Raw genomic sequence first — 72,089 nt, 5'->3', positions numbered from 1 at the left:
TAATGCTACTCCGCCGAGTTTACATTACAGGACCTGTGGAAACACTCATAGCATTTTCCTTTTCCTAGAAGTTGTGAACTCTTTTGCTAGCTATATTTACGTTAAGATTGCTGGTGTAATAAACTTATTTTCTTGTTATTTGGTTTTCATGGATTAGTTCCTATATCCCATCAAGGGAGCGACCCCATTTTTCACCTTGAATTGGTCAAAGTATGTGGAATTTCTTACTTTTTATGGAGGATTAGATCCTGGGATGAGGATGGCTTTACTTCACCAAATATGATTAGTTGTGACTGACTTATTAGTTTGAATTTCTTTTTCCTTCATCAGTTATTTGGTTTGAAATCATAGTATGTCAAGACTTAGATGTTTTATTTAATGAAGCATGTAGTATATTGGTAACTGGACTTAAAAAAGAAATAGTGGCAACTGCCAATTGGGTAAAGGGCATGAGAGTGAAAGAGAATTCAATAATGTCAACATAATTTGACTTTTTTGTGATAGTTTGGCTTCGAAGCAGTAGATTGATATACTAACAACCTCTCTCAATATTGAATGCTCTACTTAAAATGTGCTAACTTTGATTTGGTCTGGAGAAACCCAAAACCGCCGTACCTAATTAGGAAGAACACTTTTTTCTATATGGTGGTAACAGAATGGGAATTAGATACCTCATGATTTGTTCAATCAAATGTCTATGTGAACATATAGCTAGATATAAGATAGTATTAATCATAAGGGGTATTCAGCTAAATTACTCTTTTCTCTTCTTTTAATTAGTAATGATTATATGCCTTCTAGTCTTGCAGAAATGCAAGGTAAGGCTGCGTACAATAGACCCTTGTGGTCCAGCCCTTCCCCGGACCCCGCGCATAGCGGGAGCTTAGTGCACCGGGCTGCCCTTTATATGCCTTCTAGGATAGTAGGGATGGAATTGAAAAAAAAAATGAATGCCTTCTTGGTATGCTAAAGTGACAAATATTTTGGACCAAAATTCTTTTAGCTAAATTGACAGATAAAAAGGGGACTGGAGGGAGTACTGAATATAGAAAATTGAGGCATGTATGTAGAACCATCATTGAATATGTAAAGATGCATTCCAGTCCTGGCTTTGCACTCCAGCATTTGAATTAGTATACTTATCGATGAAGATATCACAATGTTGCGAAGTAAGCATGTTTCATTGACTAATATGTAATTTCTAAGTCGATTAAATAGGACAACGGAATTTCATAGTGTTTCTCTAGCGTACTGGCTTTCACACATGAGAATTCCGAGAAATTTGGATAGAATGCATATAAAAGATTAAATTGTTGATTAATAGGTAACTGTTGCTCATGGCGGAGAAGAGTTATGGGGTTGTTATAGCTCAGAGCGGATTTTCATTTGAGGTTTCTGCTGATCATGGTTGCTTATGTTTCAAGATACCTGCTTCCTCCCTCTACTTCTTGATAGTTTCATGTAGGATGAAGAGGAGCATAGGAAACAGATGGAAAAGGAACTGATTTCATTAAACATGGCCTAAACTTAAAATTCATTAATAATAAGATGCAATGAGCTGGAAGTGAGTCCTTGGCAAATCTATCGTAGTTTTACTATAATTCTTGATTTTGAACGTACAGCCCTGGATCGTTTACTTTCAAGGGACAGAATCGGAGCTTATTGCATAGAAAAGAACAATTTTTACAGTTTTGGTTCGGATATTAGAAGATAAGTGCATTTTAAGCCAGCTGAACAGATGCAGTAAGTTCTGCTTGGCATACTGGAAATTGAATGGGATTTGAGTGTAGGGAGTTTGTCCAGTTAAGTCTGTAGGGATCATAAAGCTGTCTTCCAATCGATGCTAGAATACTGATGTTCATAGCTGTTTTTGTGGATTTCTTGAAGATTAAAAAACAGAATTCATGTACTTGCAGTATATAGTCCTCATTTGATAAAAATTTGGGTATGGTTAATGCTATGTGGAGAGTACAAGAGGAATATACAACAGACATTGTCAAAAATAGACTCATCACTGGTCACTAGTGACTGGTATTAGTTGGCCAATTTAAGAGCATCTAATGGTCTTTTAGGATAGATTTTAATTTGACAAGGAAATGATGCTCTGGAAGAAAATAAATGCTGCAATCTAAGTTAGATGCAACTTCGCCAAGTTTACATTACAGAACATGTCAAAACACTATTTCATTTTCCTTTTTCTAAGAAGTTGTAAACTCTTTTCTTACCTATAACTACGTTAAGAGTACTAGTGTAAGAAACCGTTTTTTTTTTTTTTTTGGTTTCACGGACTAGTTCCTAAGGATGAGGATGACTTTACTCAACCAAATATGATTAGGTGTATGAATTCCTTTTTCCTTTATCATTTATTTGGTTTGAACACATTGTATTTCAAGACTTATAGCCTGTTTGGCCAAGCTTCTAAAATCAGCTTATTTTAAAAAGTACTTTTCAAAAAAACACTTTTGACGAAAAGCAGTTTGTGTTTGACCAAGCTTTTAAAAAGTACTTCTGTTTGTATTTTTCTCAAAAGTACTTTTCAAAAAAGTGTTTTTGAGCAAAAACTATTTTTTTCAACTTTTGAAAAACTGCTTCTGCTACTCTCCAAAAACACTTATTTTCTCTCAAAAACTTGGCCCAACACCCCACTTTTTTTTAAATAAGCACTTATTGAAAAAATAAGTACTCTCGGGGGGAAAATAAGCTTGGCCAAATAGGCTATTAGATGTTTCATTAATGAAGCGTGTATTATATTGGTAATTGGACTTATAAAGAAATAGTGCCAACAGCCAATTAAGTAATGGACATGAGAATGAAAGAAAATTCGATATTGTCAACATAATTTGACTTTTTTGTTATAGTTTGGCTTGGAAGAAGTAGATTGATATGCTGACAACCTCTCTCAATATTGAATGCACTACTTAAAATGTGTTGACTTTGATTGGATCGGGAGAAAGCAAAACTGATCAAAGTCAGCAAATTTTCGGCACTTCGGAGTACGGTATTTATTATGCATTTAAAGAAATTTGGTAATCGGTATGATATTCGGTGTTCATAAAAAAAATATCGAACTAAATGCTTAATATCAAATGATTATATACAATACATATTACTCAAACGTTGGTGTCTTTTCTAGCCAACACTAGACAATTGTTACTTATTTCAAGAATGAAAGAGTTCCAATCATTGTTAAAGTCATAATTCTGCATTGTATACAACAACAACAACAACAACCCAGTGAAATCCCACAACGTGGGGTCTGGGGAGGATAGAGTGTACGCAGACCTTACTCCTACCAAGGTAGGACGGCTGTTTCCGAAAGACCCTCGGCTCAATAAAAAAGCATAAAAAGAGGTCAGATAAGGCTAAGAGATTCAAAGCGATATGGAAATGAAGTAACGCAAGCAACACAGATAACATAGAATAATCAAAGCACAGGAAATAACAGATAATAGCAAAAATCAGAGCACAAGAAATTATACTACGATAATGCGACTACTAATAAGACAGGATAATGAGACTATCTACTAGCCTTCTACCCTAATCTGGGTCCTCCAAACCCTCCTATCTAAGGTAATGTCCTTGGTAAACTGTAACTGCGTCATGTCGTGTCTAATTACCTCTCTCCAATACTTCTTCGGCCTACCCCTACCTCGTCTGAAACCATCCATGACCAATCTCTTACACCTCCGCACTGGGGCATCTGTGTCTCCTCTTCACATGCCCAAACCATCTCAATCTCGCTTCTCGCATCTTGTCTTCCACCGAGGCCACTCCCACCTTGTCCCGAATATCCTCATTCCTAATCATATCACTCCTGGTGTGGCCACACATCCATCTCAACATTCTCATCTCGGCAACTTTCATCTTTTGAACATGAGAGGTCTTAACTGGCCAACACTCCGCCCCATACAACATAGTCGGTCTAACCACCACTTTGTAGAACTTGCCCTTAAGTTGTGGTGGCACCTTCTTGTCACATAGCACTCCGGAAGCAAGCCTCCATTTCATCCACCCTGCCCCAATACGATGTGTGACATCATCGTCAATCTCCCCGCTGCCTTGCATAATAGACCCAAGATACTTGAAACTACTTTTCTTCTGGATGGCCTGGGTACCAAGCCTCACTTCCAAGCTAGCCTCCTGAGGTGCTTCACTAAAATTACACTCTAAGTACTCTGTCTTGGTCCTACTCAGCTTAAACCCTTTAGACTCCAGAGTTTGTCTCCAATCCTCCAACTTAGCGTTAACTCCGCTACGAGTCTCGTCGATCAGGACTATGTCATCCGCGAAAAGCATACACCATGGCACCTCACCTTGAATTTGCCTCGTCAATCCATCCATCACCAAGGCAAATAAAAACGGACTAAGAGCTGATCCTTAATGCAACCCCCATCACAACTGGAAAGTGCTCTGAGTCTCCTCCTACTGTCCTTACCCTGGTTTTGGCTCCCTCATACATGTCCTTGATCACCCTAATGTACGCCACAGGTACGCCTTTAGCCTCCAAGCATCTCCATAGGATCTCTCTTGGAACTTTGTCGTAAGCCTTTTCTAGGTCGATGAATAACATGTGTAAGTCCCTCTTCCTCTCCCTATACTGCTCCACCAGTCTCCTCACAAGATGGATGACTTCTGTAGTTGAGCGTCCCGACATGAATCCGAACTGGTTCTCTGCAATAGACACGTCTTTCCTCATCCTCATCTCCACCACCCTTTCCCACACTTTCATAGTATGGCTTAGCAACTTGATACCTCTATAGTTGTTGCAACTCTGGATATCTCCCTTGTTCTTGTATAGAGGGACCATTACACTCGACCTCCATTCTTCAGGCATCATTGCCGTCTTAAGGATAACATTAAACAACCTAGTCAGCCACTCCAAACCTGCCTGGCCCGCGCTCTTCCAAAATTTCCCAGGAATCTCGTCAGGTCCGGTCGCTCTTCCCCTGCGCATCCTACGAACAGCACCCTTAACCTCCTCAACCTTAATACTCCTGCAATACCCATAATTATGCATTGTATGTGTTAGAATATTTGCTTTTCGACTGGAGTAACTTTGTTTTACTGCTTTTGAATAAACTTTGTTTTACTGTTAGTAATTAATTAGTTGGAAATATATTCTGCAGAGATATTCTAAGCTAGATTGGTTAGTTAAAGATATACTCTGCAGAGATATTTTAGATTAGTTTATGATTATCTTTTTATTATTTTTTCCCTATAAATGCTGAGCTAAACATAGCTAAATAATATAATTCCCTTTGACTGCATTGCAGTATTTTTTCTCTGTTATTTCCTAAGTTTCTTTGTTTAAAAACCAACAGTATGTAAGTCAAAGTCGAACAAACCGTGTGGTTACTTGCTTACCATACCCTACAAACCGAAACTGAATTTAAAATACAGAACCGCACCAAATTAATTCAGTATGTATGATAAAACATTTTTAAAAACCGAAATTACCAAATAAAAATTTCAAAACCATACCGTACCATACCAATATACCATGAACAACCCTGGATAGCCTGCTCTCTTTGCATTTTAATATTCTGTGCTTGGACTGGGAAGATTGTGTGAAAAATTGAAAGCTGCTGTTCTTACTTTCTTAGGTTGTAGATGCAGTCCTCTTGAGAAGATAGTACTTTGGGGGTTTTGATTTTGGTGGGGGGGGGGGGGGGGGGGGGGTGTTAAGGAAACTGCCTTTCCTCAGTTTTTCAGAAATGTTCCAGACTATCATAAACATTTGCTTGTCTTCTTCCAACTTCAGTTTGACAACTTGGAGTGAATTACCACATAAACACTACCACCTAACCATTATGGTGTTTTGTAGTGATATAATTGTACTGACATATTTAGCTAGCACACTATTCTTGATCCAATGGTCATCTGCTGGACTACAAGATCTTGTTCAATATATTATCATGTTCATTTGTACTGACAATCTGACTTGTTTCTGACCTGGAAATAGTACAACGATTGACATTTGAAAGTAATATCTGGTACTCCAACTTGTTATACAAATAGAAACATAGCAGCTCTGGATGAACAGTTTATATCAAGCTGGACTTGGCTTTTTGTGCCACCAACACTGGCATTTTCTAGAATAAACACTTATTATATGATGCTTTTTTACTTTTATGAGTATTTAAAGTATACAGTTGGCTTTCTATTCCCTAGCTTTAAAGTACCATCTTTTGTTAAACCAGATTTTTAATGAATTCTTGCACAAAGAATATGGAGGACCCGGGACATTATTAGTGGAGCCTTTTACTGATATGATGGTAGCTGTCAAAGAGAGGAAACTTCCAGGAGCGGCATCGGCTGCACGAGCATCACTATTATGGGCTCAAAATTATGTTGATCAAGATTGGGAGACTTGGAACTCAAAACAACTGAAATAATCAAAAGGGTTATTTTCCGGCTCACATGGATCCATAGTCATGGTTAATCTTCAAAGTTATCCAGTACCTGTGTTGGTAAAAGATAACAGGTATCCAGTGGAATAGTCAAGGTGCGCGCAGTTACAAAAAAAATAAAAAATTGATACTAGTCCAGCTTCGGCTCATAAAAAACATTGCTAGAATTCTGGAGAATATGTATTTCCATTATAGGATGTTCTTTCTATCAAGTGGAGTTAGTTCCATTTCTAATCTATACAAAAGCATTATTGCTCAACATCCCACATGGACTAGATTTTTGAATGACAACCATCAACTTCTGTGAGTTCCTTGTGCATATCTTCCATGATTTTATAAGTCCTCAATACCAGTGATCGAGTTGCAACCTCGATTAGCTATTGGACTCGGATATACTCTGTAAAGTGGGACGCCATGATTTGGACCTTGCTGCAGCAGCTAAGTTTGCTGTACCAGGCCTTTGTCTATGCCCTTCATGTCTCATACCCTGCAAATGATCAACTCTTTGTAATTAGTAAACCATACCATCTTATATTAGTCAACTCAGGTTCTCAAATTCCCTATCAGTTATTGATATCTTGGAATTGTTTTTCATCTAGTTTTATATCTCATCCTTAAGTTTCTTTAAATGAATAGAGAATTATCTTGAAAGACAGAGATATAAGTTTATATATATAAAGAAGTGCTAATTCACCATGCATTTGACTTTTTCTCCTTGTTGATTGCTCTTTAATGTTATAGAGAATCTTTAACGGTAAAAAGTACATCACTAAAAAGAATTGAAGCGATGGTGGTTGTGCTATCCTTTTTCCTCCTGTGGTTCTGTTTTTACGTAGATGATTCTAAGAAAAAGACAAAGCAAAATTAAGCATACAAGTGATTGGTTCAAAAGTGTTACCTTGTTCTTATCTGATTCAGAATTTCCACCTTCAACTTCACAGCTTGACCTCTGATTTTCTTGCAACTCTGGCTGATTCTTCTTCATCTTTGCATGTTTCTTAGCTCTCAATACCTTCATCACCTCTGTAACCAGGAAAAAGGAATTAGTATAACAAAACTTCTGAGTACAAAAAGTAGCAAATAAAGTTGTGAACTTGAATCACAAATATACCTTGAGTTGTAACAAGTCTATAAGCTCTGCCAAGAACTAGAGTATCCGTTGGCCGGAGAAGCTTAACACGGGTGAATCGAACGGTTTTTTCATCGGACTTCTCATCGGAGGGGGAAAGAGGAAGAGGAATGATGAGAGAAACATAGTGACCAGGGTTAATTTTCATAACCTCACTAGCAGTCATAGGCCAATACATCCTGTCTATCTTTCCACTAGGATGTTGTATTACTAGTGCAGCTGCATCTACAGCCTGGCAATTCCCCATTATTCTAATTCACTTTCTCAATGATGTTTGATTCCTCAGAAGAAGAAGAAGATGAAGATGGAGAGAAAAGAAGATGGATAAGAAGGAAGAAGGAAGGAAAGGAGGATATGTAATAGACAAGAGTCTCTTTCCAGTCAGTGACCACCTCCTTTGTGTATATGGTAAAATAGGTCTCACTCAAGCTAGCACAGCAGTCCCCTCCCAACTAACTTATATAGTTATATATGCCACCCAAAATATAATATTAAAAAAAAAATGTGTTATCTACACAGACACTAATCAAGGATGCTCACTTTTTCAGTTTACTAAATCATGATTATTGTACTCAATTAACCGCATTTTGCTATTAAGTGACCTTAATTACCGTCAAGTTTAGTGGGATGGATGAAATATTTCCTCCCTTTTTTTTTTATAATAAAACCGTGATCTTATTTGTCAAGATGTGAGGACCATTTTGTGTATTCCCTAGTCTCTTAAATCTTTTATGTGATTCGAAGGCCTTCAGTAGCGTATTTCTCTAACGTAGGATGATTTGGATCTCCTTGTGATATATTTGATCTGCCAAGAACGTCGAGCAATTCTTCAATATTTTGAGTGGTTTTGAATAAGAACGTCTCTTGATCACTTCCGCTCTGAGAAAAATAATACTTGATGATATCTCCTCCTTTAATTAGAGGTCTCGTGTTCGTGCCATGTAAATGAAGAACTCCTGATAAGGAGCGGTTTCCCTTTTAATAGGTCATACATAGCACGAATCCGATTAAACGAGCCAATAGATTTCAGGGTGATTGACAAAGAATGGCCTTAGTGGTGGATGATCTTGAACTTTTGACTCTGCTTGCTTCATGGATAAAACTTCAGTTTTGCTTGCCGCATGGATAAAACTGAAGTTTTAACAAGTTTTGACTTTTAACCTTTAAGGTTTTCCCATGGAGCAAGTGGAAATCGAAAGTTCAAGATCACCCAATTACAAAATTATTGAGTGTAATTTCATGTGAATTTCGTATGGCGAACTGTGAAAACGAAAGAGATGTAACCTTAATATATTGATCAATCTACCAATTCTCAACTTAAAGTCAGTTATATTAATCCTCTAGTATTCAGAAGAATTACCATATTAGACCTTTTTTACTCTAGTCGTCACTTTACAACAATTATCCTCCTTTATTTGAGCTTTAGAATAATTCTGCTTCTTACGAAATTTATATAGGTAAGAGTAGACCTTTAGATAACCTAATCGTATAATATTTATTTATATTATCAATATAAAAAGTTATTACTACTTTTCTTATTTACATGTCACATTCAATTTTAAGCTGGTCTTCTATACCTCTTCCAAATCCTAAGGGTCCACTCAAACTTTTGCTAGGTGATCAGTTTATAGTAACTTATAAAATCTCAAATTGCATTAAGTATATTATATCTCAAAAACTAAAAAATATATTTAACAAATTTTATCAACATGACGTCATCAACAGTAGATGCCGGCAGCGTCCTAGAGTGCAGGTGGGATAGCCACGTGGCTCAACGCCGGCGGTGCCGACGGGGTCAAGATTTGAATTTTAACAAGGGACAACTTTTCCATCATCAACCACAAAAAAAAAAAAAGAAAAAAAAAAGGAAGATAAATAAATAAACAAATAGATAGATAGTAACATGAATAATAATGATATTTACAGGTCAATGCCTAGATATCAATGAAAATAATTGAGAAAAACAAATCAAGGTGTGTACCTGAGATTCTATTGTCGCCCCATCTAACCTTATACTACTTCCCCTATTTTTTGGACTTACATATATTTTCCAGTAAAGTTATCCTTACTAGTGATTTTACTTGTCAAAGAAAATTCAGCTTTGAAATGTCAATATCGATTTAAACTATACGTGTATATATAGTGTCACATTCTTTAATTTTTGTCCAACTTCAAAAGATGTTTAACCCATTTTTATTCATGTTTCCGTGTTTCACTAAAGGTCTCATTAATTAAGATAGGAAGTGAGTCAGATTTTGGCAATGGGAATTAATATTTTCGATTCATGCACTCAAGAAATTATTTTCTTCTGACAAGGAAAATATCTTTTTTTTTTTTTTCTTTCTAATCCTTTCGTAGTGTTTTTTTCTCTTGTCCCTTGAACCTAATAAATCATTTAAAAGAAAAATATCTATTATGGAGTGACTGTCTTCTACCCATGCCTTCTACATTTGCTGGAAGAATTTAAACATAATTATTTAGTATTTGTCATAAAAGCTAGACTAGTCAAAGATGAATTTTCTCCTTCCTACAGATGAAGAAATTAATTGCAAAAGAGACGGAGAAAGTAGAATAAACTATAAAGAGGCGTATAGAATTGAGAAAATCCTTGACTAGAAAGGCATTTTTCTCACATAGTTAAGAAGAAAAAGAAATTCAAACTTGTGATATTATGATTTATTTATAATTTGGTGGGTGAACTTTGGCCCCTGAATAATTTCCTTACAATTAATAATTTCGTCATATATATTTGTCGTTCCAATTTATGTAACATAGAATAACATAACATTTGTGCGACTATAAAACTTTTGAAATTTATGATCTTAAATGTGTTTTTAAAGGCATTTTTGGGGTGAGTCCAGGGGCGGGGCGTACCAAAAACGCTCTGGGGCGCAAATGAAAGGTGTAGATCCATAGAGCGTACACCCTAGAATTTGGGGTGCAAGTCCCGAGCTCAAAAGTGCAACCCCTGGGAGTAAAAGCGTACGCCCCGGGCATTAAATTTTATTTTATTGTTTTAAAAATATTTTTGCTATAGATTATGATTTTTTATTATGGGTATAACTAGTATACATACCCACGAGATGCGCGGACAAAATTATAAGAATATTAATAATTTAAATGTGATTTATGTGGTAGCCAATTTAGTGTTCAAGTAATTCCTGATATTTACAAAGTATAATACTTCTCATGTCACTGCGATTATCAAATACAAATAAACCTATCCTGGAAAACCAACGAACCACATCATACTCTGAATCAACCCTTTTTTTTTTCCTTAATACAACTGGGAACTAATTTTATAGACAAATAAAAGCATCTCTTATTAAGAACAAATATATTAACCTTCCTAGTTACACCAGTTGTAACTTTCACATTCAACCCAAAAATAGGATCCAAAAGATAACCTAAATTGAGAAAAAAGAGATAAACATTGTCAGAGAAATATTTAAATTGTTTTAAAACAAACAAAACCTATTAAACTTAAGAAAGATCCATATTGTATTCCTAAATATCAATTCCCATGATCTCTACAATAATCATATTCTCTATTCCGTTAACACTCCTTGCATTTTCTTTATCGCTTATGTATATTGACCTCGTGTGGTACTATTTTATTGATAAATTACTACCTAACGGCGATGATTTTTCTTAATTATTAACTTACCTTTTTTTAAATCTCTTATTTCCTTGCATGTCAGTTATTTCCTTCATCTCAATTTATGTGATACTCTCACTTTTCGAGAGTTAATTTGACTAAATTTTGAAGCTAAATTGAATTAACTCAATATTTTAAAATTAAAATTTATATTTTTGAAAACTACATGAAAAGTATTATAAGTTGTAACTTTTATTATATCCATTTGGTGGGAAAAAAAAGACATCTTAAAATGATGGTCAAAATTCATGCAGTTTAAATCTCGAAAAACGAAAAGTATACATAAATTGTGACAGAGGAAGTATAAACTTTTGTATCCAAATAAAGCATTCACCAAACTTACCAACTTTTAACACTGTAAATAATTCAAATCATTTCCGAACACCCCCGACATTAACTTACTATGTAATTCAATTTTGTTGTACAATGCTAATGCACCCCGTGTTGAGCATTGACTTTTCTCCCCATAAGTTTTCACATCAAGTGCCAATGGCTAATCAATGCATTTTTACCCCAGAATCGTTATTTACCTATGTGGATATGGTGTTGATAATATCGTATGAGTATATTACGTGAGTTCATTATTATTATTATTATTAGTATTATTATTATTATTAATTATTATTAGTAGTAGTAGTAATAGTAGTAGTAGTAGATTATTAAATTAGGTAATATTTTGAACTACAATTAATAACTTCTTTTATAATTAATGCAAATAGAATTTGTTGCCAAGTGGCTTGTTCATATTACGAAATTTGACTAAAAATTAATATATATAAATAAATAAAGTAACTCTCATAGAAAATATATATATATATATATATATATATATATATATATATATATATATATATATATATATATATATATATATATATATATAAACTTCATGTTATCATGTTGTATTGATTTTTCCTAAAATATATAAATAAATAAAGTAACTCTCATAGAAAATAACACTGCCATAAATAGTTTTTTTTTTACATGATTATGTAGAAATTGGTAGGATGAGATTTCATAGTACTATATTTCTGAAGTAACTTTATCAAATTTTTGTCATTGCTCTTAGTTTATCAATTTTTTGTCGTTGCTCTTACACTTTTATACCCTTCTCCTTTGAAATATATAAATAAAAATCAGTGCAAATATTAGTTGAGGGTGGGAGGTCTAATAGATGGAGATGATGATGAAGTGGGTGAAGAATTCATTTTAAAAATTATCTTGGCTATTATATTTTTAAAATACTGACCATAACTTTTTGTGTGTTTATAAAACTTCTCATTAAAGATAAAATCATAAGTGTAAAGTTTATTATTTTCAATTTAAAAGTACGTCATTCATTTTACTGCCTAAAAAATGTGTAACATCGTCTGGAACGGGAAAGTACCTTTTAACACTTTCAAGGGTCTGTTTGGAAAGCCACTTGATAATTGGAATTGGTGTAATTACTAGGGTAGAAAGGGAGCCTTGACGTAATTGATAAAGTTGCTGACATGTGACCAGGAGGTCACGAGTTCGAACCGTGGAAACAGCCTCTTGCAGAAATGCAAGGTAAGGCTGCGTAGAATAGACACTTGTGGTCCGGCCCTTCCCCGAACCCCGCGCATAGCGAGAGCTTAGTGCATCGGCCTGCCCTGCCCTTACTAGATTAGTAATTACATAGCCTTGTAATTACACAGTATTGTAACTACAACGACCTGTTTGTTTGTCATAATATAATTACAGTGTAATTAAAAACGTGCTGTTTGGTTGCACAAGTGTAATTACACAGTTTGTTTAATTTAAAAATAAAATTTAATTATCAAAAATTTAAAATTAATATTAAAAATATGTGCCTTTATAAATGATATTAAATTAGTTATTTAATAACACATTGTTTCTTGAAAATATATTAATTAATAATCATATATTTGTAACTAATATTGTAAAAAAAAAATTGATATATATATATTTATCAAATGAATAATATTTTAATTTTAATTAATTATAAAACTTAAAACCAGACTTTTTTTGTGAGAACATCATGGATGGGACGTTTGACAAAAAAGAATATTTATAAATATAATGCCGTAACATTAATAAAATGTTTGACAAAAAAATCTATCAATTGTAAGTGAAAAATAAACAACCTGCAATATGAAATAACAAGTCAATAGTACTAAATCAAATAAATTAAAATCGAAAATATAACCTAAATTCAAAATCCAAAATAAAAAGTTTAACATAATACTCTTATGTCAAATTCCAACATTAAATAAGTAAGTTCCAGTGTGACTTAAGTAAATATAATTTAAAAGAAAAAAAAAGTCTATAACCTCATTCGTAAAGAAATTCTACTATAATAACGTCACTCATTATATGTAAGTTTGTTAATGACTCATTCTTTCTAATATTAAGATGTGTAGTTTCAAAAATTAGAATAATAGCACGGTTATGCTAAATTAATAATATAAAACAAAAAAAAAAGTACGAGCAATTACATGAAACCACAAGAAGTAGAGGTTGAGATTGAGAAGAAAGAAAATGAAAGATAAATAATATAAAAAGAAAAATATATTTTAAAAAATAAACATAATTAAAAAGTAAAAATAAAAAATTAAAATAATATAAATAAAAAAATAAATTAAAATATAAAGAAATTAAAATAAAGCAAAAAAAAAAACTAAAAAGTAACCCTGGAATTACAGGGTGTAATTACACCCAATTCTCAACCATCCTTGAGAATTGGAGAATCTCAATTACACCAAATTTTCACCTAACTGTGTAATTTCTTGGTGAAGCAAACAGATCAAATTGTGTGATTATACCCAATTACACCTAATTCCTATTATCTGGGAAGCTTTCCAGACCGGACCTAAATGAAGAGGCTAAATATACATTTTTAACTGAAGTAAGATTCTATAATTATTCTTTTTCACTACGATTCGAGCCAAGTTTATGTAATCACTTTATTTCAATGCAATCACTTTCTGCCGGCTTTCCATAAATTTCGTTATCATGATACTCTCTTTAAAGGGGTCATAAATGTGATTACTATCTGTAAAATGGAATAATAATGTGTCAAGCCATTAATCAATTATTGAAACATTATCATCAGACATAGACAAATTAATGTTTGGTAAACTGGGCACGTATATTCGTGTGGTTGATGTTTAAACTTCACGGTCTCTCAAGTCTTAAACTCAATGAACTTCAAGGTTGTGGCCAAAATCATAAATAAAGTGAACCTCATAATTAAAGTACACCGCCATCTACCTAGATTTTAAAACATATAAAAAGCATAACTTTTTCTTTAATTAAAAGCTACTACAATCTGATTCTCTGATTAACTAAAAAGTGGCTTCCACCACCGTAAAGGGAAAAAGAAGGCTTTAATTTTTGGTGAAGATGCTCTAATTAAGTACCTACTCCCTTCGGATAAAAAAAAAGAGTTCACTTAGCCTTTTTTTTGGATAAAAAAAAAGTTTACTTAGCAAATCAAGAAAGAATTAATCTTGTTTTTTCATATTTGCCCCTATTAAGTGTTATATGATCAAATCTCCATGCCTATTTAATTAGGGATAGTTTAGTCAAATTACCTATTTTTGTCAAGGAGTTAGTAATTTCTTAAGGGGTGTGCAAATGACTAAGTAGACTCTTTTTTTGATCCGGAGGGAGTATGAAGCAGTACTAGGAAGTTGGTTATAGTCACCAACAAGGGTTGAGGTGAAGTGGTAAGTACTTCTTCATCTTTAATCATAGGTCCCAAGTTCGAGTCCCGGGTATGAGGTCGTTTTTATTAAGAAGCGGTTTACACTACCCCACCCCCGATGTGAGATTCCCCGACGCAGATATGGATGTAATCGAGGCCTAATACAGATAGCGACCGATTGAAGAAACAAGAAAAGAATTGATTAAAGTCACTGTGGAGTATATAGGAAGTGATTATTTATTCGAAAATACTTGATTAAAATAGTTTACTTAATGAAAAAAAGAAAGAAAAAAAGGGGTATTTTCCTAAGGAGGTGGCCGGTGCTAACGATGTCCACATTTTACAAGTTCCCAAAACTAGCATATTTTTAGACAAAAATGTCAAACTTAACCTAGATCTTAGAGATCATAGAAGAATACTTAGACGAAAAGTAACTTGAGTCATTAATAACTTGTCCACCATCACAATCTATTGACAAGGTTGAAGCATAAATTAGGATTTAAATGTACATCTAGTGTAAAGATTTTTTTGCCGTCTCATTTAGGAGTGGAGCGACAGTTTTATCGGGTTCAGCAAAATTAAAAATTAGTATTTTGATCCAAATTACGTATTTTTATTTAAAAATTCACTTAATATGTATAAATTATTTATTTAATTAGTAAGCTATTTTTCTAAAATCTTAAACCCATAAATTTAAAATTCCAATTCTGCTGCTGCAGTATCAGCAGTGGCGGATCCAGGATTTTCAATCAGCGTGTTCGGAAAAATAGCTGAACCAACTTTTGCATTTGTTCAGAGTGTTCAAAAGTCAATATATGTACATGAACACAGAAAATTTACCCTAAATATACACTGTAATTTTTTGTCTAGGGTGTTTGGGTGAACACCCTAAGCCTTTACTACATCCGCCCCTGGGTATCAATATGCTTCACTTAGTTATCATACCAAGTTAGTTACTCCCTCCATCCAAATTACATGACACTATTTTTTTTTTAGTCGACCCAAAAAGAAAGAAAGCTTTATATATTTCGGAACAATTCAACTTTAAATTTACCTTTTTACTCTTAATAAGTGATTTCTGGTCACACAAATTTCTACGATTTATTTTAGATCACAAATTTCAAAAGTCTTTCTTTATTTCTTAAATTTCGTATAAAATGGGACGTAGGGAGTGTCATTTTATCAAATTGCTTACTCATTATGTTAATTACATAAATTTACATGCAATTATCTTTTTTTTTAAAAAAGGAAAAGGTCATAGCAACTAGCCCACTACCAATCTATTTTAACTACCTGATAGTGACTGGATTCATGTGTAAATATTTTTTAAACTGTGGTATACTCCGTCTGTCTCAAATTACTTGTCATGTTTCATTTTGATAGTCAAATAATGTGAACTTTGATTAATATTTTAAAATGTATTTTTCATCATAATGACATGAGAAGAATTGCAACTTGTATTATTGAGTTAATCTAATCAAATTTAGCTTGAAAGATTAGTCAAATTAACTCTCGAGAAGTGAAACATGACAATTAATTTGAGTCCGAGGGAGAAAAAACTGAACTCTCAAATTCTCAATGAAAATGTAAAAAGAAACAAGGGATGACATTAATCTACTACCCTGAAGATCTTTGACTCATGTAAATCAGATTCACCCCTTTAAATTATTCCAACTAGAAAACAGTTGCTGGGAAAATATTGAACAATGTTTCACATGGTGTGAAAAAAAAATACCTCTAGGTGATTAATTGTCAGTCTATGTAAGCCATGTGAGATGTTGGGGGGATCTTGGTTTCCAACATTTAATGCAGACTGGACTATTTCATGTTCAAACATGACCTGTGTAGGGGGCTACAAACCTACTAATTTTATTAAATTGAAGTGCTCTTTTTAACTTGTTAAGGACAGCCATCAATATTGAATGGTTTAAATGATGTGTCTTAGATAATGTATACATTTTTTTATATCTTAAGTTGTTTTATTAAAGATGGTAAGTATTTGCTGGAAGCCAACAGGATACATATTAAATATATTTAATTAGAAAGAAACGCGAATCAATGTGTAGATCTTTTAGACGAATGAAGATCACAAACACGATGAATATTTGATAATCTGGAAGAATATGCTAAAGAAGAATGAATTTTTCATATCGATTTGAGTCGTGTGGCTTATGAAAGTTTTTAAAAGACTTAATTGTCAATTTCCAGTACTATACCAAAAAATGACAGGGTAAAACTAGAGAATAGAATAAAAACTTGGACTGAGTACAGTATAAAATTGGTTTATAATGTTAGGGTATATGATTTAATTCCAAACATTATGAGTTGAGAATGTTATTTTTCTACTATTTGGGACAACTTTAAATGCATTCAACTGGTGGGAATTCAAATTAAAGAAGAAAATGAAAACCTTTTTCTTTGTTCTTAGATTGTACTCATGTGGGGGCAACACTGTTAGGTCATGACTAGTGGGGCAACACTGTTAGGTCATGGCGATGTCTGTATCTGGGCTATTAATTACTTTCTCTGTCTCAAAAAAATTGTTCTTTTTTATTTTGACACAAAGTTTAAAAAATAAAAGAAAATTTTTGAAATGCGTGGTCCAAAACAAGCCTTAGATATTTGTGTGGTTGTAAATCATCTCATAAAGTTAAATTGTTTCTAAATATAGAAATTGAATAATCTTTTTGAGACAAATTAAAAAGGAAAGAATGATAATCTTTTTGGGACAGATTAAAACATTCTAATTGTCTTGCCATAAAAAAATACCTGAACCGAACAAACTTCAGTTTATTGTAAGTGGGGTTCTTCTCTTAGTTGTTTGTGGAAGATAAATTAATGATTTCAAAAGTTGCTTTCTCCACATTCTTTAATTTTCTTCCATTATACAACAGATCATTTGAACTTTAATTTAATTTTGATTTGGTGTATCTTAGAGAATGTCCAAGAGAAAAAGGGTTAATTAATATTTGGATGTTTAAGATTATTAAGACAATAAAGGGATAGGAGAAGAAACATGTCAAGTTTACTTCTTTTATGTGTTTCATTAACAAGGTTGAGGACGTTGAACTTTTTGAGAATGTTTGTAAAAGTGTGGCAGTAAATGTTTTGAAGATGTGAAGGGTTCTAATAAATTATGAAACATGAAAGGTCCTTTCTATATTAAAAGGTAGATCAAGTGAACAAGATTTAGAGAAAATTCAATGAATTAGGAGCAAGTTGCCGTACTATTGTAGAGTACAACTTAGGGAGATCTTCTTAGAAACTAATCTGATTATTAGATACTTAACTAAGGTTGTATTTAAGTGGAGAGGGGTCGAGGGACGGACACATTATCTCCGGCTACGATAGTCCTAAAAGTTGACTCTATATAGATTTCTCGATCATAAAAAAAAGAAAAGAAAAGTGAAGCTTTGAGTCAAATGGGATGAATTTGCAAATATAGAAAGATAAAAAAGAGAGAGTAGCTAGACTTCCTTGTCTGTTGTTCCTATATATTGATCAACCTAATTATTGTAAGAGTACTTGAACTACATGTTTTTAGTTATATAGATTTGATTCATTTTTAACAGTAAATTAAATATACACTGCTATCTGATGCTTAATCAAGTGATATTTCTGCAAAAGAAGTTGATAACACAAGGTCTCAGATCTACAACTATTAAAAGGCAAAATAAAGTTAATTTAGTTACGGTATTCGTATAGTGAGTAAATTTCAGTTATCTTAACGTGATAACAAGTAGTTTTATAACTTTACTGTTACAATGGATAAAGTTTAGTGACCAGGTGCGAAATTAACTCGAAAACTATACTAGTATATTAGTTTTTCCTCTTTGATTGAAAATAAAAATTAAGGATATATAGGGGACACTCCTAATACTTACAATATATCATATAACGCATTAGTTTCAATGCAATGTATCTTATGTAAAATGTGTGAGAGAGCAAAACGGATAATAAACTTTTGGGTGTTTAACATCATTAAAGACATTAAAGGGATAAGAAAAGAAACATGTCCTCAAGTTTACTAATTCTTTGATGTGTTTCGTAAACAAAGAAGATGTTTAACTTTAATTTTTAGAATGTTTGTCAAGTAATGTGTCAGAAAATGTTTGAAGATGTGAAAGGTCCTAATTATGACACATGAAAAGTGCTGTGATTATTAGCTAGGTAGATCAAGTGAAGTTTCGAACATAATTCAGAGAAAATTCAATGAATTAGGAGCAAGTTGCCGTACTAATGTAGAGTACACATGAAAGATACTGTAAACTAATTAATTAAGCTTTGAACCAAAAGGGGTGAATCATACATAGGAAAAGATTAAATTAAGAAAAATAGATCAAGAAGAGAGGTGAGTGCTATATACTTGTCTATTAAATAGTCCTATATTGATCAACCAAATTATATATGCAACTTGTTAATCAAGTGATATTATTGTGAAAGAACTCGATGACAAGGTCTCAGAATGATTAGAGACTAAATGAAAAGAACATCCTATATTAGTAATCACAAGAGGAAATTTACGGCTATAGAAAATGGGTCTTTCTCCTCGCGAAAGGCTATTGAGATCGATCCCTTCAACTTTCGATCCTTGGCATGGAAGGTCACAAGAAAAAAGAAAATTATTAATCCTTAAGGGGTAGCTAACATATAAATCGAGTCAAATTATGCTGAATTAGACATGCATGTATGAGAAACTTTATAGTAGGATAATGATTAATTAATTACAATTCAAGTCTTGATCCATTGAAAATATATGAACCCACTTAACTAGCATATCTTTAAGCCATTTAGAATATGGTTTGGTATAACAATAGGGATGTCGGGCTATTATTGAGAAGAGATCTACAAGAATATTTCTAAATTTTAATAGGAGTATTACAATTTGTAACATATCTTAGGTGGTCTGCTTAAAATATGTACTGTTATTAATAAGACCAAAGTTCCCTCAGTTTCTTTGTCAAATTCCTTGAGATATAGCTTTAATTTAATCCATAAAGTAGAGAAGTTTTATTTAAAAAAGAGGAGGGATGTGACGAGCTAATTAAAGCTTAGCCTAGGGGCTATGGATTCGGTACAACACAATAGTTTAAATTCTATATTTATATTTAAAAATGTATTTAATATGTTTAAGTAAATTATCAAGAATCCAATAATTTGCGTCCTCCAAAATAAAAAATTCATAAACTCAAGATTCTAGCTTCGCCTTTCAGGGGCCGCTCAATACTGTTGAGGCCTAAAGCCAAACTTGAATGAGGGGCCTTAACTTATATTTTTCTTATATACATTACTTAATGATTTAAGAGCTTTCTTTTCCGTCAATTAGTTAATTATTTCCTTTTACTACAAATAGTACTCACTGTAGTTTTTTAAAAATAAATAAATATATATAATCTATATTGATGAAAAGTGAGGCTCCCGAAAATTAGGGGCCTAAAGCTTGGCTTTAGTGGCTTCACCCAAAAGTCATTCCTGCCACCTCTATGGCAGGAAATACCTTTTAAATAAGCGACCTTTTAGTTTTTCTTCTTTGATATAATCAGTTATGTTTCAAGCCTAAAGGATTTTTTGTAATTTTCATAGTTTCACGAATAAATTTATATTTTATATCGAAAAATATTGGATCTAGCTAAATCATCAATTAATTAGAGCTACATCCACCTTTAAGTTTCAACAGTTTGAATAATATTCTCAATATCTCGTAGTATCTATTATTCTGCAATATAATTGTGTTCCATCCATCCCCATCGGCTTGTAATCGTTGGAGACTGTTTTTGTGTTAGAACGAAGTTTTTGAAAGCACATGTAATTAATTAATTAGTTATCAATGTTAGAAAAGCAAAATGATTGTCATTGATATCAAATATATTCTCTAAGACCTCATAATGGTCTTTCGATCTTGATAATGCAGCATCTTCGCTACATTTTTCCTAGTGGAAAAATCAATATACTTTAACCTAAAAAGAATCAATCTTTTACAAGCCGATGGGGACTCGCTATTAGAAAGAAAAGCTAACAGTCATCTAATCAAAAGATATGGATGAACATTATTTAAAAATGTTTAGTAAAATCATAATTATGATTAATATCAAATTAAAATATTATACTAGAGATGTTTTAGGTTTCTCCTTTTTCGTTTAACTGTACCATATGGTACCTGAAACCTACAAGCTCGATTAATTCAGAATAGTGTCGCGTAGAGTTCGTTTAAGGAAAAAAATGTTACTCTAAAAAGAAAATTTTTCATTTTCAAGATTTGAACTCAAAACTTTTAATTGAAAATGGTGAATCTTATTCATCCCACCGTGCCTGTTGGACAACTCTTCAATGAGTAGAGAGATTGGTCAATCCTTTGGCGAATAGCTCGAGAAAAATCTTTTAAATAATGGGCAATGCGATTGTAATCAATTGTTAATAGTAGATACTTAAAGAATAATGTTTATAAAATTATTGTGCTTTTAAGAAGAATCTTTCATCGTCATTTGTAATTATTGACTTTTGCATTATAGGAAGATAACCCCGAGAAATTCCATTATTTCATCCTTAACAGAAAATTACTACTACTAAAATAATTGTAACAGCAAGTGGAAACTAGTCTTTGTGCCCTAAAAAGTTTTCACAATTATATCGTGTTAATCCTTGTTATTTGTTTTGTTTAGGGTAAAACAGTTTTAGTCCCTCAAATATCGATAAATTCTAATTTTAGTACTTATAATTTTTGATTAATCATATTTAACCCTCAATTAATTGATGTTTGTTACTTTGATCCCTCTGATGATAAGTCTACACAAATTTAGTGAATTACTATACTAAGTGTTGAAACATTCAACTATCAATGTGTTATGTTAATTTTTGGCTGTTATTCCATATTTCAAGGTAATATAGTTCTAAAAGCAGTCTAAATGTTAAGTATATGTTTGCTCTATAAATAGATCAAAAGTACACCTTTTAGTTAATTGAAGATTAGATGAGCTTAGTCAAATATTACAATGATAAAAGAACTAGAACTTATCAATAACGAGGGACACAAAATGCAATTATCCAGAAAGGTTTTACCTGTAATCAATCCGCTACTAAATTAATTCTCCTTATTTTTCATTTCATTGCAAATCAATATATGGAAATGATTTTCCACTAGTTTTTCTAGTATGAAATCAATCACAAACTTTAATTGCTTGGAAAAAAAGATCTTTCATATCTTTGGAGATCTATTATTTATCAAGTATTTAGAAACTATATAGTGTTATAGATCATCAAGCCCCTCTTAACGTTCTCCCAACCATCCTATGAAAAGAGAAGCAATAATATAATTTTGATTCTCTTGCGGAAAAAAAATGAAATATATATTTCTATTAATTGTTTGAATGATTTTTCTTCTAATTGTCAATGAGAAACGTAGCATTAATGTTCCATGCACCTACCAATGATGATATGACGAATTGACCACATATTAGAAAAGGAATTCGAATTAATGTCTTTCACAGAACATTTGACACGTAAAGGTCCATCACTCTGCCATGTCTTTCAAGGAAATATCGAAAAAATTAAAACACATAATCATGCATGAACATTAGGCTTCAAAAAGGGATCTAATTTAAAAGCAATCCACTTCCGATCACTTTACGTTTCATGATTATGACTTTTCATTTGCATGCGACATAAAATACATTATGAATAGATAAGCAAAAACATTTGAATTTGCAAAAGAAAGAAGAGTTAGGTTTGAGTCACGAAAGTGGAGAAATTTCAGGAGTGATTAATGAACCACACGAATTTAAAATTAATCCGTCAGTAAAATAAATAAGTATGAAAGAAATCGGTAAATCAAAGTTATGAAATGTCACCTTGTTTCATAATTTTGAGGTTGATATGACATCAATTACCTGGGCTGCCTCTATAATTCCAAACAATTACAGATAATTATGGAACTTTTTTATAGCCACAATAGAAACATGTTAGTGACTGGTTTCTAATCTGGTTTGCCTTTATAAAATGCTATTATTGTCTTTGCCTTTTCGTTAACCTGTTTGTTGCTACATGACAGTTTATTGGACTATATGTTACATCCTCTATGTCATCCATGTCAATATCATACCAGAGTAAGACCACTAAGGTAATACTTTATCTTATATAATATTCGAATTGAAAGTATTATTTGAGGCCAAATAGAAATATTTGTTTGATGTTAATTATAATGTATCTATAAATAGAATTGTATTTTAGAACAAGTACTATATTATAAAACTCAACATATATATCGATGTCAGGAGCGTTTCAATAAAGTTAGCGGCTTAAAGCCACATTTTAATTTGTGGCCTTAAGTTATACACATTCGTAAAAAATATAGTGTTTCTTTTTTATTTTTGCATACTTGTTGCCTTTTACTTGATATACTGACATTAATATTTACAATAGTGAGGACGAATTCAAGTTAATAAGATCTTAGCCATGTGTTTTATATACATTACCTTGGATATTGTTGTAAAAAAAAATTATTTAATAATTTGAAGATTTGAATAGTTTATAAGTTCAAAGTCCTAAATTATTCTCTTAAAAATAGATAGTTTTTCTTTTATTATATGAATTTTGTACTTCTTTTTACAATATTCAATATTGTCTAAGAAAAAATAAAATCATAAAATTAATCCTTAAAAAACTTTGAGGCCTCAAAAGTCGGGGGCCTTAAGCAAAGGCGTCACTAGTCTCACACTTGAGCCACCCCTGATCAATGTTTTTATAAAATACCTTGTTGAATGATAATGCTCATTTTTATTGACACGTCATAACTGCATTTTTTTTTTCTCAATAGAAGAAAATTACGTTTGAAGAAAATATTCCACCTCACCCGCTTGTTTTATTCATTCACTTGGTCAAGGAATTTCAATAGTTGTCACAAGGTGTAAGAAGAGGTTTCAGCTATCTATATATCAGCACATGTTTAGTTTTTATAAAAGGGAAAAAACGAACAATAGCAAGAAAACATAACTCTTTTGTATAGAGTACATACGGATATAGATAGAGATATGGATAAAGATTTGTTAATAATTTTAATTGTATTAATTGATGTTATGTGAAAGTGAAAGGCCAATAACAAAAGTTGTTCTTTTCACTGTTTACTGTTACCACTCGTGTGGTGTTTGTCTGTTGGCAAAAGTTGCGGAAAAGAGGAAAAAGAGAAGTGCTTAGAATATTGTGAATTTTGGACCATAAGCTATCCAATTTAATTTCATCATTCAACTATATATACTTAAGGACTTCAATTTTTTTTAAATATGGCTAAGGAGTACTGTTTGGCCTGCATTGCATGCCTTAGCATGTTTTTCTGATTCTTTATGATTTAAAAGCAATATTAGATTGAAAGGAATATAAATGGAGCTACATAGATAAGACAGTGAGAATTTATATGATCGAGGCCAGCTTGCTTAAACTTAAGACCTAATTATTAATTACTGTTATTATATGATCCGAAAGCATAATCTCCTTTTTTCTAGGTTTAACACTAATTTGTCAATATTTGCATTTCTTCCACTAGCACCTGGTCTAGTACAAAAGGGGATATTAGTTTGATCATTTCCCACTCATTAAACTTGGCATTTTCCTTTTGCTCAAGAATATTTTGCACATGAGCTTATCCATGAGTCATAGTCATGTGTAGATATGGAAAGCACCAAATTTTGTCTAACTAAAGACGTTTTTAGATAGGGCAATTATTTGGTTTAGGGAACTCTTTCCATTACTATTTTCAGCTATAATTTATATTCATTGACGTCCTAGTGGCGAATATAAGATTTTAACTTAGCTAGTGCAGAATTGCTACGCTACAACTAATTTTTAACCATGAGTATGGATTTTGTATAAAAACATAATTTTGCGGGTCCTTTCCGAGTGCACTCAGCATGCCATAATAATGCAGGAAAGACAAACAGTACTGCAAAATTCCAAATTAATTGTCTTAGGTTTATACAACATACAAAGACCAAAAAGAAAGGACCTTAATAATTTGTTGAAAATTCATGTGGTCTCACGTCTAACTTGTGCATTTATAGAGAACAAAATAGATATTAGCTCGTGATACTGGAAAAGGAAAAGTTGTTATCGTTAATATTAGTACATAGTAACATTTTCTGTTATACAAAGTGTGCTATTCATTTAGGAATTTTTACGCGTTATAGCTATTTCTAATACCTAATTAGTGGTAATAACTACCTTTTATTTTAATTACTAATAATAACTAAATACTTTTCTAATTTAACTATTATAACTACACAGTAACTTTTAATTATCATTTCACAAATACACCTAAAAATTAGCACCCCCAATCCCATATCCCCTTTTAATGGTAACAATACTAATTACTTAATATACATTACCATTCTCTCTCCTTTTTCATAAATTCTTACCTTTTTAAAAAGGAAAGAATCTTTGAATGCCCAGTGAAATAGTCGTCTTCTTCCTCTCTTCCCCTTCTGCAAAAATTTCACTTCCATTCTCACCAATCAACAAGTTTTTAGGGTTTTGAGAAGACGAAAAATATATGTATTTGTGTATGTTCTATGATATAACTACCTATTCTTGTGGTTGGTGGTGTATTTTTGTAAGTTTTTCTATATATTTGTGTAGTTTGTTCAAATTAATTCCATCAATTCATCTAGTTTCAAATACACGGGTGATGCAAATACATGGTAAATTTTCTTCTATATATTTATATATTTTGTTCGAATTAATCCCCTCAAATACATGGGTGATGCAAATTGTTCTTCAGATAAATACATGGGATTTAATATAAAATACATGGGGTTTGATTGGAAACTTCAAATACATGAGTTATGCTATCAAATACATGGGTAAATAAAAAACGAAATCAATATTGAAAACTTCAAATACAGTACCACTAAATACATGGGTGATGCAAATTGTTACTCACACAAATACATGATAGTTAATATAAAATACATGGAGTTTGATTGGAAACTTTAAATACATTAGTTATGCTATCAAATACATGGGTAAATAAAAAACGCCAATATTGAAAACTTCAAATACATTGGCTGTTGAATGTTTTCAAATTTTGAATTTTTTATTTTTTACGTTTGAATGTTGAAGATTGGATGAAGGAATAGAAAACGGTTATGGAAAAGAAATCTAAAATCTGATTTTGTGGAAGAGTATGGTAAAAAATACCAATTAATAACTAATTAAATGATCCCACCGTTATGGCCTAAAATCAAGGGATATGTTTTCTTTTTTACTGTGTTTCTATGAATTTACACGCATCAAATACATCCGAAAAAATACCTTAATTTGGGAAAACATAGCTACAAATGGTAATATTTAAAAGGATAGCTATAAATGATAGGAAACTACCATAAGGTAAAAGTGTCAACCGGTTCATTGTAACCGAGTTTAACCGGTAACCGGACCGGTTAAACCGGAACCGGTATAACCGGTTAACCGGATATTAGTTTACCGGTCCGGTTCCAAATTTTTTTTAACCGGAACCGGTTAAAATTAAAAAAAAAAGAAAAAGGAAAGAGCCGTTGGGCCTCGGTAATGGACCGTTGCCAACTTCTTCTTCTACTGCAAACTTTGATGAATTTAACTTTTATTTGATGCAGCCAAATGTGGATATCAAGGATGACTTGGACGTCTTAGCATGGTGGAAGAAGTACAAGACAAGCTATCCGGTACTTTCAAGAATGGCTCGAGATATCCTTACGGTTCAAGTATCAATCGTGGCTTCGGAGAGCGCATTTAGCTAAGGAAGACAACAAATTGGAGACCATAGACATTCATTATCCGGCTTTAGCTTGCAAGTACTAGTGTGCATTCGAGATTGGATTAGATCGGAGCGACGCAACCAAAACTCAGAAGCGGAGCAAGGTGAAGAGGAAGAAATTGAAGATTTGATAGCTAGTGGACCGGACCAAATGAAAGACTTTGAAGATATTTCCATGACCGAATATGATGTGGGGGAAATTAACGAAATGGTTCAAAATTGGTGATTTTATTATTCTACTATTTTTGTATAACTCATGTATTATTTGCAAGTTAAAAAAAAATACAACTTGCAAATAAATGTTATCCAAGAATGAATAAAATATATGGCTCATTGAGCTTTCTTCTATTTACTTGTGTTCATATTTTTACTTTTATTAAGTTAGGAATATAAGTATATATAGTATATAAGTAAGTATATATAGTATATATAGTATATAAGTAAGTATATATATATAAGTAAGTATATATATTATATATATTAAGTTATACACATATACTATATATATTAAGTTATACACATATATAAGTATATATAGTATATAAGTATATATATTATATAAATATATATAGTATATATATTAAGTATATATTGTATATAGTTATACATATATATTGTATATATAAGTATGTATATGTAAGTTATACATATATATGTGTACGAAAAGCACTGTTCTGTATTGTTGACTTGCTGTTAGGCTGTTAGTCAGTAAATATTTAAACTTTAATTATAAAGTTGTATAACATATGTAAATATACCTACAATATACAAATAAATACTATAATATATATATATATATATATATATATAATACAAAAAACAAAAAAAAAATATTTTAACCAATCCAAACCGGACCGGTTCCGGTTTGGACTTTAAAACCGGTTAACCGGAACCGGTTAAACCGGAACCAGTTAGGCGGTTCCGGTTTTGGAACCGGAACCGGCTGGTTTCCTAACCGGTTCCCGGTCCGGTTCCGGTTGGAACCGGTTGACAGGTCTACCATAAGGTAGTCATTTGAGTAATTTTACCATTGATTTACTCGTGGTTACTATGGGACCGAAAAGAAAAAAGAAATATGATGTAACTAACTAAGTGTCATTTTTTTGCGCGGATTGCCCTTCTTTTGGGGTGGTCTTTAAATTTTGCCCTTCAAATTTGTGGTCTTTAAATTTTGCCCCTCATATTTGTGGTCTTTAAGTTTTGCCCTTTGCTTGGAAAGGTGGGCGAATACATGAAGTTCTGGGTTCGAACCTCCGCTCAGGTATAAAATAAAAAAATAATTTCGCCAGGCAGGACTGGGGGAGTGTATTCCGGATCCAGCATACAATCTTTAAGGAAAAGCTAAAGTTATGCCGGATCCGGCATAACTAAAAGTCTGCCCCATAAGGCAGAATTTTTCCTAAGACATAGTTTAGTTATGTCTTATGGGGCAGAATTTTAGTTAAGGCATAACAAAATTATGCCTCATAAGGCAAGAGCTTTTCTTAAGGCATAAACTTTGCCTTATAAGGCAAAGTTTAAGTTATGCCTTAAGGAAAAGTTCCGCCTTATGGGCATACTTTTAGTTATGTCTTTGGGGCACACTTTTTAGTTAAGGCATAACTAAAAGTTTACCTTGAAAAGTAAAAATATATATATATATATATATATGCTTCAAGGCAAAGTCTGCCGGAGGGGCGGCAGACTTCTAGTTAAACACAACTAAAAGTCTGCCCCCTCCGGCAGACTTCTAGTTAAACACAACTAAAAGTCTGCCGGAGGGGGCATAGCAAAATTTAAACTTTGCCTTATAAGGCAAACTTTTAATTATGCCTTAAGGAAAACTTACGCCTTATGGGCATACTTTTAGTTATGTTTTATGGGGCACACTTTTAGTTAAGGCATTACTAAAAGTTTACCTTGAAAAGTTAAAAAAAAAAAACGTATATATGCTTCAAGGCAAAGTCTGCCCCCTCCGGCGGCAGACTTTTAGTTAAACATGACTAAAAGTCTGCCGGAGGGGGCATAGCGAAATTTAAACTCTGCTTTGCAATTTTTTTTAAATTTTTGACTGAGCGGGGGTTCGAACCCGGAACCTATGGGTTTTAGCCGAAGGGCAAAATTTAAAGATCACAAATATGAGGGGCAAAATTTAAATACCACCCCAAAAAAAGGGCAATTCGCCACTAAGTGTTAGGTGGTCTTTCGAAAGTTAGTGGGCCAAACGAGAAAGAAGTCCACTTTAGAATAGGCCCATCTTGTCAATCACACTGAACCCAAAATCATAGATCCAGATGTCTGTTCATTTTTTTTCTCGGATTGCCCTTCTTTTGGGGCGGTCTTTAAATTTTACCCCTCATATTTGTGGTCTTTAAATTATGCCCCTCATATTGCTGGTCTTTATTTTTTGCCCTTCGCATTGCAACTCTGAGCGGTTGCGTAGAAATCATGAGGTTCTGAGTTCGAACCCCCGCTCAAGCATAAATTAAAAAAAAAAAAAATTGCAAGGCAAGGTTTGGGTTGCGTGTATGCCGGACCCGGCATACACTTATTAAGGAATTACCAAATTTATGCCGGACTCGGCATACTCATGCCTTATGGGCAGACTTGGCATAAGTATGCCGGGTCCGGCATAACTTTGGTAATTCCTTAACAAGTTTATGCCGGTGGGGGCATATTTTTAATGGGCAAACTTTTATGCCGGACCCAGCATAAACTTGTGAAGGAATTACCAAAGTTATGCCGGACCCGACATAGTTATGCCAAGTCTGCCCATAAGGCATAAGTATGCCGGGTCGGGCGTAACTTTGGTAATTCCTTCACAAGTACATGTCGGTGGGGGCATAGCGAAATTTAAACTCTGTCTTGCGATTTTTTTTTTTAAATTTTGATTGTGTGGGGGTTCGAACCTGGAACCCATGGGTTTTAGCCGAAGGGCAAAATTTAAAGATTTCAAATATGAGGGGCAAAATTTAAAGGTCACCCCAAAAGAAGGGAAATTCTGCGAATTGCCCATGTTTGTTACCCCAACCCTATTTAATGCGGGCAATTCGCAGGATTGCCCTTCTTTTGGGATGGTCTTTAATTGTTGCCCCTCAAATTACTGGTCTTTAATTTTTGCCCTTCACTTAGAAACCCTGAGGTTCGCGTAGAAATCCTGAGGTTCAGGATTCGAACCTTCGCTCCGGCATAGAAATAAAAAATAATTTGGCAAGACAAGGCTTGAGGAAAGTTATGCCGGAGCTGGCATACGAGCGCTTACGACATAACTAAACCTTAAGGCATATATTTTATTTTATTTTACTTTGCAAGACAAACTTTTAGTTATGCCTTAAGGAAAAGTTCCGCCTTATGAGACATAATTTTAGTTATGCCTTAACTAAGAGTCTGCCCCATAAGGCATAACTAAACTATGCCTTAAGGAAAAGTCATAAAGCGGAACTTTTTCTTAAGGCAAAGTCTATGCCTTAAGGAAAGATTCCGCCTTATGGGGCATACTTTTAGTTATGGCTTAACTAAAATTCTGCCCCATAAGACACAACTAAACTATGCAAAAAGTTCAACCGGATCCGACATAACTTTAGTCATGACTTAAGTAAGGATATGCCGGCTCCGGCATAACGTTCCCAAGTCTTGCCTTGCGAAATTATTTTTTATTTTTATGCCTGAATGAGAGTTCGAACCCAGAACCTCAGGGTTTCGACGTGAAGGACAAAACTAAAGACCACAAATATGAGGGCAAAACCTAAAGACCACCCCAAAAGAAGGGTAATCCGCGCCAAAAAAAAAAAAAAGATTTAATGCACACACGCTCATTCCAAATCAAATAAAAGTAACTAGGATATTGTAAAGAAATGAATTTATCAAGGGGGGAATTGTAGGAAACAAAGATAGTGCAAATCAAAAAATATTGTATACATTAGGGGTGCAAAACGCAGAGAACTCATCATAAAACTACCCTTTTTGTTCGAATTTTAATTGATAGTCATATACTTGGTGCATTACCTCTGTAACAAACAGCATTAGGAGTGTACTGTTCAGTAAACAAGTCACTCGTCTAGACTGATGCTTAAACTTTACTGGAAACAAGAAGATTAAGGGGCAATACAAAATGTTTGGTTAATAAATTGATACCCACAATGAGTTATTGAGGGACTATAAAGTTTGGATTATCTATATATCCCTTCAATCATACAGATGGGAAAAACTTGTTGAGATTGAAAGGCAATGAATAGAACTCTTCACTTCTTGTATCTGTCCTGAATGACTTGAATTTATCCCACCATGGCATGCCCCTGTCCTTCCTTGTTGCAGCGTCTTTTCGGTGCAGCGATACATCCAGGAATAATGCCAATAAACCAGCAACAAATGGTTCCGACGAGAAGGGCACGTTGATCATGTCGTTGAACTGGTAAAAAGAACAAAATGCAGGAACTCAAGCAGGGTAAAAGAAGAAAACTTGAAGTACTCTCCAGGGAAAATGTCTAAGTTTTACTTATTTTACTATCGTTATACTATGACATCATTCACACCCTTGTTGTTGAGAATCTTCTCATATCTGTCTTTGATCGTAATGGAACTCCAATATGGACAGGGTTGACTCCACGTGTCAAAATACATCCGGAAAAAGTTACTCTTCAACTTTTGAGCTTGGTTTAAAATTACCCTCTAGTATACTTTAGTTAGGGCCATGCTGGAGCTCCATTAGGGACAAAGGCAATTCAAGACGATTTGCTAACAACGAGGGTAAGAATGACCCCAAAGTATGATGGAGGATAAAATTGTGATATTATGTTGACAGTAATATGGAAAGGGAATTGCAAAGGTTACTTACCCATCTAGCTCTAGTATGAGCAGGACCATATCCATTTATTGCTGTATATTCATTGAAGTACTGTGGAATGGATAAGCCCATGAAAACTGAGAATCCTAGAATGAACTTTGTTCTAAAGCTGTTTAAGTTGCAGAACTGGAGAAAACTGAGACCAGCTGAACCTGCAAACACATCAAGGCCAAACATTTTCATGTTATAGTTATCATTGCAATATCTTTTTTGTCACCAAAAACACTAGCTGATGATACATACCAACATAGGCAAAAAAGAGACAATACAATGCTGCAACTATTGGTGCAGGGATTGACGCAAAGACAGCTCCAAATTTCCCTGGATAAACACAAGTTTAACCATGAACGAAATACGCTGTGCTAAAGAATGTAGCGGAGTAATATTTTTCCAAGAATTCATCTGTCTTAAATAACTACATGCAGCAAACAACTTACCAAGAATCGAGAAGAAGATCATGAAACCAGCAGATATTTGAACAACCCTCCTGCTCCCAACACGGGTTAATGCCAGCAGGCCAGCATTTTCCCTATTGAATAAAAGGAAAAGGTAAGGTTCTTTGCAATGAAAGTAAGGACTATGCTTGCACACTAGTGGCAAAATTTCATATTTGGTAGTGCTTGACAAGAGTCTTACGGAGATACAGTTGAGCCATTTCCGGTTCCAAATATTCCTGAGAACAATATGCCCACACCCTTAAAGAGACAAGCAAAACTAATTTTAGAGCCACAGTCAATTAACTGAGAATTACCTTGAACAATCGGGGGGAATTGAGATAACATTCATTTTATAACATAGGTAAACATAAAATGACATTTGGAGTTTAAGCTATGAGAGATGAAAATATCTACATTTGAGGAGATACAGAATTGGCCGTGCAGTGATTTAGTAGATTTACCTGCCAACCTACACCACGGCTAAGGACAGAAGGAGGTATAGGAGTTGCACTGGCATACCTTGACACGACAAAAAAAGTACCAGTAGACTGTTGACAGTCAAAACATGAAGAGAATTTTGTATCAGTTAGGGAACCTTTCAAGTAGCAAATAAGTAAACTTCAACACATGGAAGGGAAGGCAACTCCATCAGAATCAGATGGAGTATAACATGTGAGAAACACTTATTGAAATTAACTAACCTCAACAAGCGCAACAAATGAAGCTGCCATCATTGCAAATGCTTCTCCAGCATCGAATGTGGGAGCTCCCCATTGAAATGGATATGGAATTCTAATCCTGTCCAAGATATATAAGTGGAAGGTTTAGCTAACAGTTCATGGTTAACAGTATACCTCTTTTTACTACATCTTACATAACCTGTTTGACATTATGTGAGGTATATCCAACAATTATGTGTCATTGCCTACTTAATGTCTGTGTATTGGAATGGAGGGGATAATAGGCCCTACCATGGAGATCCACTGATAATTCCAGCACGATCAGTTCTGCAGCTAAGTTGAGTCTTCATTGGTGCATTTTTGTAAGTACCAGCTACAGTGAGAATGTGAGCATAAACCCATACAATCACCACAGAGAATATAACAGCAAACCGATCGAAGACATGCTTATCCCCTTTCATCAAATGGGGTATGTACTGCATACAGTGCAGAAATATTTAGTAAAAGGTTAGTTCTACTTGTAAAAGTCAGATCAAGAGCAATAAAAAAAAAAGATCAAGAGCAATATTATTTGAAGTCCATTAAGTTGTGACCAAATGCACCTGTGAAAAGATTATGAGAACGATAAGCTGCGGCAATCCAATTTCCGCACATTTTGCTACCTATACGCAAAAAGAGTCAGTTATCAAGCTTATCATTTCAGACATAATCTAATTTCTACAGATATAACACAAATGGATTACCAGAGGAAAACCAAATTCGTACAATCCAAATCCTGATAGAGCTACCAATGGAATTGCGGAGAGTGGACTAATGAGCCTGAAATTTTGAAATGGGAAACAGGACTAACTAGTTAACCTTAAGTCTTTGACATTACATAGAAACGGTAAAGAAAAAACAAGAATCAACAAGTATTTATCACAATCAGTCTTGAGTCTTCTAATTCTTTTTATTTCTTTGTCTTTGTGGTCATATACTTGGGGGATCTTTTAACTCACCTTGTCACATTCCGCCATAGGCCACTAAAGCCAATAACAATCTGAAGAGTTGAAGCTACAATCATGGCTCCCTGAATCCCTCGCATTATCCTCTCAAATTTCTATTTATGTAAGAGAAAAGACCAATTCAAATCATAGCATCAACATCAATAGGAATGCAGCAATTGACACCAAGATTCTAATTAGCTGACCTCCTGAGGGTTCAAAGCATCGTTATATCGAGCAGCCAAGACAATCGAAAGTGTTGTTGGCACAAAAGTATAAGAGCCTCCAATAACAGCAGGTAGTCTTGTACCAAACAAAGTCTGAGTCAGTGTATTCAAACCAGCAACAAAGAGCAATGTCTGAATCACCTTTGCTTTCTCTTCCTGACCAGTAAAGTAAGGATCCTAATTAGATAAACCATATACTACAACCATAATATTGGAACCACACGTCTAATAGAGCCTACGACAAGATTAGATATGGTAAATCTCAGTAATTCTTACTTTTCCACCCCCCATTTGGGGAACCAGTGTTGAAGGGATTAGTACAGTTGTGCCAAGCATAACAATGTAGTGCTGAAACCCAAGTAATATGGCCTCAGCTGCAACAAGAAATTCAACACATCTTTTTCATTGTGGTTTTCAACATATCAATTAATCAAAACACAAAGGCATTAAACCCACAACAAAATAAGGGAAAAAACCAAAAAAATAAAAAAGTGGGAGAGGGTTGGGAGAAAATAACATGCAGTGGACTAAGGGTCCGTTTGGCCATGGATAATCTTCATTTTTCCCCGGGAGAACCATGTTTTGGACATAGAATTGTTACAATTTTCCGGAATTCGAAAAACTCTGAATACCTGTTTTCACAATTTTCACTCCAATCACTCACAATTTTTTTTAACATTTTTCCAAGTTGTATTCATGTCCAAACACAACTCCAATTTCCAAATATCAATTTTCATACTTTTTTCCAAATTCTACTTTTTTCAAATTATGTCCAAACACCCACTAAAAATAAAAACTGAAGCAACAACTAGCTACTCTTTAACTAATAAAATGAAAATTTGTAAATCATACATTGGCAGAATGCATGCGAAGAACAACAAATTAAAACCATTAATTCTAAGATTTTTTACAGAGACAATCATCACATAATACATTATTTTAAGAGAAACTCAGTTTCTGGCAATTGAAACAAAATATAGGGTGTGTTCGGTATGGAGCCCATGTTCGGTTGGTCAAAATTTTTGTACAACATTTTCTCTAGGAAAACAAATTCCTTAAAAATGAGAAAAACGATTTTACGGTGAAAATAGGAAAAACTAAGTTCACAAATGACATTTCAATTATGTACTCCACATCCTCCAACACAACACAACTCACCTTCACCCCACCCCCACCACCCGACACTACTACCCCCACCCCAGCCTCCATAGTATTTGTCTAGATTATATACAAATACTTTTAAATTAATATTTTTGCTACGTGTTGATCACAAGAAAATAAGCAAGAAACTCATTTATTTTTGCGGAAAACATTTTCCTTCATACCCAACACACCCATATATTCTTTAAAATATGCATGAAACACAGAATGTGTTTGCAAGAAAGTTGACAGAAACTCACGCCAAGGAGGAGGACTAGTAATGCAGTAAGAAACATTTGGAAGCTGATCTTTCACAGGGTGTGGTACATTCTCATCTTGTTTTGGTGCTGCTGCACGTCCTGCCATAACTCAATGCTGTGCAAATTTCCACACAAAACCCAAAATCCCACAAATCCTCTAAACCAAGATATCACAATCCCCAAAAAACCAACACAAAACCAGCTAGCTGTTAACAGACCCTATTCAAGAACTTACTAGAAAAATGTAGTTTCTTTTGAGTGCAGAAATACATGAAACTATAGTAAAACTATAATAATGTTGTAAAGATTTCAGCTTTTTTTTTATGTTACACTGAAGAAACAAGAAAGAAAAGGGCAACCCCAGGTTGATATTGTGTTACACAACCCAAAATACTAAATACCCTCTTCAAGAAAACTTAGAAAAAATAAAGTAAATGCGAAGATGACTTATGTTAAGCAAATAAGAAATAAAGAAAAAGACAGAGAGAGAGAGAGACAGGGTACAAAGAAAATCAAAAGTGAGAAAAGAAACCAAAGTAGTCTCTGCAACACTTCCAAGAGAATCTTTTTTTCTCTAACTTCAAAATAATTATTCCCTCGTTCCAATTTAAGTACGCAGTCATGAAAATCAATTTTTTTTTTTGTTTTATTTATAATTTAAAATTTAAATTGAAGATGGGGTTGCGTTTGGTTATAGTTTTTGTAACTAATATTTGATCGTTTCAATGTGAAAATAGGATTATAGGCGTTTTTCAAATTTCAAATATAACTTCAAGCTTTATTTGGAATTTTCCAAACACTACTGATTTTCAAATAAAGTGAAAAAATATACGAAAAAAGTGAAACATTCTCATGGCCAATAGGTCCTAAATGTCTTAGTTTGATTAGGCACGAAATTTACGAAATAAAGAAAGATTTTTAAATCTTGTGATTCTAAATCAAATACACGTGTATTATACTAAATATCTTTTAAATCTTGTAATTTTAAACTTATCATGTAAGATGTTTCAATCGTTAACTTACTAAACTTTTTGAAACAGACCAAAAAAAAAATAAGACAAGTAAATTAAGGTGGGAGTACTAATAATTGATTGATTTTTAAACATTTGGGGTTTCTTCTCACACGCTAAAGATAAAGTTAAAAAGCATATCTGCTTCTCCAACTTTACCTCTTGAACATGAATATACATTTCAAATTTGAAGTGTAAAAGAATAACAAGAAGTTGCTTTTTCTTTGTTCTTTATAGCATTATAGTAATACCCCTTTATGTATAGAGTTTATTCTAATTGAAATTTTCCAGGACAAGTAAGGAATGAAAATGACAAAAGAGTGGCCAAAGTTTTATTCTACCTAGGCAGTTTTTTTTTCTTTATTGTGAAGACAAAAGGGCAGTTGCAGAAAAAATGTGAAGGGTCAAAAAATAGAATTGATTATTAGGGAGACAGATTTTCAAGGTCTGATTAGTCTTTTTCTTCTGATGTGTCAAAAAGATTTGTAGAGAAAAGTTAAATTCTGGTAACTTGTCTGTTATCTCTGATTTGTAGTTTTGTTCAGGAGTTATGCATGACAATTTGGATTGAGCTGTGTACAATATTTGTGTTTGCATTCTTTTTGCTGCATGGGCACCGCATTGACCACTATTACCTTTTTATTGTGAAAAATGGACCTAACAAACTTCAGCTTAATTTAATTGATGGGTCACTAAAATTACTCAGGACACTTTTTGCTTTTTGAGAATTACAATTTAAATATTGAAAAATTATATAACAGTATTATAAGTTGCAATTTTTTTTATGTCAATGTGATAAAAAAATATATTATAAAACGTTGATCAAAGTTCACATAGTTTGAATCTCAAAAAATAAAAAATCATATAAATTGGGATAAAAGGAATATAAAACTAGCTTTTATAATAATAAAATTAAGAAATTAAATGTTTGTAACGTTAAAGTCAACATAATTAGCTTTTTATAGCAATAAAAATTATCAAACTATGTTAGCTGCCCAGAAAATACAAATCACCGAAAAATCAAATTTTCAGTACTAAAAAATTAACATGTTATTGCCATATCATTATTTTGCCACTAAGTAGATGCAACTTAAGAAAGTTGTTATAAAAAAAAAATTAGGAAAAAGGTTACAAAACACACTCCAACTTTGACCGAAATTGCTATAACACACTCCAACTTTGTGAGGGTCCTATGCCCCCGGACTATTTTTTTGTGTATTATTGATGGTATTATCGGGTTATATGGACAAGAAAGTGAGCACATAAAGAAGGATTATTTGGAATTCAACATGGCAAATAGAGACGGGTCAGTTTAGTTTTAAGTTCACCCTTGCGCGCGCTCACTTGCTTGTCCATGTCACCCGATAATACCATCAATAATAAAAAATAGTCCACGGGGATCCTATGACCCCCGCAAAGTTGGAGCGTGTTATAGCAATTTCGGTCAAAGTTAGAGTGTGTTTTGAACCCTTTTCCCAAAAAATCATATTGCCATAATTTATATTTTTTTCTCACTTGTAACTTACTGCTCACTTTATATATCATTCCAAAATCCGTCATTTTCTAACTATTTAGAAGAGTGAGTTTCCTCACTTCTTCGTCGTCAGGTTTCGTCGTCCGTTTGTGGGCCCCAAAAAAAATTGTGGACCCACATATTTTAAACAACTACTAATATTTTAAAAAAATAAATTGTGAGCCCACATATTTTAAACAACTACTAATATTTAAAAATAAAATTGTGGCCCACATATTTTAAACAACTACTAATATATTTTTTTTAAAATTGTGGTCCCCATATTAAACACCAACCAGTAATAAAAAAAAAAGTGGAACCCACCACATCCAAACTCACGGGAAAAAAAAAGTGGATCCCATATTAACAAAATCAAGCAATATTAAAAAAAAAAAAAGTGAGTCCCATATTAAAAAACAAACAATGTTAAAAAAAAGTGCTTAGAAAATCAAACAATTAAATCAATAATGATGGATTCATTGCCACATGCGTATCAACCCATTAGAGGGAGCAAATGAAATTATTGTACAGCAACATACTTAAAATACAAAAATGCTTAGAAAATCAAACAATTAAATCAATAATGATGGATTTATTGCCACATGCGTATCAATCCATTAGTGGGAGCAAATGAAATTATTGTACAGCAACATACTTAAAATACTTATATATATATATAACACCAACCAGTAATTAAAAAAAAAAAAAAGTGGAACCCACCACATCCAAACTCACGGGAAAAAAAAAGTGGATCCCATATTAACAAAATCAAACAATATTAAAAAAAAAAGTGAGTCCCATATTAAAAAAAAACAATGTTAAAAAAAAAGTGCTTAGAAAATCAAACAATTAAATCAATAATGATGGATTCATTGTCACATGCGTATCAACCCATTAGAGGGAGCAAATGAAATTATTGTACAACAACATACTTAAAATACAAAAATGCTTAGAAAATCAAACAATTAAATCAATAATGATGGATTTATTGCCACATGCGTATCAACCCATTAATGGGAGCAAATGAAATTATTGTACAATAACATACTTAAAATACTTATATATATATATCCGTTTTGCAATTTCTGAGAGGGAGCAAATGAAATTATTGTACAGCAACATACTTAAAATACAAAAATGCTTAGAAAATCAAACAATTAAATCAATAATGATGGATTTATTGCCACATGCGTATCAATCCATTAGTGGGAGCAAATGAAATTATTGTACAGCAACATACTTAAAATACTTATATATATATATATATATATCCGTTTTCCAATTTTTGAAAAAAAAAATGTGGGCCCATATAGCCTGATGGATTCATTGCCACATGCGTATCAACCCATTTGAGGGAACAAATGAAATTATTGTACAACAACATACTTAAAATACAAAAGTCCTTAGAAAATCAAACAATTAAATCAATAATGATGGATTTATTGCCACATGCGTATCAATCCATTAGTGGGAGAAAATGAAATTATTGTACAACAACATAATTAAAATACTTTAAAAAAAAAGTGTGGTCCCCATATTAAACACCAACCAATATTAAAAAATTCAAAAAAACACCAACCAATTAAGCATTTAAAAAAAAAGTGTGGTCCCCATATTAAACACCAACCAATATTAAAAAATAAAAAAAAACACCAACCAATATTTAAAAAAAAAAGTAAATAAAGTGGAACCCACCATCTCCAAACTCACAGGGAAAAACAAAAGGTGGACTACATATTAACAAAATCAAGCAATATAAAAAAAAATTGAATTCCATATTAAAAAAACAAACAATGTCAAAAAAAGGGTGCAGACTTTGTATTCGTAGCAAACACTAATATAATAAAGTTTTAGATACGGAGCACAAACTACAATGTTATATTAATCGTGTTTTGAACATAGTATCTCATATTGACAAAATCAAGCAATATAAAAAAAAAGTGAATCCCATATTAAAAAAACAAATAATGTAAAAAAAAAAGTGCAGACTTTGTATTCATAGCAAACACTAATATAATAAAGTTTTAGATACGGAGCACGAACTATAATGCTATATTAATCGTATTTTGAACATAGTATATATATATGCATAAAAATAGTGCAAACTAATAATGTCCAAAAGGGTGGGCCCCATACTAAACAACTCCAAGCAATATATATATAAAAAAAAAACTATATAAAGCATGGGTTTAAACTCATGCTTCGTCGTCCGTTGTCCCTTAAAAAAAAAAGGGGGGGGGGGGGGGGGGGTGGGCCCCATACTAAATAACACCGAGCAATAAAAAAAAATGGAACTCACCATCTCCAAACTCATGGGGAAAAAAAAGTGGACTCATATTATCAAAATCAAGCAATATAAAAAAAAAAGTGAACCTCATATTAAAAAAATATAATGTTAAAAATAAAAAGTGCAGACTTTATATTCGTAGCAAACACTAATATAATAAAATTTTAGATACGGAGCACAAACTACAATGTTATAATAATTGTGTTTTGAACAACATAGTATATGTATATATATTATATGCATAAAAATAATACAAACTAATAATGTCAAAAAAAAAAAAAAGTGTACCCTATAAAGGGTGGGTCCCATAACGACATCAAGCAATATAAAAAAATAAAAAAAGTGGATCCCACCATCTCCAAACTTACGGTAAAAAAAAGTGGACCCTATATTAACAAAATCAAGTAATATAAAAAAAAAAAGTGAACCCCATATTAAAAAAAAAAAAATGTCAAAAAAAAAAAGTGCAAACTTTGTATTCGTAGTAAACACTAATATAATAAAGTTTTAGATACGGAGTACAAACTACAATATTATATTAATCGTGTTTTGAACATAATATATATATATATATATATATATATAGTGCAAATTAATAATGTCCAAAAAAAAATGTACCCCCTATTAAAAAATCAAACAATATTCATGTAATTTCCAATGTGTCTCATTAAGTCAATAATGATGAATTCATTACCACGTGCGTGTCAATTCATCAAATTGCTTTTCTTCAAAAGGTTAAGTAGTCAAACCATACAATTATTTTTCTTTTTTTTATATTAGCCTGAGATCTAATCTAGATATTAAACTGTTGTATTTGCTATTCCGCCATGTCATTTATTTGTTATGTTTACAAAAATAAATATACTTAAAATATTTATATTTTAAAATAAGATAGAATTTAATTACTTTTTTATTTTTATTCTTACTCTAATAAATGTGAAAAGAAATTAATGTCGTAAAAAAAAATATATCAAATGCAGATCAAATAATAAATAAGGTAAATTAGTCAAATTATAATTCTAATCGACGTTTTCTTAAAAAACCATGCAAAAGATAACATGACAAGTAAAATGAGCTAAATCGAGAATATTTACTAAAAATTAAAAAATAGTATTTCTTCGTTTAAATAAAAAATCAATTTCTACTTTGTTTCGTTTTAAACATGTAAAATTAATTTAATAATTTGAATTAGAATTGTCTAAATCAAAATTTGATAAAAAATAATAAGTATTTTACACCTTTAAATTAATCAAATTAAAATTGAAGGTATCAACCGATGCTTAAATATTACTATTGTTTTATCTCAAAGAGAAGAAAATAGTTTCCTTTTAATCAAGTCTTCTCTTTTAAAAAATATTAATAAATTTGCCGATTTTGTGTTCATAGCGAACATTAATATAATAAAATTTTAGATACGGAACACAAAGTATAATGTTATATTAATCGTGTTTTGAACATAATATATATATATATATATATATATATATATATATATATATATATATATATATTCAGTATTCAAAAACAACTACATACACATAAATGCACTATAATCTAAAGTGTTGGGCCCGTGCGCAGCACGGGCATAATCCGTCTAGTCAACTATAAAGTTCTGTGCTATGTGAATGAAAGTTTATAATGTCCCGTCGGATTGACTAACTCATTTCTAATAAATAGATATCTCTCACGGCTCCATAATTTTAATAAAATTCTCATTATATATTACTTATTAGTAATATTTAGTTTTGAGTTGAATATTCAAAAGATTTTTAGAGAAGACTTGTAGACATAGTAAATTTTCAAGTACAAATCTTTATAGATTTGTCACCTTTATTTTGATTAAAATGTTCATCAGTAACTTGTACTAACTCGTAAATAAGTTATTAATGTGTTAAAAATTTGCCTTTAACTTTATTGGATTCTAAAGTCTAGGACCGACCAATTTGGTTCTTTGACCTATTTCCTTTTTTATTCTTAAGGTTCTTTGACCTATTTCTTGGTTGCTAAGCTCTTAATAAGCATAACATGAATAGGTTAATGCACTTCCTCTTCATACTAAAAGTGGGAAAATACATAAACACCCCCCCTCCCCCCCTCCAAAAACGTATACTCGGATTAATTATGACGCACCCAACCTTTGCGGGCGACTTATTACCCCCCTGACCTTATTTTTTCTGTATTTTTGTACTATTTTTTGGCTAACGTGGCACCAAAAAAATTATAATTTAACAATAGCGAGTGAAAGCAGTAAAAATCATTTTTATATTTTAATAAAAATTAGTTTTTAAAAATTTATTTATATTTTATCCCCTCACCCACCCCCACCCTCCCTTTCTTTCACATTTCAATTGTTAAAGCTACTGATTGCAATTTATTTTTCTCTTTCTTCTTCTTTCTCCTCAACCACTGCCGCCGCTGCCACACCGCTGCTGCCGCCGCCATGATTGAACATAGCCCAATTTGTGAAATCATGGACAGTTCGTGCAATTTCTACATTGTTGTTAAATTTCATTCCCCATGAATTTCCATGAAATTTAACAAATGGCAAGAGGAGCGGGTTGGACAATTTCCATGAAATTTAACAAACAACAATGGAAATTCTAGTCCATGATTGTACATAGCCCAGAAAGGAAGAAATTGCACAGTTTGTCCTTCAAATGGGTGGGGCAAGAGAAACGGGTTTTGGGGGGGGGGGGGGGGCAACAGCAACAACAGTAGAAAAATGAAAAAATTGTGCAATCTCGAGTTTGGAGGAAGGGGGGCGGCCTGAAATGAAGAAGAAGAAGAAGGGGGGGTTATGATGAAATTGAATGTGTGTGTTAATGGAGGAAGAAAATGGGTTGAATGTTTCTTGAAAATAAGCTCTTTATGATTGATGATTAAATTGAATGTGTGTGTTAATGGAGGAAGAAAATGAGTTGAATGTGTGTTGTTAGTGGAGGAAGAAAATGGGTTGAATGTGTGTGTGTGTGTTAATGGAGGAAGAATATGGGTTGAATGTGTGTGTGTTAATGGAGGAAGAAAATGGGTTGATGGATTTCTTGAAATGAAGAAGAAGAAGAAGGGTTTAGTGATGAAGAAGACAAAGTTAATGGAGGGCTTAATGGTTAATTAGAGGTTAATTAGTGTAAATATAATTAATAAAAAAAAATCAAATGAAAAAAAAAAAGAAAAGAAAAGTGGCAGTGATGTGGCAGTGGTGTGGCACTAATGTAGCGGAGAGTGTGCAACTGGGCATCAATTTTTTTTGGTGCCACATCAGCCAAAAAATGGTACAAAAATACAGAAAAAATAAGACCAAGGGAGTAATAGATCGCCCGCAAAGGTTGAGTGCGTCATAATTAATCTGAGTATACGTTGGTTGGGGGGAGGGGGGGGGGGGGTTATGTATTTTCCCTACTAAAAGTCAAAGAATCAATATACTTGGGAGAATAGGAAGAGAGAAGGTTGACAATGCCACAAGTGCTTAAATATAAAGGTTTTTTTTTCTTCTTTTCAAAACAACACAAAATACCCTTAAATTGTAAAAATATTTATCCTCCCATAACCCCTTTTAAATTAATTTCGTTTCTTATTCAACCAGCTAAAAATATTTACCCAAGTACCCTCGCCCAATTTTTTTCTCTCCATGATACTATTGCAGTACATTTATATATCATGATGGTATCATGGAGGACTAAGAGAAGAACTGAAGCAGTCCTCCATGATATCGTCTTTGTATATTTATGTATCATGATGGTATCACGGAGGACTGAGGAGTGCCTCATTGAAGGAATGAAGCAGTCCTCCACGGTACCATCACAATACATGTATATAAGATGATGATATCATAAAGGTTTTTATGAAAAAAGTGTCTTTTGAATAAACCGTCTAAATATATCTATATACCATGTTTGTATCATAATTTTGGTAGCATTTTGAGTAAATAGTTTCGGGGCATGAAAGTAAGAGGGGTATGGGTTTGTTTTCAGGGGCCAGCAACGTTTTTTCCCCTTTTATTTTGTTTCCATCCAGTGTTTGGTACCTGCATTGGAGGCTAATTAATCCGAATTCGCGCCGCGTTGGGCCCATACGGGAAAAGCATTCCCTATCAAAGATTTTTTCATATCCATGACATGAACCTAAAATATTTAGTTAAAGGAGAATCAACCTCATCTACTACACCACATTCTTAGTGATTTCTAGATATAAGGTTGATCATCGCATAATGGTTTTTTGTCTTTAAATTTCAATAACGAAATAAATCCCTTTTGCTTTCTCTGAAGAAAGGGTTTATGTTATTAACGTGATTTGAAGGAAGGGTTTCAGCTATAAAATCAATATGCGAAAAAAATATTGTAGAGTGTTTGGAATTTTACACGTAGCTTTAATCATCCATATAATATTTGTCATTTTCAAAAACTAAACTATTTTTAAATGAGGGTTATGTATGGTCAATCGAAGATTAGGTGACATGCTTTGAACATGGACAATACCCAAGAGTTGGGGGAGCGGTTGAGGGTGTTAGGAGCCTAGAAGAGTAGCAGGGACGCAAGTTGTATGTGGACCACGACGGCGGCTAACATCAGGGAAGCGACAAAAGATGTGCTAGGGGTCTGGAAGAACGGAGAGGTCCAGGGTAAAGTGGAAGCTAAGAAAGCATCGTATTTAAAGCTAGTAGAGAGCATAGACGAGGAGGAGAAGAGGACTAACAGGGAGCAGTATAAGAAGGCAAGGAAGGAGGCGAAGTTAGCGGTTACGACGGCTAAGACTGCTACATTTGGATGCTTGTATAAAGAACTAGGGGGAAAAAGCGAGGACAAGAAGCTGTACAGGCTAGCCAAAGTGATGGCGGGGAAGGCTTGGGACATGGATCAAGTGAAGTGTATCAAAGACGAGGGAGGTGAAGTTTTGTTGGAAGATGCCCATATTAGATGAAGATGGCAGACTTACTTTCATAAACTCTTGAACGAAGAGAGGGTCCAGAACATCGTACTAGGCGAATGGTTGCTCTCTGAGAATCACCGTGATTTTGGGTACTGTAGACGGGTCAAGATTGAAGAGGTTGAGGGGGTTATATGTAAGATGAGCAAGGGAAAAACGACCGGGCCAGATGAAATCCGGGTAGAATTTTGGAAGAATGCGAGCAGGGAAGGCTTGAAGTGGCTTACGCGGTTGTTAAATGTTATTTTAAGGACGTCGAAGATGCCTGAAGAGTGGAGATGGAGCACCATGATCCCGTTGTACAAGAACAAAGGGGCTATCCAAAGTTGCAACAATTATGTATCAAGCTATTGAGCCATGCGATGAAAGTTTGGGAGAGAGTGGTAGAAGTGAGGATGAGGATGATAGTGTCTATTTCGGAGAACCAGTTTGGATCCATGCTGGGGCGTTCGACTACAGAAGCCATTCACCTTGTGAGGAGGTTGGTGGAGCAGTATAGGGAGAAGAAGAGAGACTTGCACATGGTGTTTGTTGACCTAGAAAAGGCTTACGACGAAGTCCCAAGGGAGGTGTTATGGAGATGTCTGGAAGCTAGAGGTGTTCTTGTATCATGCATTAGAGCGACTAAGCACATGTATGATGGAGCCAAGACCCGAGAGAGGACAGTTGGAGGTGACTCAGAACACTTCCCAGTCACGATGGGTCTGCAAAAGGGGTCCGCTCTTAGCCTCTTTTTGTTTGCATTGAAGATGGACACTAACGCGCCATATTCAAGGAGAGGTGCCGTGGTGCATGTTGTTTGCAGATGACATTGTGCTTATTGACGAGTCGCAGAGTGGTGTTAACATGAGGTTTGAGGTTTGGAGATAGATCCTGGAGTCGAAATGTTTCAAGTTGAGCAGGACTAAGACAGAGTACTTGATGTGCAAGTTCAATGACGTGATGCAGGTAGAGGACGTGTGGCTTGATACTCAGGTCATGTTACACCTCGGAAAGATTTTCCGTTGGTACGCAAATGAATGAACATGCGAAATACGAGTATCGGGTTAATGATGACTTAAGGGCATTTTGGGAAAGAGTTGTAACGTCCCTTAGATTGCTAATGAAGTGTTAAACAGGTGTTAAGAAGGTTCCATAAGGATTGGAGATCAACGAAGTGACGAGAACAAGTTTAGTGGACTGGTGAGTTTTACGGCTCATTATACGGACCGTATAATGGACCGTAAAACCATCACAGCAAGGGTTGCTCACTGGTGCAATTTTACGGTCAATTATACGGACCGTATAAATTTTTACGGCCCGTATAATGATCCGTCAAATGGTCACAGTGAAGGGTGAAGGAAAGGCACGTTCTACGGTCAATTATACGGACCGTATAATGGACCCCGACAGATCAGTGATGGGTTATTGAATAAGGGACCAAGTTCATGAAATCATTTCCACATTTCATCCTTCTCTCTAAAACATCTCTCTACATTTATTACACAAGTTTTCAAGGATTGTAAGCCATCAATAACATAAACCAAGTGAATCAAGAGTAAGGAAACCCATTAAAGGCCATTCAAGTCAAGAAATCCAAATGGAGGAAAACTAGGGTTTTTGCTCAAGTGGAGTATTATCAACTAAGGCTTGTTCCTACAACTTCTAAGGTAAGATTCACGATATTTATATGCTGTTTGAGGTATTTAAGAGTTAAAATGCTTGGACATTAGAAGAATATAGCAAAGTGGGTCATGAATGATGAATAGTGATGTTTTGGGAAATAGTTCGAATTGAATCATGATTGTTGTTGTGTTGTGACATGAATGTGTTATAAATGACGTTAAGACCATGAAATAGACATTGTAAATGAATGGACGAAGTTGGGTGTTGTGACCATGAATATGGATAAATGAAAGTGAATTGAGAAACCTAGATAATGTGGATGATTAATGGCCATTGTTATGATATTGTGAATGTGTTGTTGACGTTTGGAAGTTGAATTACGATATGGAGGAATGTTGTATAAATAAAGGAAATGCTGTCCGATTTTCTCTAGCTTTAGCCATGTGTGCTAATTGTCGATTCTAATGATAGTACGACTTTAATGAAGGTAGAAACGTGAGCATCCAAGGAGTACGTGCAAGTGTAGAATAGTTCAACGAAAAGGTATGTAAGGCTAACCCTTCTTTCATAAGGCATGGTTCTTTGGCCAAACCTGAAATCCTCTATAAGCTTATGATGTCTTCAATGATTTATATTCCGAGCTAGTAAGCTCACGATGCTTGATATGCACTACGATTGTACTAAGTTCCTCACATGAAGAATAAGCCTATAATATAGATGTAACGATAATGGTGATGATAGTGTGATGATGAGAGCAAAATGATGCCAAAGATGCTTATGAGCTATTATATATGTATATGTGCCTATGAAGGGCTACAATGGGACCCTGAGCTTATAATGCCGGGTAGAATATATGTATATGAATATGTATAGAGTATGTATATGATTACGTAACGCGCGCACACATCTGCAGATGGTACGGATAACCCTGAAGCCTTGGTAGGGCCAGGTAGATATAATCTTGAGCCTTGGTTGGCCAAGTATGTATGAAACACCGAACCTCTATGGTCGGGTACGCTATGTATGCATGTATATATATATATATATATATATATATATATATATATATATATATATATATATATATATATATATATGTATATGCTATGGAAATGACATCATTAAGAGTACGAATATGTTATGTATATGAGATGTAAATGATTATGAGGGTAATTAAGTACAGATAGGGATGTATGTATGGGGATACGCAATAGTAACGGAATGTCTCTATGGAAAGCAAGTAAGTGCCATGATGATGATATTATTGCCCCTTCTCCTATGCTACTTTACATGTGGTTCTTTATGCTTCTATATCGATGTTGATCATGCTTTACATACTCAGTACATTCTTCGTACTGACGTCCTTTTGTTTGTGGACGCTGTGTCATGCCCGCAGGTGCATAGGGAGACAGACTTGATCCATAGCAGCTTTCTCAGAGATTACATAGCAGAGCTCCATTTCATTCGGAGTTATAGCTTTTGGGTACTTATTCTTTTGTGTATATAGTTATGGGCATAACGGGGTCCTGTCCCGCTCATGTGATATGTATACTCTTCTTAGAGGCTCGTAGACATGTGTATGTGTGTCACGACCCAACCCCGTAGGCCGTGACTAGTGCCCGAGAGCTGGACACTCGTATACACCTATTAACTATAATCGTCTACAGCTTAGCATAACAAGAACTTATATATATATATATAGACAAGACATTACTTTAAAGCTGTCGCATATATGCATGTCATAGCCACCTGTCTCCTGAGGAGTTACAACTTTCAACAGATTATATCGCACATAAGCCGGCAAGGCTGTCATATATATAGGGGAACGTCCCAGTTACACACAAGCCAACAAGGCTACCATGATATACAATGTCCACAACAAATATATATCTACGCAAGCCGACAAGGCTGCCACTACACACAACATCCCAAACATATATATATACGCAAGCCGACAAGGCTGCCACTACGAATGGGTACGCCCCTAACATAAGTTATGTCTACACAACAAAACGACAACTATATACAGATCCACACGTATGTCTACAGACCTCTAAGAGTAACGACAGTATCATATGACGGGACAGGGCCCCGCCGTACCCTGAACAAACACATATATATACAAAAAGGAGGATCTATACCAAAAAGCTAGGCTCCGGAACAAAGGAGAACTCCAAAATAGCTGAATAGATGTCTTATGCTGGCGGGTTTCCAAAACGAGCGTCTGTACCTGCGGGCATGAAACGCAACCCCCCGAAGAAAGGGGGTCAGTACGGAATATGTATTGAGTATGTAAAGCATGAAATATAGTAAATAGGATCATATTGAGGCAAGGAGTGTAGGACCCAGTGCAATAACCAGAAAACCATAAGACTTACCTTTGAACATAAATCATATGTGTCAACATCATACTCATACCATTATAGGATTTAATAACATAACTAGATAATCATACTGTATATAAGCATATATATAACGTGTCCCGGCCCTCTAGTGAGGGGATCGGTAAATAAAATCATCATATACATGTACATATAACGTGTCCCGGCCCTCTAGTGAGGGACTCGGTGAATAAATGATCATATGTCGTCCTGGCCGCCATCCCCATATCATCATGTCATCATATCATCATATATATATATATATATATATATATATATATATATATATATATATATATATATATATATATATATATATATATATAACGTGTCCCGGCCCTCTAGTGAGGGACTTGGTGAATAATGCAGTAGAGCTGCGCACGAGAACATGTCCTGGCCCGAGACTCAGTGAAGGATGTAACGGTAAGCACGAGCAGAGTGATAAGCAACCATATACATACAAATCATCTTTTGAGACTCAATAGATAAGTAAACTAATCAACTCTCAAGTATCAGGGTAACAATCATATTAAGTTCTTTCTAAATGTCATTACGAACTATAACAAGGAACGTTTCAGGGATCATATACATGTATCAAATTAACATGAGATAGCTTACGAAAGTCAAGGACACCTCTAATTATGGAATCCTTTAAGAGTAGGAACTTCTATACATCATATATTAGTCAATCATATAATAGACTCGAGGCAATAACTCGACTATCCTGAAAGTTCTAACATCAAGAAACGAATGAAAATCATGAGTCATGCTTGGAACTAGAGAGTTGAATTAACCCAAGGCTCATATCATATCTTACTTACATCTAGGACATGCCAAAAGAAAGAAGGGATAGGCTTTACATACCTTTAGCGTTTAGTCGTAATACAACTCGTACACGCTGCCCAATAGTACTTTATCCTATATTAAGATATCCAAAAACTACGATTAGGCTACGAGGTAATTCAATACGTATTCTAACGTTAATAATCCCTTTTAAACAATTAGACGACGTTTCGTTCGTATTCAAACCAACTACTACCATTAAGCCAATATTGCTAGTCATGCATTCAAGTATCAACCCGAGACTATTTAAACATGACGCGAGGGAACTTCGGACAACCCGCACATTAATCAAAACAGCCCGACCAACATACCATACAACTCGCAATTTTCCAACTTCAACTTCAACCACAACAACAATAACACGTTTAGCAACATTGTTTATATAATCGCAAGAAACTATATTAACGACATACTAACTTGTACAACAGCCCATAACGAGTTCAACTTCAATTTTTAACCATCAATATCCTCATTCTCATTTTAGAACCCATGACAATAACAATCAATATTCAAATTAAATTTAACCCATCCTTTTTACTAAAACAATCCACGGTTTGGACTGCTTTCCTACTTCAACATATACCATTTCTTTTAAACCTCAAACTCACATTTTCACGATGCATACAATGCACCACAACGTCTATAAACAGAACAACTAAAGCATCAAATAAATCAGTCCACTAATTCTCCTAAACTAGCCCCTATATGGCCTCAACATAATCACAACAACTTCATGATTTTCATTCGTTTATTCATACTACAACACATTCAATCCATCCTCAATACATGTACAAGAAGATTAAACATTACTTCATATAAGTCTACCACACGGCTCACTTCAACAACAATCCAATACCAACATGCACAATTTTATACATTCAATTCACCACAAACACATGAAAATGATCTACTCTTACCTTGAATACTTGGCCTTTCAACTTGTCCTCATTTTGTACCTTGACTCTTAACACTTGTTCTTGTTATTCCACCAACTACTACACGATATTATACACCTCCTAAGGAATTGAATTGCTTGAGAAACTTGTTTTTTTTTTTCAATTTGCACTCTTCATTCTCGGCCAGCCATGGCCGAGACTCTCCCTCTCTATCTCTTAATTTCTTGAACTTGAGAAGATGAAAAATGACTTAGTAGTTGATGTATGAATCAACACTTTGCTATATATATGATGTTCATGGGTTGGAAATGTGTCCCACCCAATGTTTAAGCCAATTATAATTGGCCACATCACGGGTGGGGCCCGCACGACCACTTATGGCTAATTAATGAAGTGATTAAATTTTTATGCCACTTAATAATCTAATCATGGTAAATTAATCCCAAATTTCCATTAATATTTCTATACAAAATGAAATTTATAGGCAACTTGTGCATTGAAACAAAATCGGAAGTTAAAAGTCTCTACCTCGTACCCTAAAATAGTCTTGTCTTTATCTTGTCGCGTTTAGCTTAAAATATTCCAATGTACAAAAATACGGGATATAAGAATGTAGGTAGATATGTTTGGCCTTGTCGGTCTATGTTTTGTATATCATTGTTTTGGCCTCGTCGGCCTTGTACATTTGATGTGGCATAGATGCCTATGATGCTATCCAAGATGATTGTCGCCCAATGAGACTAATATGATTGATGACTAGAATGAATGACTTGATTTATGAATCGCCTAGATATTATGTGAATGTGCGTTAAGGGGTGCCCGGGTAGGGTAGCACCGGGTGCTCGTCGCGGCCCCCTAGTCGGGTCGTGACAGGTCATCCCCAAGAAAGAACGTTTTAAGTACCTCGGGTTGATCATCCAAAGGAATGGTGAGACTAATGACGTTGTCACACATCGTATTGGAGTGGGATGGATGAAATGAAAGCTCGCATCAAGTGTGTTGTGCGATAAGAAGGTGTCGCCTAAACTAAAGGGAAAGTTCTACAAAGTGGTGGTTAGACCGACTATGCTATATGGGATGGAGTGCTGGCCAGTTAAGGAAGCTCATGTCTAAAAGATAAAGGTAGCAGAGATGTAGATGCTGAGATGTATGTGCGGGCATACCAGGAGAGATATGATTCTAAATGAAGTGATTCGGGACAAGGTGGGTGTGGCCCTAGTGGTGGACAAGATGCGGGAAGGAAGGTTGAGATGGTTTGGCCATGTGCAGTGGAGATGCGTTGAGGCGCCAGTGATGAGGTGTGAGAGGTTGGCAGTGGTGGACCTGAAGAGAGGGAAGGGTAGGCTTGAGAAGTCCTGGGGAGAGGTGATTCGGCAGGATATGGCGCAACTTCAGCTTACCGAGGACATGACTCGTGATAGGAGGATGCGGAGGTCGAGTATCTGGGTAGAGGGCTAGTAGGGGGCCGCGAGTAGTACTAGGAGTATTATCATCTTTGTTCAGTTACTTATTTTTTAGATCTTTAATATAGCTTGCTTGTTTCTGTCTTTCTTTCTTTAACTTCATTTATCTTATTATATGTTGCTATTACTATCTATTATTATTGTTGTCTTGGCACCTTCTCTTGAGCTAAAGGTCTATCGGAAACAACCTCCTACCTCCCAACGTAGGGTAAGGTCTGCGTACACTCTACCCTCCCTAGACCCCACTTTGTGGAACTATACTGGGCATGTTGTTGTTGCTTTGTTTGGATATTAATTAATTGATACCTCAAAAATGTAGTATTTGAAATTAAGTAAAAAAAAAAAAAGGATAATTACTAGATGAAGTTGTGTTTGGACATGAAAATGCGGTTGAAATTTTGCTAGTAAAAACTTGAACAACTTCTAACTTTAAATTTTCAAATTTCAAACTCAAATAATGGTTCAATTTACTTTTTTTTTGAATAATATTATTTTAAATTTTGAAACCTAATCTATGGACTAACGGGATTTCAAGTCATCTTTCCCACCTTTTCATTGAAAGCTACTCGACTTCATTGTCTTTACGTTCGAACACAACAGTTTTAAGTGGAAAATATTTATACTTTTTTGTTTACGCTAAATCAAATGATTTTGTTTTAATGATAACATATGTAAAAATGTATACGTTATAGTTATTATTTCGATGTAATTCATTATTGGAGGCAAATTAATTATTTCGTCGTGGCGTAGTAATTGTTTGTACAAAAAACTTATAAAAGTTTTGGTTAATAACATTTCTAAAGCTTTTTCGGAAACATCTAAAAAAATTCTTAAATATTAAAAATAACAATTGTTAAAATGTTTTGTTTCATAAAGTGGGAAAATCTTCTCAAATTTAAATACCCTCCTCAACTGCTAGTGCCACCACAAGCCTAAAAGAACAGATAAACCCAAGGAAACAAATAGGTGCAAATTTTATTTCTGAGAAGTGAAATATAATAAAGCAACATATATAAGATAATATCGTTGGAAAATGAAAGAAATGACCACAATAAATAATTTTAGACTATAATTAATATACTCGTATCGGTAATTTTAGTAGTAACCAAAGCTCAAATATTTACATGATTGATAATAAAAGAGAGTAAATTTTTTAAATATATATTCAATACATGTAATACAAAAAAAATTAATAAAAATAGAGGAAGATTATTTAAAATATCCCAAAAGATTTATTGCCACACCTCCAAATTGAGGTGAACGTTGTTGGTGTTAAATTCTATACTGGATGAAGAAACATAGAGAATTGAGAAGATTTGTAGAGAGAGATAATTCTCATTCATGGTGGAGAAAACTGTACAATGTAGAAATAAGAGTACTAGTTATTCTTATATACTTGTAACAGAGTAACTAACTCTTTTCACCCAACTAACTAACTCTATAACTATTTCTAGAGTGTACAATATAATTGGCCCTTTGTACAATGTACTAATTCTAACACTCCCTCTCAAGTTGAGAATTGAAAATGTTTTTCATTCCCAACTTGGAAAGCAGATAATCATGTTGTTGATGTCCAAGAGCTTTAGTGAGAATATCTGCCAGTTGTTCCCTGCTACTCACATGCTCAGTCTTGATCAAGCCTTCGTGCAATTTGTCTGTTATGAAATGACAATCGATCTCAATATGTTTTGTCCTTTCATGATACATGGGGTTTGCTGCTATTTGCAAGGCTGCCTTATTATCACAAAATAGTTCCATTGGCAGCTGTGTCTCTACCTTCAGTTCTTTTAGTAAACCTGCTATCCATACTAACATTGAAACAATGTAGGCCATTACTCTGTATTCTGCCTCTGCCGAATTCGACTTCCAAGACACAAGAGAGGACCCTATCTTGACATAATAACCTGTTATTGATCTTCTGGACATTAGACATAAAACCCAATTAAAGTCACAATGAGCAGTCACCTTTGTTGTACCTTCACTGGACATCAGCAATCCCAGACCTGGTTGCCTTTTGATATACTTCACTATATGTAATGCTGCATCATAATGTGACTGTTTTGGTGCTGACATGAACTGACTCAAACACTGTACTGAATAGGAAATATCAGGCCTTGTCATCGTTAAATACAATAACTTCCCTATTAATTTCTGATAACTCCCCCTGTCTTCCATTAGTGTATCTTCAAGATCATTTCCTTTCATGTCTTCTAACAGTGTAGTTTTATATCATTTTCTTTCTTTAGATCATCTGATCTACTTTTACTTTCATCATATTCCTTGCTTGTCAATTTCATATGTTGTTCAAGTGGAGTATTTTTGGGTTTAGAATCTGCCAATCCCAATTCTGAGATTAAACCAAGTGCATACTTCCTTTGTGACATTGCAATGCCTCCTTTGGATCTTGCAAATTCTATCCCCAAGAAGTATCTAAGCTTTCCTAAATCTTTTATTTTAAAACTTTGGTTGAGTTCATGTTTTGCTGTATTAATCTCTCCAAGGTCATTTCCTGTCAACAACAAATCATCAACATATACAAGCAAAATGACAAACTTGTTAACACCAACAAACTTAGTGAACAAAGATTAATCATGTTTACTCTGAGTAAAACCAGACTTCAACAGAGATTTAGTTAATTTGAGGTTCCATTGTCTGCTAGCTTGTTTTAATCCATACAAGAATTTGAGCAGTCTACAAACCTTGGTGGAACTCCCCCTTGGACTGTCAAATCCCTGAGGAAGAGTCATGTAAACCTCTTCAGAAAGATCACCATTGAGAAATGCATTATGTACATCCATTTTGAAAATAGGCCAAAAGTTCAATGCATCCAATGATATTACTGTCCTAACAGTTACCATTTTGGCAACTGGGGAAAAAGTACCATGAAAATCTAGACCCTCCTGTTGGGTGTAACCCTTGGCAACTAATCTTGCTTTGTACCTTTCAACTGTACCATCAACATTGTATTTGATCTTAAAGACCCACTTATAGCCAATGGGTTTTTTACCACAAAGTAAGTCAACCACCTGCCATGTATTATTTGCCTCGAGGCCTCAACCTCAAGTTTCATGGCTTGAACTTATCGATTATCCAAAATGTCCTGGAAGTAAGTAGAAGTTTAGAATGAACTGAGAAAGCAGATAAAAAAGCTTGAAAGGGACTAGAAAGATGAGAATAAGAGACAAAATGGTCAATAAGATAAAGAGAGGAAACATGGGAAGATGGTAAAGGGGGATGTACATAGTCAGTCAGCCAAATAGAAGGCTTAGGGTGTCTAGAAGATTTCCTAATGGAAGGAACAGGAATGATAGGAGGCTGGACAGAAGCTGGAGTAGTTGAAAAAGTAAGAGAGGTAGGAACATCAGGAGAAGTAGAGGAAGATGGTGAATTAGAACAGTTTGGAGAAAGAGAGGAAGCACAGTTTGGAGAAAGAGAGGAATCAGATGGAGACTTAAAAGGCAAAGGCTGATCAGGCACAGGGATAGTGGGAGATAAAGAAGGTGAAACATCAAAATGAGAAGGGACAGAAGGAACAGGGGTGGTGGAGGCAAGATGATGAAGAAATGTGGACTTGGGATGCTTGAAAGGGAAAATGTGTTCCATAAACAAGACATCTCTATTAACGAAGAAACAGTTTGATTCTATATTGAGCAGCCTATAGCCCTTTTGAGTGGAGGAGTAGCCCATAAAAATGGCAGGAATAGACTTAGCAGAGAACTTGTCTGAATAATTTGGTTTGTTGGCATAACACAAACAACCCAAAATCTTGATGTGAGTAAGGTTAGGAGGATAACCATGAAAACATTCAAAAGGACATTTACCAGATAAAACTTGAGAAGGTAATCTATTGATTACGTAAGTAGCTGTGAGAATGCAATCACCCTAATATTTTAAAGGATTATGAGCTTGAAATCTGAGAGCCCTGGCTACTTCAAGAATATGTCTATGTTTGCGTTCAACTAAATCATTTTGTTGGGGTGTATGAACACAACTACTTTGATGGATTATTCCTTTAGAGATAAACAATGAAGAACAGTGTTGATTAAAAAATTCATAGCCATTATCAGACCTGAATTGCTTGATTGAAGCTGAAAACTGAGTTTGAACCATTTGAATGAAATTACAAAGTACCACAAATGCATCAGTTTTTACTCTCAAGAGAAAAGTCCAGGTGAGCCTAGTACAATCATCCACTGAGGTAAGAAAATATCTAAAGCCATCATAGGTACTAACTCTAGAAGGACCCTACACATCTATGTGTACAAGATCAAATGGTTTGATAAACACAGTAGTACTGATGGGAAATGGTAAACGAGTCACTTTGGCTAAAGGATATATATGACAAGTGCAAACATTATTCTTATTGACGAGATGCTTTATTGCCGAAATTTTCAACAGCACTGAGTGTGGAGCATGCCCCAACCTGCTGTGCCAAAGAGTATAAGGTGATGCAGTTTGATCATTCAGGCATGGAGAAGGTGATGCTACAGGAATAGGATGAGAGCTGGAGTGCAAATAATGAGATGATAAGGCAATAATTGGTGGAGAAGGATTGAAGATGTATAAGCCTCATTTTACTCTACCAATCCCCTTCATCACCACTGAAGAGATATCAGGATAAAAAGAGACAAAGCAGTTATGTTCTCTTGTAAATCTGGAATCTGAAAGTAAATTGAATTTGAAATCTGTTATATAGAGGACATTATGTAAAAAGTGTGATTTGGATAGAGAATAAGAGCGTGATTTGGATAAAGAATAAGAGCCTATATGTGTAATGTTTGTTTTAGCACCATTAGGTAAGTGTACAGGACTAGGTTTAGGAAGTGAAACAGGATTAGATAATAGGTTCAAGCATGATGCCATATGGTCGGTAGCACTTGAGTCAACAATCCAATCATGCAAAGACATAGTGGATGTACCTATCATATTAGCCATGTCCTTTGGTTCCTTCCCTTTGTTAAGCAACTGCAACAAATTGTTGTATTGTTCCGGACTGAAAGTCAACTGGTTGAATTGTTGAGGCAATGCTGGTGGACCTTGTTCCATATTGTGATGATGGTTGTAATTGTCAAATCCAGCATTTTGTTCCATAGCACGAGCAGCTGATGGTCTGCCATTATTTCTACCATTGTTTCTGCCATAACCTGTGTTCCTACTGCCATACCCTCTGTTGTTATAAGTGTTTCCACTACTTCTATTGCCAGTATAGTTTCCATAACTTCTGTTGTTACTATTGTACCCAGAGTTACTAGTGTTACCCCAATTTCCATTGTTGTAAAGCTTCTTTTGTTGGACTTATGGTCATCAGGGTACCCAACTAATTGGTAACAAAAGTCTTGCACATGTCCTGTTCTCTTACTATGTGTACAATATAATTCTGTATTGGAATTCCCCTTATAATTGGAAGCATTTGCTGTGATTAGAGCACTACTTTCACCTTCCAAAAGTGAGTTTCCTAGTATGCCAGTATGATTCATAAATCCCCCTTTCATTCTTTGACTCTCTTCATGTATTATCATAGAATAGACTTGATTAAGACTATGCGTCGGATCTATCATGAGGATCTGACTTTTCTGAGGCGAATAGGTATCATTTAGTCCCATTAGGAACTTTATGGTCTTTTGTAGGCGCAAATAGTCAACAAAATTCTTAGACTTCGGACATTCACAACCAGGAAAAGGTATCACTGCTTCAAACTCATCCCACAAATCATTTAACATAGAGAAATAAATGGACACACTCGAAGTACCTTAAGTTAGACACGCAATTTCCTTGTTCAAATGATAGATCCTTTTTTAATTTACTTTATCAAATCGCTCTTTGAAGGCTTTCCAGCCCTTTTGCGCCCTATCAGAGTATATAATCCCTCTTCGTAACTCTTTCGCAACCGATGCCATGATCCACGACTGCAATATTGCGTTGCAACGATCCCATTGGTGCAATTTGAACTCATTCCCTTCGTATTTTTCTCTGCTACATGTGCCATCAATGAACCCTTTTTTATTCTTCACAAGCAGCGATAATTTCACCGCTCTACTCTATTCTGCATAGTTCTCTGTTCCCATCAACAATTGAGGAACCAAGGATATTCTCGGAGTATCGGATGGATGAACATAGAGCAAATCATTACAATTAATTTGTTGATTCGTTGCACTCGTTGTTCCAGTCATGGAGTCAATCTCCGTTGTAGAAAATTAGATCAAATTCGAAATTGAACTCAAATTAGGGCAAATCAGACTCGGCAAATTTGCATAAAAAAATTGGGGAAAAGAACTAGATTCAATCAATTATGAGATCGAAACAGTAAACTGAAGAACAAATCACAGAAATGATGGCAAAATGCCCAAATTTTGATCGTATGCCAGATCGAAGAAAATAGACCAGAAATTGAAGCCAATTTGAAGAAGAACAAGTTAAATTTGATGAAATATCTAGGTGTCAATCTTAATTGATGATGCCTAGCTCTGATACCATGTTAAATTCTATATACTATAGAGAATTGAGAATTTTTGTAGAGAGAGATAATTCTCATTCATGGTGGAGAAAACTGTAAAGTGTAGAAAATAAGAGTACTAGCTGTTTTTATATACTTGTAACTGACTAACTAACTCTTTTCACCCAACTAACTAACTTTACTAACTCTATAACTATTTCTAGAGTGTACAATATAATTAGACCTTTGTACAATGTACTAATTCTAACAATTGACACCCAATCTACTTTACCCGTTGAATGAATCACATTCTAACTGTTATAGCCCGTATTTTGTACATTCGGATATTTCAAGATAGTCGTGGTGAGTTGAGGGCAAGACTATTTTCCAAAGTTATTTAATATAGAAGTTGTTCATTAGTATGGAAATGTTGAGAAAGGCTAAGGGTAAAAAGGAAAATTCACAAGGTGGTTCATGGTAATATTGTGGAAGGCTAGGGGCAAAATGGAAAATTCAAAAAAAAAAAAAAGAAGAAGAGTTCATGATAAGGCACATGGCCGTGTGGTCCCCACCCATGGCTTGGCCAATTGCCTTAAGCCATGAGGTGGGGCATGTGTTCACCTTGTATGGTCTATGTGTATATATATAGAGAGAGAGAAGTGATGACAAACTAAAGCTTATTCATCTTCACAACTCAAGAAGTTTGGAGAAACTTTAAGAAAAAGAAAGAGCCATATTCGGCCATGGCTAGGGGAAATGATGCCATGAGATTAATCAAGAAAAATAATTTTCTTCTAGTATTCCAAGCAATTGGAACGTCCCTAACAACGTGGAGCAGTGGTTGGATCAAGCAAAACATTCATTTGTGCAATTTACCAACCCTAGCCAAGTTGAGAAGTGGAAGAGTAAGGGTAAGGTTCAATCTTCTTTTACATGTGTTATGGATGATTTATGCATGTTGTAGTATGTAGAAATGGATGAAATTCATGGAATTATATATGTTGGAGTGAAGCCGTGTGGGTGTTGTATGGTATAGAAGTGACGAACTAATTTTACTTAGTATTTTAATTGTTGTTGTGGTAGATTCTATGATGTAAAATGAGGATTTAATGGCTTGAAATGAAGTGGTAATTGTATGTGGACTATTGTAGAGATTAATGTGACGTTATCATGGTTTCTTGTACTTGTGTAGATAATGTTGTCAACGTGTGGTTATAGATAAAATTCATGAACTTGGAGGTGAGAAATGTGTTGTTATTATCCTTATTGAGTTTGGAAGATTGTGGATCGTGTTGTTATGGTGGATTGGAATATAAACGAGATGCCGTCAAATTATGTAGAAAGGATTACTAACGCTAGAATGCGTTGAAAACTTATTGTTGGAGTTGTGGATATGATTGTTGGTATTGTTGTTGATAATTTGGCCGAGTTGAATTCTCGGGGTTGGTTGAATTTATAGGGGAGGTGCTGCCGAAATTTCTGTAAATGGAATGCTAGTCTAGAATTGGACTTTTAAGTATCTATGACTAATGTTTGGTATTTACTAACATTGTTGTAGATCTTGGAAAAGCCGAGACCTAAGTTCGGATTAGCTTAGGAAGCGGACAAGGTATGTAAGGCTTACCCTTTCTTTCTTTTGGAATGTCCTAGAGCTAAGTAAGTTATGATACGTATCTTGGGGTAACTCTATTCTTGATTCCGAGCTTGTTAATGATTCTTATTTACTTCTTGATATGAGTATACTCAGTATAGTCGAGCCTATTGTACGATTGAATAACAAGCAAAGCATAAAGAGTTCTTATTTTTTTTAAAAAGAGTTCTGTAAGTAGTAATGTCCCTAACTTTTGTAGACGGTCTCGGATTGTTTTGGAAATGTTCGTAGAGGTTTCTATGATGAATAACGTTCCTAACTTTCATATGCTAACTCGGATTGTTTTGGAAACGTTCATGGAGGTTTCTATAATGAATAATGTCCATAACGTTTTTATGCTAACTCGGATTGACTTGAAACGTGCTTATGGCTTACTAATGTTTTCGAGAAAATTAATTTTGTACTAAAAGAAACATAAAGTTGATTTTCAAAACCACCCCGAAGGGGGTGCGAGATTTTACTATTTCGTTTCATTTATGATTTATGTTTACACTCCATAGCATCATTTCTTTGTAATGATATTCGTGGATTAAGTTGTGTTGACACCATCATCATTAGGGGCCAATATCATTATTATTATGCCGGAAGCGGCATGCCCGAAGGGGCTATCATTATTATTATGCTGGAAGCGGCATGCCTGAAGGGGCCATCATTATTATTATGTCGGAAGCGGCATGCCCGAAGGGGCCATCATTATTATTATGCCGGAAGCGGCATGCCCGAAGGGACCATTATTATTATTATGCCGGAAGCAGCATGCCCGAAGGGCCATCATTATTATTATGCCGGAAGCGGCATGCCCGAAGGGGCCATCATTACTATGCCGGAAGCGGCCGTCCGAAGGGACTATTTTGTTAGCATGTCGGAAGCGGCACGTGTGTTAGATTGCATCATTTACTTAAAGAATGTGTGTTCGCTTGCATTATTTACTTAAGGATTGTTTTGAGACCTCGTGTATACATTTATGCTTCTTCCAGCGAAGGCTGCAGGTATTGAGTTTGATTGTGATTTCTTCTCTCCTAAATCAAGCTATGATTATGATTTGTTACCGCCTTACATACTCAGTACATTGCCCGTACTAACGTCCCTTTTGCCTGGGGGCGCTGCGTTTCATGCCACGCAGGTGTATACAGATGAGTGGAAGACATTGGCTATAGGATGTTCCCATGCTACCAGCTGGATTGGCGAGCTCCATCTCAGTTCGGAGTGTTGCCGGGTCAAAGTACTTATGTCATGGTATCTTGTATATGTTAGAGACTTTGCAGACAGTGTCCTGTGGATAGGGCGTCGAGAAGTGCGAATCATTTGTAGATTTTAAAAGAGTATGTATTTTAGACGATTTCAATTGGTTTAAAGTACTTAATTGATTGAAAGTTTTCATAATCATTATAAAGATAATGATCTCTATGTGAAAAAGTTCCACGTTTTAAAAGTTTTTGAAATGACAGGTTTTGACAGAGCGAATGTCTAAGGGTTCGCTCGACTTTGATGAGAGTCGGGTGCCCGTCCTGTCCTATCAAGATTAGGGTGTGACACTAACTAACTAAAAATAAAGTCTGAATTAAGCAATTAATGAATAGCTAATAAAGTAATTATTTAACCATGTCTATAACTAAATAATGTGCTTATTGCAATAACATGTAAAACATACATCACCAATAATTATGAGCCTATGAGATACTAAAAATTTATATACATGGCCTATGGGACATTCTCCGGGAATAATATGAAATATCTAAAAGTAAAGCAAGTTGAACGAAGTCTAGCTACTGCTAGAAAAAATCAACAAAGCTCACCAACTAGATCTAAAAAGTACAAAGTTTGACTCTAACTATGTACCTCGTCACCTATGTCCTCAACACCCATCACCCGGCGTAGCATGTCCAAGTGGTCTAAGCACCACCGGTATTGTCGATAGTAATTAATCTTGTTTATAACCCCACAAATAGAGGAACAAGATTAGTTTGGGCTAAATAACTATAATAAAATATAGTGAAGTGAAATAAGCAATTCATATAATTAAATTTGAAATCTATACGTTGAAACTAAATCATAAATATGAGAAGTGCGCTTATTTTGAATGTAACTGTAAACATTTATTCTGAAAAGGTTTTATAACAACGGCACTTCCAAGTTTGAGGATAGTTGGCTTACCGCTAGCTATTTGCACTTGGGGAGATTGGTCATATGTCTCAATGGTCTGAGGTATAAAACATTGACACGTGAAAGTGTGGAGACAACTGACCTACCCTTAGCTCGGGCGACATTCACGTTTGGGGAGGTTATCACTTCTCCCAAGCTTAAATATAAACGCGTTACACTTGTAAATGTGGGGTAGCTAGTCTTGGCCTCTTTGACACACACACTTTGGGGGTTGGTTACTTTTCTTCACACCGAATATAATGGTTTTAATCTAAATTTTAATTGAATCTAAGCAACATTAACAATTGCATAAGGTTTAACAAACTATGACACCTGCAAGTGTGGAGATAATTGGGCTACCCCTAACTTTGGCGACATTCACACTTCGGGGTTGACCACTTCTTTTAAGTTATATGTGATCACAATATCTGAATCTGACCTGAATTTGAAGAATACACACAATCAAATCTAGTAGATAAGCATACAATTTAATTACTTTTCTAATAATTTGATCAACTAGATAAGCACGCAAAGCTTGTTACTTTTTGAAATATACTTTGAAACATAAAACTAGTAGATTAAATCATAAAATATAATAAGTGCATTAATAGAATTCACGAATTTACAATCTAAATCTCCTACTTAAGCACTTCAACAATTCTATTTTATGCATTTTTTCTTCGGTTCTTAATCTAAGATAATATGCTTTAACTTACCTCAAGCGACTGCCTAGGTTCTCTTTCAATGAATCTTCGACGTAATTGCTCAAATTCAACAATTTGGTAATTTACTGTAATTCAACCCACATCAACCTATTAAACTTATCCATAAAATTCTAACATAGTCATTTAGGGCTTATCATTATTTCCACCCTCAAACTCCACCAATCATGCATTCAACAATTGTAATCCGTCAAAGAACGTTCTAACTTCAATAATGGAAACATCGGAAATTACTCGATTTGACGTTTTCACAAACCCTAGGTTTTGGGTTCTTAAAGAGTCTTTTAAATCCTTAGGAAAATCCTATTATTTAGGAACTAATGGGTGTTAAATTATATCAATTTATCGAATTCAACGCGAATCTATGGTAGAAATCTTACATTGAAGTTAGGTGATGAACCTAGGTGCGTTTTCTCCTCCAAAAGCGCTCTTTAAAACGTGTCGAAATATTATAAATTTCTCTCCTGACTCCCCTTAGGTTTATATAGCCTATGGATCCTGAAATACCCCGTGGGCCACGCAACTAACGCGGAGAAGTCCCCCTGGTGTTTCTTGCGCACCACATGTCTACAGCGCATGCTGCTGCCTATGCCTTACTTGTGCGTCGCGACAAAAATTTTCTAACATGTCAGCCTTCGGTAAAATGCTCATAACTTTTTGTTGGAATGTAAAAATTATGATATTTTAAAATGATGTAAACTAGACTTTAAGTGATTTAATTTGATATATAGTTCCCCTGGTGATTCTTGCGCACCACTTATTGATAGCGCATGTTGGTGTCTATGCCTTGCTCGTGTGTCGCGACACAAATTTTCTAACATGTCAGCCTTCAGCAAAACGCTCATAACTTTTGTTGGAATGTATAAATGATGATAATTTAAAATGTTGTAAACTAGACTTTAAGCGATTTAATGTGATATATAGCTCCTACAGTAATTCATTATACACAAGGAGATATGATTGTCTGAAATTAGGACATGTGCATCTATGATCGTCTTCTTCCCTTAAACATTTTAAACTTGTTCAAACTCTCTCTTCCTCTGGCTAACATTCATACAACCTTTCAAACATGAAATTTAGGTGTTATACACCTTCAACACTTTTCGAACACCCATATGCCTAACTTAAAGCTTGAACGAGGACGTAATACTCAGGAACGTTACAATAATTATATTGCAGATGAATTTTAAAATATATATTCAATATACGTAATACAAAAATAAAATAAAAAATAGAGGTAGATTTAAGAAACATACTCTCTATTTATATATTTTTGTTGGCAATTACTCTCTATTTGTTATAAATATCCCAAATTAGTGGATATCCATTAAGTTAGAAATATCTCAAAATATCCCAAAATATCTCAAAATATCCCATGTCCTGTTGCTTCTATAAATAGGATGCACAGATGCAATGTTGAAAGAGCAGAAGTAATATAATCTGATATCTCTCTACATATTCTCTCTACATATTCTTCTGTGTATTTACTTCATAGTTTTTATTTTATAACACGTTATCAGCACGAGTCTCAACCATCTTGAGCAAATACTTTGAAAGCCTCGAAGTTGCTGAAGGCCTTATGCCAATATTCTACTGGAAGGTTAGTTCGCAAATATGAATTGATTAAATGAGTTTATATCCGTGAACACCAGAAGTGGTAATATTTTACGGGCTTATTGTGTTTATGGTTGAAGATGTGTTAGAGAAAAATTCTCCACATTATATGTATGCCTCGATTTGCTCCTGAAGTAGCAATATCTTAAAAGAGGCTGTAAGCTATCACGATTTGATATGCTTAAGGCACGTTCAGATAATTATGTTTTATTCCTGAAGAATTAAAACTTTTGATAAATGTTGCAAGTACAGATCCATTCTCTGAAATGAATGTGATAGTATGTCGTAACACCTATAAATATAAACGTGCATTTGATTGTGAAAATATCATGATTCATCTCCAAAAGAGCTAGAATAATTGAGAAGAAATATTCTGAATATTATATGCTTTTCTCTCGAAGTACTAAACTCATAATTTTGCTCCACGAGTAGCAAACTTTGAATTCTACTCCAGAAGTAGTAAGCCTATGTATTTTACTCCTGAAGTAGTAAGGCTTTTAATTCTACTCCTGAAATAGTACAACTTTGAAAGCTACTCCCGAAGTAGTAGAATTCAGAAATTTACTCCTGAATTAGTCAACCTTTAAACTTTACTCCCGAAGTGGTAAAACTTGAAACTTTACTCCCGAAGCAGTAAAACTCTGAAACTTTACTCCTGAAGCAGAAATAATTATCAAAATATCTGAGAAATATTCTGAAGCAATGTCTTCTTGTGTTTGAGCAAAATAACGAGCTATTGATGAGCGTCGTATTTCAAGCACATTTAAATAATCAGGTTTCATTCCCCGAAGTGAATGAACAAATACCACAACTTATCTCCTGGAGGGATAAAATACAAGGAATGTAGATGTTATATTTTTGTGGTATGAAATTCAGACATTGCTATACGTACCTGTCGTACGTCGAAACATATTAAAGTATCATTCTAAGGAAAAGGGAGCAGAGTAGAATGGTTCTGCTATAACCACATTAATACATTATGGTTAGTTGTTATTGATTTCCTCGAAGGAAATAACAATTAATGTATTTTCCCCTGAAGGAATTAATAACTGTGTGGTTGCCTCTTTGATACAAAATGCTCAGATGTTAATGATGAATCTCCCTGAAGGAGATGTTTGAAATATTGAAGTTTAGAATTCAATGTTTATTTCGTGACACCAGTAGTGTCGAAATTTGCTTTCATGGTACCAAAAGTATTTAAGAAATATTTGGTAATAGAAATTAATGATCAAAGGCTCCAGAAGAGCTAATTATTTATTTACAAGTATCATGACACTAGCAGTGTCCATATAATATCTGATTATGATAGATAAATTGAAGTCTCTCGAAGAGGCTATATGTAATAGCACCATTTATCAGAGATCATAATTATTTCGATTGGAAAATAAATTATAGTAAACCTGAAGTTTACTAGCGAGAAAAATGGTCATCATATTGAGATTACACATGATTGGAAGATTGAATATCTCCAACTTATTACGGGTAGGGTCACGTGTGTAAAGCGTTACCCGAGCATGATGAGATCGCATGTCACAATAAACCAGAAGTTTTGACATAAAATTTCATGCAATAGTAAACCAGAAGTTTATTAAAAGAAATAGCACTCGTCATAGTAAACTTGAAGTTTACGGGTACAGATAATTTTATCAGTTGACAAGACCATTTTGATCGTCCTGATTTAAATCTGATGTGCTAATTGAGTATTAAAAACATATTGAAGAACTAGAAGATTCTTCAAGAATTTGTTTGTGTTGCTTGTTCTCATGATAAGTTGATTACACCAGCTAATGTTGGGACTGAATCCCCAAAATTCTGAAAAATATAAAAGGTGAATGTGGGCCCCTTCACCTGCAATGTGATGTCTTAAATAGATGCATCTATTTAAGACATTCACATGTATGTTTATTGTCAACTGGCAGTTTGACATTTACAAAGTTGCTTGCTCAAAATAATTGAGTTGGAAGCACAATTTTCAGAATATGTAATCAAGACAATCATCTTGATAATGCTGGTTTATATCTAAGTTGGTTTGGCATTGGATGCCTCCATAATACAGCTAAACAATTGCTTATGAGAACAGAGTTTCAGATGTTGGTCTGAGATATGATATATTGCATACAACAGCACTTGTATGCTTCAGATAATTAAATTTTGATAAATTCTCCCCTCATATTTGGTTCAGGGTCAGGAACTAGATATTTTCATCTTTTAGCATTTGATGTGCGGTACATGATTAATGGATATATCATGATGCACACATATGGATTTTCCCAAAGAAAATGGGGACATATGTCACTAAAATTAGAGGGAGATAATAAGCAGCTAAGAAATATGTTGTGAATTATCATCAGTATGATCCTCAGATAATTCAAATCAAATGCTGGAAGCATTTGCTGACCCAACTATTTCATATTTCATCTGCAAAATGCTCTTAATGTCCCTGAAGGACAAAGTCTATAGCGTGCATGGAGCATGGTAGACCAATCGGTTCCAAATATAATAATCCTTGAAAAAGGGAGGAGCGAATGATCATAATAAGGAGGCAATGTGCTCTTGAAGAGCTACGACATAACACTTCATAAACCTTATGGGAGGTTCAGGTACCTGAAAATAATGAAGTGATGAGATCTCAGTAAGTTATGTCGAATTGCGAACCGATACAACATGATATCTTGTCGACAATATACAATATAGCGCGCAATATTGTACAAGGTCGTGAGGATTTGATTTCTACGTCTCTTAAAGCATGTTGACGTAGAATAATTACCAAGTAAAATGATGCATCTTGGTAAACGTAATGTTTATTGGGCCAGCAGTCCAAACAACAGAAGATGTCACATTATTTATACTGATGGATGCTGTCACGGCCTATGTGGCTTACTTGATGAAATTTATATGAAAATTCCTGAAGGATATAAAATGCCTGAAGCATTTGGTTTAAAGTCTCGGGAAATGTATTCAATCAGATTACAAAGATCATTATATGGTTTAAAACAATCAGGGCGTATGTGGTATAATCGCCTAAGTGAGTACTTGATAAATGAAGGATATATAAATGATGCCATTTGTCCATGTGTTTTTATTAAGAAAACAAAATCAGGGTTCATAATACTTGCTGTTTATGTTGATGACATAAACCTCATTGGAACTCCAGAAGAGCTCCAAAAGGCGATTGAATATTTGAAGAAAGAATTTGAGATGAAAGATCTCGGAAAGACAAAACTCTGTCTTGGTCTGCAAATTGAACATTTCGCAAAAGGGATCTTTATCCATCAATCTGCCTATACTGAGAAAGTTTTAAATCGGTTGTACATGGACAATTCGCATCCTTTAAGTACTCCTATGGTTGTTCGCTCACTTGAAGTGAGCAAAGATCCGTTCCGACCTCAGGAAGAAAACGAAGAGCTACTTGGTCCTGAAGTACCATATCTTAGTGCAATAGGTGCACTTATGTATCTTGCTAATGCTACAAGACCTGACATAGCATTTTCTGTTAATTTGCTAGCAAGATATAGCTCTTCTCCTACACGGAGGCATTGGAACGGGATTAAGCATATATTGCGATATCTGAAGGGAACTAGCGATATGGGTCTGTTTTATACTAACAAAGGTAGTACAGATCTTGTTGGTTATGCAGATGTAGGTTATTTACCCTGATCCACATAAAGCTCGATCTCAAACGGGCTATCTGTTTACATGCGGAGGTACTGCTATATCATGGCGATCGACCAAGCAGTCCATTGTTGCTACTTCTTCAAATCATGCTGAGATAATCGCTATTCATGAAGCAAGTAGAGAATGTGTGTGGTTGAGATCAGTGATACATTTCATCAGAGAAAGATGTGGCTTGAAGTGTGATACAAAAATACCCACAATATTATATGAAGATAATGCTGCATGCATAGCTCAATTAAAAGGAGGTTTCATAAAAGGAGATAGAACAAAGCACATTTCACCAAAGTTATTTTTCACACATGATCTCCAGAAGAATGGTGATATTGATGTGCAACAAATCCGTTCAAGTGACAATCCTGCAGATTTGTTCACTAAATCTTTGCCAACTTCAACTCTTGAGAAGATGATATTCAAGATTGGAATGCGAAGACTCCGACATCTGAATCTTGGTTTTCGTCAGGGGGAGTGAAATACGCGTTGTACTCTTTTTTCCTTAATCAAGTTTTGTCCCATTGGGTTTTCTTGGTAAGGTTTTTAATGAGGCAGCTCTCAAAGCGTATTTCTAGATATGTGCACTCTTTTTCCTTCATTAGGACTTTTTCCCACAGGGTTTTTTTTTAATAAGGTTTTAACGAGGTACATCATCTATTAATGGACATCCAAGGGGGAGTGTTATAAATATCCCAAATTAGTAGATATCCATTAAGTTAGAAATATCTCAAAATATCCCAAAATATCTCAAAATATCCCATGTCCTGTTGCTTCTATAAATAGGATGCACAGATGCAATGTTGAAAGAGCAGAAGTAATATAATCTGATATCTCTCTACATATTCTCTCTACATATTTCTTCTGTGTATTTACTTCATAGTTTTTATTTTATAACACTATTTATATTTTAATATAACACACCTTAAATTATATGTAAAGTACTTAGGTGAAAAAATATAATATAAAAACGTACTTACATAAAGGCCGTATTAAATTGACATAAGCTCTTTTGTAAAGTTTAATTTAAATTTTACATTACTATCCATTTAATATTCATAATACTACTTTATTTCTTTTTACCTTAGGTTTTAATCGGCAAATGCTACAATGGTAATTAAAGTTACACTGTCACAGCCATGTTATTCATCTACCAGAATTTAAGACGTGTCAATATTTCTATGGATGAAAGTGCCAAAATTAATTTTTCATAGGTCTCTCTGAGAAAGCTGAAAAAACTTTTACTGTCACACTTTTTCACCACTTCATTAAATAATGACTAGTTAGTGTCCTTTTCAGTCACTTTTTTTTTTGAAGGTACCTTTTCAGTTACACTGAACTTTGCCATTGCAAAAATATTCTTTTAGCCAAAAATCGAACGGTTTTTGTCATTTCCAAAAGAGTTTACAACTTTTACTCCTAATAATTGAATAGCGTTTGGATATATATAGAGTGAGATTTTAAACAAAATTAGTATTAAGAGTTGAAGTGGAAAAATGATAGTATTTGAATATGCATGTCACTTGAAAATTAAAATTGTATTTGAACATACATTTTACTGATAATCTCTTTAATCTATTTTTACCATATGAAAGATCAAAGTTTCAAGTCTTTTTTTTTTTTCTCTCTTTATATATTTCATGTCCATTTGCTTAACATAAAAGCACAGAGTTTCGAATCACACACAGTTTCTAATCACACAAAGTAAAGAGAGGAAAAAAAAGAAAGGACATAATTCATTAATTATTCATGTTCCTTCTGAATTTGTGAAAGCTTTCTAGCTAGCTTTGATCTTTTTATTCTTTTTAAAATCTCTTTTTATCTCAAAATGTAGCTTGAAGTGGCTCTCCATGAATGTTCACACTTTATATGTTTGTGATTAAGGGTTATAATATTAGCCTATGAAAATGATTCATCTAATTCGTTTAAATTTGGCAAGATCATCTAGTTTAGTTCGTTTTGATCTGCTCAATTCAACTCATTTAAAAGTTGCTCTGATATGTAACTTACTTATAAGAAACTTTGTCAAATATCTTTTTGTTTGATATGTTATACGTAGTCATAACGAAAAAATGATTAGGTACTTAATAAAGGAATTAAAACTTTGTAAAAACTGGGTGAGTTGGGTTATGATCCGTTTTTAGGTCATTTCATCCCAACTTAGCTAATTCACCTTAAATAACTTTTAACCTGCCCAAATTCTGTATACGGTAAAAACCGAGTCAACGCATGACCGATGAGGCCGGAGCCAAAGACAGGTCCAAATGGGTACGAGCACGTTCAATCTTTGCTCCACACTGGGGATGTTGTACTGAACACAGCTGACCCGAACCAAAATAAGTGTGTCCATTGGTCCAGATTGTCTTAGCCCAGATGAGCGTGTCCGTTGGTCCGGATAATTAGTTGCGAGGTTACCACGCATCATAAAACCGTTCCGCCATTTGCGCTGACAACCGTACGAGTGTCAGACCGTACGGATCAACCTTATCTTTTTTAGGGTTTATTCATAAAGACTTTTTGTATTGTACTAAGGCCCATAAGGAAAACCTATATATAGAGGGCAACCCTCCCCTTTTTCGGGTTAGCTTTTTTTTTTTTTTTTTTCTCATAACATATCATTGTAACCATCTGAAATACAAAAGCTCTCTTCAAAGTATTTTGGTCTGGATTCGTATTGTTCATCAACAACTGGTCTAATCCATATTCATCGTTTAGGAATATTTGGCTCGTATTATCTACTAATATATTATTTATACACATATATATAAATATAATCATATACACATCCATAGACGTTTCGTACCAACTTAAAAGATTAAAGTATATCCACATATCCTATTTCACCATATACAAATCTAATTGTTACCCGTAATTCGGGGTAAACGGTTTGGCGCCCACGTAGGGCTTAGGATAATAGTGGTCGTTTAATCTTTGCTACTTCTTTTTTCACCTGCTGATCAAAGAATTTGCGGATTTACACAAAAAACATACGAAATGGAAAGCAGCGGTTACTCCGGTCATGTGAACAACAATGAGATAGTAGCTGAAAACGAGAACAACAGCGGGTCACGAAACCCAGCTGCGGATCCAGCCGACCCAAATGTTGTCGACTCGAGAGAAGGCCTCAACTGGCAGAATACCGTTAATCAGGAGAATGTCGCCCTTCCGGCCACCGATCCTTTGAATACTCATAACTCAATTACTTTATCTCGGGCTCAAGGCCGGAAAACACCGGACACTCCGGATGAGATTAACTTACGTTTAATATTTGAAATGTTGTAGAAACAAGGGACCGCCATAGCAGAACAAGGGATTGCCATAGATCAGCTTCAGAGCAAGGGTGATAAGGTAGCGCCGACAAGGCCAAAAGAAGTTACCAAACCAAAGCGGGAGGAAGCACGGATAGTTAAAAGCAACGGATCCGGAGCCAATTCGTCTACCGAGGTTTTGAAGATGCTTGAGATTTTGGCAAAACAGGTGGATTCAACGGAGAAGAGGGTGGAAACATACAACTCTCGGGTAGACCAGATCCCGGGGGCTCCACCGATTTTGAAAGGGCCAGATTCAAAGAGATATATTCAAAGGCCTTTCCCTCCGAGTGCGGCACCAAAGCTAATCCTGAAGAGGTTCAAGATGCCAGATATTCTAAAATACGATGGTACAACGGACCCGCAGGAACACGTGACTTCGTACACTTGTGCCATAAAAGGCAATGATGTCGAAGAAGATG

At 34.4% G+C, this 72,089-nt stretch overlaps 4 protein-coding genes across 4 annotated transcripts in view; 2 read left to right on the top strand and 2 right to left on the bottom strand.

Annotated features, from left to right (window-relative positions):
- LOC132639742 (uncharacterized) overlaps positions 1 to 7,074 on the top strand; it is a 10,337-nt gene extending 3,263 nt beyond the window's left edge. The window contains exon 5 of the mRNA XM_060356167.1: positions 6,201 to 7,074. Within this exon, the coding sequence (XP_060212150.1) occupies positions 6,201 to 6,395 (195 nt within the window). The 3' untranslated portion in view covers positions 6,396 to 7,074. The remainder of the gene's footprint in view (positions 1 to 6,200) is intronic.
- Positions 6,569 to 7,986, bottom strand: LOC132641402 (uncharacterized). Its single transcript, XM_060358383.1, has 3 exons — positions 7,522 to 7,986; positions 7,309 to 7,433; positions 6,569 to 6,897 (listed from the first exon to the last, which is right to left on the bottom strand). Exons 1-3 carry the CDS (start codon positions 7,784 to 7,786, stop codon positions 6,784 to 6,786), a joined length of 504 nt encoding a protein of 167 aa, XP_060214366.1. The 5' UTR covers positions 7,787 to 7,986; the 3' UTR covers positions 6,569 to 6,783.
- A 22,583-nt stretch (positions 7,987 to 30,569) lies between these two features.
- LOC132641400 (nucleobase-ascorbate transporter 7-like) lies at positions 30,570 to 35,774 on the bottom strand. Its single transcript, XM_060358382.1, has 14 exons — positions 35,214 to 35,774; positions 34,090 to 34,187; positions 33,793 to 33,969; positions 33,602 to 33,702; positions 33,347 to 33,422; positions 33,206 to 33,265; positions 32,895 to 33,079; positions 32,625 to 32,721; positions 32,385 to 32,471; positions 32,123 to 32,181; positions 31,924 to 32,015; positions 31,730 to 31,807; positions 31,478 to 31,638; positions 30,570 to 31,051 (listed from the first exon to the last, which is right to left on the bottom strand). Exons 1-14 carry the CDS (start codon positions 35,317 to 35,319, stop codon positions 30,833 to 30,835), a joined length of 1,596 nt encoding a protein of 531 aa, XP_060214365.1. The 5' UTR covers positions 35,320 to 35,774; the 3' UTR covers positions 30,570 to 30,832.
- Positions 35,775 to 45,224: 9,450 nt separating this feature from the next.
- On the top strand, positions 45,225 to 45,755 carry LOC132639741 (uncharacterized). Its single transcript, XM_060356166.1, has one exon. It carries the CDS (start codon positions 45,225 to 45,227, stop codon positions 45,753 to 45,755), a length of 531 nt encoding a protein of 176 aa, XP_060212149.1.
- Positions 45,756 to 72,089: the final 26,334 nt, after the last annotated feature.

This window comes from Lycium barbarum, chromosome 5, assembly GCF_019175385.1.
Source record: "Lycium barbarum isolate Lr01 chromosome 5, ASM1917538v2, whole genome shotgun sequence".
NCBI classification, from domain to species: domain Eukaryota; kingdom Viridiplantae; phylum Streptophyta; class Magnoliopsida; order Solanales; family Solanaceae; genus Lycium; species Lycium barbarum.
This window is presented reverse-complemented; position numbering and strand designations above follow the sequence as displayed.

What these genes read in the sequence shown, in the direction of transcription:
- LOC132641402 (XM_060358383.1), bottom strand. Translation starts at nt 7,786, where the DNA reads ATGGGGAATTGCCAGGCTGTAGATGCAGCTGCACTAGTAATACAACAT. An exon ending in TAGACTTGTTACAACTCAAG is followed by an intron (nt 7,434 to 7,521) that starts GTATATTTGTGA and finishes TCCTGGTTACAG; the next exon opens with AGGTGATGAAGGTATTGAGA. An exon ending in CTGAATCAGATAAGAACAAG is followed by an intron (nt 6,898 to 7,308) that starts GTAACACTTTTG and finishes GATCATTTGCAG; the next exon opens with GGTATGAGACATGAAGGGCA.
- LOC132641400 (XM_060358382.1), bottom strand. Translation starts at nt 35,319, where the DNA reads ATGGCAGGACGTGCAGCAGCACCAAAACAAGATGAGAATGTACCACAC. An exon ending in CCCAAATGGGGGGTGGAAAA is followed by an intron (nt 33,970 to 34,089) that starts GTAAGAATTACT and finishes TTTACTGGTCAG; the next exon opens with GAAGAGAAAGCAAAGGTGAT. An exon ending in ATGCTTTGAACCCTCAGGAG is followed by an intron (nt 33,703 to 33,792) that starts GTCAGCTAATTA and finishes TTACATAAATAG; the next exon opens with AAATTTGAGAGGATAATGCG.
- LOC132639741 (XM_060356166.1), top strand. Translation starts at nt 45,225, where the DNA reads ATGGAGCACCATGATCCCGTTGTACAAGAACAAAGGGGCTATCCAAAG.